This window comes from Podarcis filfolensis (genome assembly GCF_964270895.1).
Source record: "Podarcis filfolensis genome assembly, chromosome: 12".
NCBI lineage: Eukaryota > Metazoa > Chordata > Lepidosauria > Squamata > Lacertidae > Podarcis > Podarcis filfolensis.
In genome coordinates this window covers 25,235,448-25,307,263 of record NC_139614.1, presented here as the reverse complement: position 1 = coordinate 25,307,263, position 71,816 = coordinate 25,235,448, and the positions used below count along the sequence as shown (strand labels likewise).

The 71,816-nt window shown below is 42.5% G+C and overlaps 2 protein-coding genes across 6 annotated transcripts in view; one reads left to right on the top strand and one right to left on the bottom strand.

Moving 5' to 3' along the window:
* The window catches only part of LOC310745800 (uncharacterized protein), a 6,785-nt gene extending 2,752 nt beyond the window's left edge, over positions 1-4,033 (bottom strand). The window contains exons 1-6 of one of the 3 annotated variants that reach the window (XM_083578908.1): positions 3,951-4,033; positions 3,344-3,455; positions 3,046-3,135; positions 2,542-2,621; positions 1,336-1,441; positions 917-1,012 (exon numbers count right to left, since the gene is read on the bottom strand). In XM_083578908.1, coding sequence (XP_083435034.1) covers positions 917-1,012; positions 1,336-1,441; positions 2,542-2,621; positions 3,046-3,135; positions 3,344-3,455; positions 3,951-3,994 — 528 coding nt within the window. In that variant the 5' untranslated portion in view covers positions 3,995-4,033. The other 2 variants (XM_083578910.1, XM_083578909.1) reach the window with 2 other exon arrangements.
* A 14,963-nt stretch (positions 4,034-18,996) lies between these two features.
* ABCB5 (ATP binding cassette subfamily B member 5) lies at positions 18,997-69,441 on the top strand. 3 transcript variants are annotated; one of them, XM_083578479.1, is made up of 29 exons: positions 18,997-19,077; positions 33,346-33,439; positions 34,652-34,733; positions 34,819-34,864; positions 36,117-36,264; positions 38,961-39,021; positions 40,684-40,875; positions 41,171-41,342; positions 42,864-42,988; positions 43,488-43,665; positions 45,183-45,296; positions 47,251-47,361; positions 47,709-47,834; positions 49,535-49,738; positions 52,317-52,487; positions 53,988-54,149; positions 55,592-55,849; positions 58,505-58,651; positions 60,256-60,360; positions 61,540-61,617; positions 62,033-62,116; positions 63,025-63,228; positions 64,179-64,279; positions 65,687-65,827; positions 66,821-66,977; positions 67,220-67,417; positions 67,764-67,970; positions 68,522-68,668; positions 68,769-69,441. In XM_083578479.1, exons 2-29 carry the CDS (start codon positions 33,403-33,405, stop codon positions 68,964-68,966), a joined length of 3,954 nt encoding a protein of 1,317 aa, XP_083434605.1. In that variant the 5' UTR covers positions 18,997-19,077; positions 33,346-33,402; the 3' UTR covers positions 68,967-69,441. The 3 variants fall into 3 exon arrangements, with proteins under 3 accessions (XP_083434605.1, XP_083434603.1, XP_083434604.1); XM_083578477.1 differs by lacking the exon at positions 18,997-19,077 and adding an exon at positions 27,300-27,465; XM_083578478.1 differs by lacking the exon at positions 18,997-19,077 and adding an exon at positions 27,546-27,753.
* The last annotated feature ends 2,375 nt before the right edge of the window (positions 69,442-71,816 follow it).

The following is a 71,816-nucleotide window of genomic DNA, read 5'->3' as shown; positions in this document are numbered from 1 at the left end:
GAAATCTCCCAAGTCTATTATCGTGCTCTTTGAGAGCTGTGCCCCTGGGTTTGATTTTAAAGAACTCTACATGGACCTAGCAGTTCGAAAGCACGTCAAAGTGCAATTAGATAAATAGGTACCGCTCCGGCAGGAAGGTAAACGGCGTTTCTGTGCGCTGCTCTGGTTCGTGAGAAGCGGCTTAGTCATGCTGGCCACATCACCTGGAAAAACTGTCTGCGGACAAACGTCGGCTCCCTTGGCCAGTAAAGTGAGATGAGCGCCGCAACCCCAGAGTCCTTTGCGACTGGACTTAACTGCCAGGGGTCCTTTACCTTTACATGGACTTTGTTTTCCAGAAAATGCAGCAATTCTGCAGACATTCTGGGGAACAGTTAAACTGGCTCAAAACATACTGAGTATGCGGAATGCATTTTGAAAGAGGTCTAGTCAGTGCTTTTTTCTGGGGGTACACAGGGGTACACATACCCCTAAATATTTTGTGAATCTAAGTTTGATGCCATTGAGGGGCAGTATTTCAATATGAGTCGGAAAATGAGAGCACCCCTAACATTTTTTTTAGAAAAAAGCACTGGGTCTAGTCATCCAGCCAGAGAGACACAGCCCCCATAGGGAACAATTTCACTAATAAAATACCCCCCAGTGGTAAGATCTCCCTGCCAGTCCAGGGACAGTCCCGGGTTTACATAAGCTGTCGCGGTTTCTGATTTGATCCTGGAATGTCCCGCTTTCCCTTAGGATGTCCCTGTTTTCATTGGAGAAATGTTGAAGGGGAAGTCTCTTATTTTCATTGAAGAAGTGTTGGAGGGTGTCGAATAGGACATCCCTATTTTCATTTGAGAAATGGTGGAGGGTAGGCAGTCTGTCCACCAGCACACCACACTTGAAAGGAATAGACTCAACATTCAACACTCACCTCCAAGATCTTCAGAAGGTGGTGCATTGTGGGGGCCTCTGAAAGCAGCCCCCTGAGCATTGCACCCAGGGCTTCAGAGGCTCCTCTGCAAAGGGCCTGCAAGCAACAGAAAGCAAGCAACGTCATTGCTACACAGCAGATCTCCATCCCCAAACAGAGCAGGCAGAAAAGGAGCTATGCAGAGCCTTTTCGCTCAGACTGTCTAAGACAGTTCCTCCTTTGGGAAGGGGATCCACGCACAGAGGGTGCAAAGGTGGGCTTGTTGTCGTAATGCCTCCTCCTTCTTCATCTGAAATGCAGAAGTCTTTGCATTGCTCAAGATGAAATGTGCCTTAGTGGTTCAGCTCAGAGACAAGGGATTGGTGACCACAGACACAGCAGGTGTTTGTCAAGACGGTTGAAATTCAGTAAGAATTTACCTTGTCGCAAACAGCTTCACTTTCTGTGCTCTTTATAACGAGGCGTGACAGAGTGACTTGGAGCAGCTTCGCCTCTAGTTTCTCTGAGAGTGGAGGGCTGCTTCTGCTGTAAGGGGGGGAGGAAAAGCCAGGATTCTATTATGTGATGGAGAGAATATTCGTCAGGTTTAGCTGAAGTTGAGCTTGGCTCCATCATCCAGCCCAAAAGAAAGTATCCCTGAGAACCAGAGGGGGAAAGATATGCACATTTGGGTGACATTTCAGAGGAACTAGTACAATTTAATCCAAAAAGGAAAAAGAAAACCTCAAGGTGTCTGTTGGTTTCTGTACCTGTTTATAACTATCATAAACAAGGTTGCAGTTCCCACGGCAGCAGGAGTCTGCCCACAGCCTCCCAGCCCAGCCAGACTTCCTTGCATCTGTGGTATTTGAGAATGCTCAGGTGGACTGGGAAGCTTCTAGGAGTTTTGTCTAGTCAGCAGCGAAGGCAGGACTTTATTTGAAATGGATAATAAAGTAAAAGAAAAAAAACATCTCTGCTATTATTTAAGTTAAGTAAGGTCAGTCATCGGTCCTTGTAAGTTCAGGGGGGGGGAGATCCTTACCCACCCTTAAAAAAAAAGTAGCAGAAAATCTCACCCCACATGCATGCGGGATGATGAATCTGCAAAAATGTGACCGATTTTTTTTGCCACACCGTTTGCCAAAACAACTGATGCACCCATAATGTAGGAACCTATAGGAAAGTTGCTCTTGGAAAGAGGCTATCTGGATCCAAACTCTGCCAAGGGGATGGAAACTTGCAAGCGTAGTTGCTCTAAAGGCAGAGGCCTCCCCATTGATGATGAAAGAAAAAGAGAATATCATTTTCCTAGGCTGCAAGCAGATTTATAGCACAGTCTATTTGAAGCACATGTCTACTTAGAAACAGGGCAATTCCCCCAAGCCTGCCTGAGGCCAGCTTCTCTAAAAGACCTGTGGAGGGTTGTTAGGAGAGTCAAAAGCTCTTCCCAGAACCTCCTCAGAGCCAATAATCCTCAGCGCCTTGCTCACCCACTTCTTGATTTGCCAGGATTTGTGGCTAGTGGAGCACAATCTGCTTCTTTGTAGTGCATTTGCTCACTCCAGGCCTTTTCCTTTGCTTCTGACTGCTCTATGGCATGGGGAAAAAATCTCCTGTTCCACCAGACTCCTACCACAACTTACCTCAGATTTGCGATTGCATTCATGCAGCTGGTAAAAATGAAAAAGGCAAGGGGATGGTCTTTGTATCGCTCCATCAGGCCCTTGAAGAGATGGGGGGGGACACACAGAAGAAATAGAAATCAGCTGCACGTAGTTCCTCTCAGCTCCCTAAAGTAGTTTACTTATAACTTCGCCACCAACTGACTTTGAGCTGTTTTCTTGATATTGGACATGCAAGCAAGTTATCAAGCATAAAATGCAACTCCACAAAACCCATATCTGTACAGTATCAATGTGAAGGTTTCCATGTGCAGAAGAGGCCACATATCCCAGGCACCCACATGTTACACGTAGACTTCTCCACAGAGAGAGGTTCTAGACATGCAGGTCCTCCATTTCCATTGTTCTCTTCTCTGCCGTGCACTAGCCTTACCCACCACCAGAATATCTTGCAGAAAATCCACTGCTAAGATCTCTCCTATCCACCCTGTGGGTGATACCTTCTCAAAGTACTACCTCACTCACCACTATCTTCTTTGCAAGGTCCTCCTTTGCCATGATGGGCTTCCTTTCTGCTTCTATTGCTGCTAAGAAATTGATGGCCATGCCGATCCCCTGGAAGTTATAAAAGGCAAGAAGCCATTAAAGTGATGGAAAGAGATCTTTGACGGCTTGCCTGAAACAGCCCCGGTGCCTCCTCACGCTGGAGATGGAAGCCAACATAAATGGCACCCACCACGCCCATAAGCGCCTAGTAGGAAGCTCCAAATTCGTACAGGGAATGTGTTTCACTGTGTTGGCAGCCAGGTGGGGATGACTGTACCCTTTCGCCATGGTCTTCCCATACTTCCAGGGAAGGAATTGGTCCCCCTTCCACTGGAGTCTGCGGGGTGACTTTGCTGTTCTTTTTCAATAAGGATTGCAGTCGTTGAAGCCTAGAGCAAAATGAGGAAGTAGGTGAGAAATGAGACTCGCAGACTCCTCCCCTGTTACATGACTGCAGTGCCCCTGAGCCACGTCAAGGTTCAAGATGTGACATGAATTCCCACTTGTCACCGGTAACTATTTGCATCTTCTTGATCTTAAAATGGTTCAGATTGCTGGCAAGCTGGTATCTCAAACTGTCCTGGGAAGGGAGTGTTTTCCTCAAGCCCAGAGGCAGGGGCTAAAAGGGGGAAGCTGCTGTGTTTACCATGGTCCTGACTGAGAAAGCCAATCTTAGCTAGGGAAGAAATAGCCCCCTACCCCCTGTGAGGGACTGGCATGAACCATCATAAACGATGAGACAAGCACAATGCAGAAGCTGTGGGAGAAAAGTCCTACTTACATGTTTGTTGATATGGTTCTTCCTTTTTGAGCAATATCAATAAATATGAGCAGGTAGCTGGCTAGCTTCCAGGAACCAGGTCCAGCAATGCTCTGAGGCTTACCTGTCCGGTGAGTTAGCAGGGGGTGACGTCACAGTGGAGGTCATCTCACAATGGCCTTAGCAGCCTGATATTGGAAGCCTTGGGCTCACTCATTCCTAAATTACAAACAGAGCTAGTGAAAGTTTAATGAAGCAACCGTTGTGGGACATTTTGCAGTCAGACCTAACAATGCGTGTCTATGCTAGTTAGTAAATGAAGGGGTTAAGGACCACAGAGCTGTGAACTGCTAGAGAAGGCTTGGCTAGGTCATGCCGCCTCACCTTTGGGGAGGGAGGAAGTAAGCCTTGTTTCCTGTTCCTTTCTCTCCCTCTACACTTTGAACCATGTAACTGACCAGACGCATGATGCTGGCGGTTTGTGCCCAGACTCCATGTTTGAAGATACTTTTTGTAGTTTGTGCTTTAAAAACGTTTTACCTGTTTCTGATGTGGCGTTGAATGATGCATCAGTAAGACCTCTGGTTACTGTAAATAAAGCAGTTGAACTTACTTCAGTTTGTGGTATATTCACTGTGAGAGGCGTAGAGGTGGTGGAGCACATTGTGAATGCTTAATACTGGAATATTTACAGATGTAACAACCGGTATTTCCCCACTTTGCAAACATTGCATATATTTCAGCTTTAAACTCTGCTTGGGGGCTCTTTTGGCTACAGAGTGAGACAAGTCCAGCGCTTTTTGAATTCAGGCAGTCAGCCATTTTTAATTTCATAGTTTCCCATGGGGGACATCAGGATTAATTGGCATTCCCCAGTTAAAGTGGTACCTCGTGTTACATACGCTTCAGGTTACATATGCTTCAGGTTAGGTAAAGGTAAAGGGACCCCTGACCATTAGGTCCAGTCGTGGCCGACTCTGGGGTTGCGGCACTCATCTTGCTTTATTGGCCAAGGGAGCCGGCGTACAGCTTCCGGGTCATGTGGCCAGCATGACTAGGCCGCTTCTGGCGAACCAAAGCAGCGCACGGAAACGCCGTTTACCTTCCCTCCGGAGCGGTACCTATCTATCTACTCGGTGGCGTAGCGTGGGGGGTGCAGGGGGGGCCGTCCGCACCGGGCGCAACATCTGGGGGGGGCGCGCTCGCGCTCGCACTCGCAGCTCTCTGCCCCCTGCTAAAATCCACGGGTTAGGGGGCGCAAATTACTTCCCTTGCCCCGGGTGCTGACAACCCACGCTACGCCACTGTATCTACTTGCACTTTGACGTGCTTTCAAACTGCTAGGTTGGCAGGAGCAGGGACCGAGCAATGGAAGCTCACCCCATCACAGGGATTTGAACTGCCGACCTTCTGATCGGCAAGTCCTAGGCTCTGTTGTTTAACCCACTACAGACTCCGCCAACCCAGAAATATTACCTCGGGTTAAGAATTTTGCTTCAGGATGAGAACAGAAATCGTGCAGCGGCAGCGCAGCGGCAGCAGGAGGCCCATTAGCTAAAGTGGTGCTTAAGGTTAAGAACAGTTTCAGGTTAAGAACAGACCTCCAGAACGAATTAAGTACTTAACCCGAGGTACCACTGTATTTCCGAACAGCTGTGCCATCTAGTGGCCATAGAGATTACTTCCAGCAAGCTCAAAGCAATGCATATGAGATTCAGGTGACCTTCACAATGCCCCTTTGAGATAAGTTTAGATGTGGGGAAGGGCCACAGCTCAATGACAGAACTTCTGCTTGCAGGGGGAAACTCCAGGTTGAATCGCTGGCAACTCCAGGCAGGTCTGAGAATGTCTCTAGACTGAAACCTTGGAGAGCTGCAGCCAGTCCATATAAACAGTACTGAGGAAGATTGGTTTGACTTGGTATATGATTCCAATGTTCCTATGAGGGATGATAACGTGCCCAGGGCCAGCCAGCAGGTTTCATGAATGAACCCTTTTCCTGTTGGATATTTTAAAAAAATGCAGTGCAAAAGCATATTTTACCAGTGAATATTCTGACCACTAATGTGACTGTTGAAAACTCATATTAGGGCAATATCTTTCTTAAACCAATCAAAAATCACAAAATAGTATGCAAGCTTTTGAGTTCTCTGGAATTCTCTATCAGTTTCATCATTTTATGTGGGGGAAGGGATTGATGCCATTCATCTGGCTGGCAGGCCTTTTGAAGCTAATGGTCTCCCCTGGTTTGTTTATTTATTGAATTGAACTTCAGATAATGGCAAAGGCAACAATATATGGAAACTGTGAAGAATGAGTTCATGAGACAAGTGCCTCACTTACTGAACAACTCAGGAACACCCTTCCTGACACCACATGAGAGTTTCTTGCAACTTTTATGGGAAAAGATTGGAAAAGGGAGAGGTGGAAATTTGAATTATTTTTTTTAAGTATTGATAAACATGGTTGACAGGAAATGAGATTGGAAGGTGTTGACTTAGGTGTGAATTAAGCATTGTATAATAAATAATTATGGGTTGATATCCTAATACATAAACACAGTGAAGAAATTTGGAGGAAATAAGAAATAAGGATTGAATGTTTCTTGATACGCTATTGGAGGTAATATGATGTTGGACTAGACAACTGTTGTGGACTATTATATATAAAAACTATAGAAGAATCTCCTTTGAACTTCTTGTATTGAAAGAAATCAATGAACTGGAGAGTTCTGGATTGATGACTGGAAAAATATCACCTTACAGAGGGAGGAACTGCTGGATGTTAATCTAGATGGAACATTTGAGTATTCTGAAGAATTATTGTATATGTTGAAAGTCTTTTTTACCTATTTCTTTCTGTTTTATCTTTCTTTCTCTCTTTATACCTTTATTAGTATCTATATTATTCTCTGTATCATTGTATTTTGAAAAGTCTGAATAAAGCTATAAAAAAGAGAGAGAGAGTTTCTTTTACTTCCTGCGAAGCCTGTAATGTGATGAACATTGTGGGCAGACTGTTTAAACTATGCACTGAGACACAGATGATGTGCTTTCTGAAATAATTCTGGCTTGGACTGGTTCTGTATTGTGCAAAAGGTTATGCTCTGCCCTTGTTTAGTATTTTACAGTCACGGAGAGCTAAGATAAAAACGGAAGTGCAGAGCTGTTGAATATTGACAGTCAACAGGGTATGTTAGCTGGGCATTTTAATAAAATGTATTTTTTGAAACAGATTCACCTGTTGTAAAAATTAGGTATTGGTAGCTGGCATGGGTTTTTTCCCTATTTTGGCTCAGTGAGAAGAGAAAGGGAGGCACACTCCTATTCCACTCCTATTGGTACTAGTGGTATTTAATGTTTTCTTATGCAAAGCCGCCCTGTGCTCCAGATTGGAAGAAGCATGAGGTCTAAAAATATCCAATAAATAATTTTAATCCTTCTCAGGCATTATGGCATGATTACAATCATGGGTGTTCCATTCTGGGGGAGTGGCAGGATTGGGACCGCTGCCCTAACTCTGTTCAGCTCAGTCATGTGACCTGGCATCCCTGACATTGATGCCGAAATCCAGCATCACCTGAGCTCTGCGAGTGCAGCTTTCTCCCAATTGAAGTGCAGAGTGCTTGAGGACTGGGACATTCGCAGGGAAACCAAAATGCTTGTATACAAAGCTATGGAACTACCATAGCTGTATGCTTGTGAAATGTGGACCACTTATAAACGCCATCTCCAACTCCTCGAAAGATTCCATCAACGATGTCTCCGAAAATTTTTACGCATCACTTGGGAAGACGGGCGAACTAATGTCAGTGTACTGGAAGAAGCAAAGATCACCAGTGTCAAAGCAATGATTCTTCAACATCAACTTCGTTGGACTGGTCATGTTGTGCGGATGCCTGATTATCATCTTCCAAAGCAACTACTCTATTCTGAACTTAAAAATGGAAAGCATAATACTGGTGGTCAACAAAAGAGGTTTAAAGACTCTCTCAAGGCAAATCTTAAAAAATGCAGTATAAACACTGGCAACTGGGAAACACTGGCCTGCGAGCACGCCAGTTGGAGAACAGCCTTTACCAAAGGTGTCATGGACTTTGAAGGCGCTTGAACGCAGGACGAAAGGGAGAAATGTGCTAAGAGGAAGGCATGCTTGGCAAACCCTCACCGTGATCAACTCCCACCCAGAAACCTATGTCCCCACTGTGGAAGGACGTGTGGATCCAGAATTGGCCTCCACAATCACTTATGGACTCACTGTAAAAACTGTGTTTATGGAAGACAATCTTACTTGGCTATGAGTGATCGCCGAAGAAGAAGAAGGGTGGTGTGAGTCAGACTCTATTGTAAAAGCTTGTTTTCCCTCGGCCAGGCTTAGACCTGGCTCACGTGGCAGCAGCCACACCCCTGAACAGAGTTTGGAACAAGAATAATTTACACCAGTTTAATTTGAGCAGCTGTAAATTTCGCCGACATCCTACACTTAGGATTGCTCCAATAGGAACAAGCAGAGATGCTGGAGGTTACTTTGATGGTTCTAGAAAAGCAGCCAATAGCCTTAAGTGATTTTGAAAGGAGAGAACCATTTAGGAATCGGAGTTCAGCTTTTTCCCCATTCCCCCACTGGCTGGGAGTGAGTGTGAAAGAAGAATATTCAGTCTTATCTTGGAGCTGGACTTGGAGACTATTATCTATCGCAGTGTAAATGCTGTGAGGCCATTTGTCTTATACTCAGCCTGTATATGTGTGTAAATAAAACCATACATCACAAAAAAGACAACACAACAGTTTTAAGTGAGCTTCATCCTAAATAAACTTAACCTGAGAGATGTTCTGGCACCCCTGAAATCACTCACCAGAGCTTCAGGTGTGCACAGGGCCGGATGAGGTTTGATGAGGCCCTACTGAAGGTAATGGGGCCATTTATATATCCAGCTGTCCTTTGTCAACAACAACCAAAATTGTGTTGAATATATGCTATATGGTAATTTGTGGACCAAATATGTCCATACACAACACACAACACTGTTGCTGTACGCAGGTTTGATTTTATTTGTTTTTTATCTTATATTTTGGAAATGTACATCCAGTTGTTGGTTTTTTTATTATTTGGGGGGAGGCAAAGAGAGTGGGGCCCTAAGCTATAGCTTGTTTAGCTTAAATGTAAATCCAGCACTGGGTGTGCATAACCACGTTTATTAAACAGTCACAGAAATGTTACTGCTGCTACCATAAATCTAAGGGCTCAAGTTTCTGAAACATTACAAACCTAGTGCAGGTGGGGATGTTACCATTTTATTCAGTGATAGGGAACCTGCTGGACATCAGCTCCCATCAGCCTTGCCAGCATGGCCACTGTTCCAGGGTGATGGGGGATGTAGTCTAGCAACACCTTGAGGGCCACAGGCTCCTCATCCATGGTCATAATTGCTTATGGCAAGGCAGCATTATGCTGTTGTTGTTTATATTTTGAAAAATATTGTGATTCCTTATGATTATCATGTTCTGTATTTCCAGGTACTGTGACCTTTGTTCTTCATCGGTGAATAAACCTGTGTTTTTTTAGGTAAGGCTGTGACTGTCCTGAGATGAAGTCACTTCCACCTTGTGACAGTGTCCATTCAACGTGGGAGAGATTCAGAATGAGGAAATCATCCACAGCGTAGCTGAGGTGATTCAAGGGCCGAGCTTGATGAAACATCAGGAAGCTGTGCTCTTAAAGTTGAAGGAAGCAGAGGATGCAGTGCTGCCTAGTTAATCCTTTCCACCCTGGGCATCTTTCAGATTCACCACACAAACATTTGAAATTTGCAGGTGAGTGGGTGGGAAGGAATATAGTTACTATACATTAAGCAACTTTCCTGAGCTTCGATGTACGGCTTTGCATTTATAAAACAGTTCCATGAGATCTGCAAGTTTGCTCTTCTATTCCTCCACTCTTTTCTCTAAAAAATAAAAGAATTATTCCCGCAAGGAAATTTATTATAGTGATAGGAGGTGAATAACTTTGTTTGTGACAAGCCCTTGTAATTCTATCATACAAATGAATCAATATGCAAAACTGTGCTAAAACATAGCCCTGTTCACTGAATTCATCAATAGATATATCATTTGGATATAGAAATATAATCTAGTAACCAGCTAGTCTTCCATATGTCAATAGTGCTTTTTTCAGTTCTTTCCCATCAACATATATTTTATCTGTGTGCCTTTTATTGTATCATGTTGTCTGAAACTGAGCTAGATATAGCAGGAAATGTTATGCAACTCTATACAAGTTATTTCAGTTTTGTGACAGATCATTGTGGAGAATTACGTATGTAGGACTCTGCCGCTGACCTTCCAAACCGTGTGTGTGTGTGTGTGTGTGTGTGTTTCATGTCACCCCAATCTCTGAGCATTGTAAGATTCTAGGAGTACCATTTGGACAATGAGGCACAGCAGAGACTGTGGTATTGTAATGATATACCATTTATTTACACATATATGCAACCTGAGCCCTAGAGAGAAGGAGTTCAGCGAATTCACATCTCCTGCTTCTCCCCATAGGTGCAGCAGTCTTGGATCCAAAACAGCAAAAAGCCATGCTCTCTGCCCCTATAACGGCCTGTCAGCCCACATGGTTCTTTGACCCCCACTTTCTCTGCAGCTTGCCAACTCCAAACTAAACTCCCTCCTCGCTTAAGGTAAAGGTAAAGGGACCCCTGACCATTAGGTCCAGTCGTGACCGACTCTGGGGTTGCGGTGCTCATCTCGCTCTATAGGCCAAGGGAGCCGGCGTTTGTCCACAGACAGCTTCTGGGTCATGTGGCCAGCATGACTAAGCCACTTCTGGTGAACCAGAGCAGCGCACAGAAATGCTGTTTACCTTCCTGCCGGAGCGGTACCTATTTATCTACTTGCACTTTGACGTGCTTTTGAACTGCTAGGTTGGCAGGAGCCGGGACCGAGCAACGGGCGCTCACCCCTTCGCGGGGATTTGAACCACTGACCTTCATGATCAGCAAGTCCTAGGTTCTGTGCTTTAACCCACAGCGCCACTCGCGTCCCTTCCTCCTCGCTTACATCAGGCCAAATGGAAACCCTAAACCTTTCACAAACCCTTTTTGTCTGCACCCACTAACACATGGCTGCAGGAGGGGCTCCACTCCCCTTCCTGTCTGTCGTGGAGTGGTGTCATAGTGCTTTAAATGTATAGTGTGAATGTGGTTGGAGATGTCACAACCATAGGCTGTGGACTAAATCAAATGAACATATTGGTTACTACAACAAAGGGATTTCCATGCAGAGGTTTTGAATCATCTAAAGAACCAGTAATGTGTGTTTAAAATGAATAAATAAAGAGAGTTGGCAGATTCCTCATTTCTTCTTTCTTCTACTGTGATGCTTTAATAAACTGTAGATTTGCTAGTGGTAGAAACGCCCACTATTAAAGCCGTTCACTCTAACATGAAACATTGGGAAGTCTTGTTGGGCTCGTGGCATTTTCCCTCCTCTGTCCTTGCATAATATTATTTGGTTCAGACAAGGTCATGGCTAATTTGTAAGATGTTCAGTTATCCTAGGCTGTTTGCAACGACCTTGTTAAGTTTATTTTTCTTCTGTTGTTGGAGTATATGTTATAATATGTCGTAAACCTAAAATCTTTTTTAAACACCTGTGACCTTGGTAGCTGTAATATAGTTGCACGAGGCTGGGTTTGCTGGGTTAGCCTTCAAAATCAATGAAACGTGTTTCTAATGAACCGTACAGGTAAGGGAGCAAAAAATGTCATTGTGGTTTTTTCTACATTAGAACAAATGCATTACTTATTAGTGCTGCACCCAAATGACTAAGCTGATATAATTCCTGATGGGCCCTTTCAGTTATTGATCACATGATCCATGCTGATTGCTTTTATGAACACAGATAGCATCCATAATTCCCTGTCAGGTTACAGTGGCGCCCCGCAAGACGAATGCCTCGCAAGACGGAAAACTCGCTAGACGAAAGGGTTTTCCGTTTTATGAGCTGCTTCGCAAGATGAATTTCCCTATGGGCTTGCTTCGCAAGACGAAAACGTCTTGCAAGTTTGTTTCCTTTTTCTTAACACCGTTAATACAGTTGTGACTTGACTTCGAGGAGCAACTCATAGAACGCAGTGTACATAGTAGCCTTTTTTGAGGTTTTTAAAGACTTTGGTGATTTTTGAAGCTTTTCCAAAACTTCTTTTGCAGCCATTTGGTAAGTTAAGCTTTTAAAACTTTGGGGGGGGGGTTGGATTTTGGGTTGGGGTGTTTGGAATTCAAGGACTTGGTGTTGGGGAGGGGTTTGCAAGAATCTGGAAGCTTGTGTTTTTTTTCTGCATTTTTATGATTTTCTGTGACCATTGGGGCACTCTGCTGTTTTTTTAAAAAAAATCTGGATTTGAATTTCTGTGTGCTGGGTGACTGGGGGAACAGTTGGGGAGGGGTTTGCAAGAATCTGGAAGCTTGTGGTTTGTTTTCTGCATTTTTATGATTTTCTGTGACCATTGGGGCACTCTGCTGTTTTTTTTTAAAAAAATTGGGTTTGAATTTTGAAATGCTCTTTACAGTATGTGTGACTTTAAAGAGCACTTAATAAACTCTTGTTGTACCAAATTTGGCTTTGTTTGGACTTTTTTTTACCATAGGAACGCATTAATTGATTTTCAATGCATTCCTATGGGATTTCGTGCTTCGCAAGACGAAAAATTCGCTAGACGAAAAAATTTGCAGAACGAATTAATTTCGTCTTGCGAGGCACCACTGTATTAATGCAATAATTTGACTCATTAGACTTTCCTTCCCAGTATGCACCACCAGGGGAAATACTGAGGGAACATTTCCATCACCCATCGCAAACCCAGATGGCTGCTGGTGATTTCTAAGTTAAACATTACATATATGTAAGTGCAAGGTATCTTAACAATGTATCCATAGTTTATAAAATATTCTGGAAACTCAAATATGCATAATCTCTCCGCTTGTGGATTCTGCTCCCCCCAGTTAATTTATATGTACTGTCATTTCCCCATTAGATTTGCACAGAAATTGAGCTCACAAGACAGTGTCCTTGTCCTTAAAATGTAAACAGAAGGCTGCCTTTATATATGACACTTTTTTATACATGGAAAAATTATATTTTTCCCATCTTGGCATCCTTGCATGCATTCAGACGCTGCTTCGCACAGTTATAAAGTCACAGAAAGCACCTCTGCTGATTTTTAACATGACCAGTACAACTCTCTTTTTCCATATGGAGAGAGCGATTCGCGATTAGAGAGTTAAGAAATTTTCATGACTGAAAGAGCCCCAAGATGCAGCCTAGAATCAGGTGTGTCAGGTTTCTCTCCTACTTTACAAGTTTAGAATACAAGAGGTCACTGAAGAGAATGAACTTCCTTGCAGCAGTATAATCATCACACCCATTAAGATTTTTTACAGACATTTCTCACCCGCTGAGTGTTTCAAAGATAAAAAAATCTGATTTCAGGTAAATGTAGGGCTCCAAATCTCCCCTTGTGAATTGACAGTTTGAGTCAGGCTTTGCGCTGTTTAAAAACATCTTTAGTCTGCCATGGAACTGGTATGATGATGCCCCCAGATCCCAGTCACTCAACTTATTTTTGCTGTTTATTTTGACTGTCAGTGAATATGGTTGATGAGAGATTTCCAGGTACTGGAAGTATATCAGGGAGTAATAGTCTTCCTTTCTAATTATTATTATTATTATTACCACACACACACACACACACATACACATACATACACACACACACACATTTCAGGAAGGGAATGACTTCCAGTCTTATAGTTTTGTTAGTCTGCTTCAGTAAAAGCAACAGAATCTTGGAAGCTAATCAATTAATTCTGGCATTACAGTCCACAAAAGCATATGTCGTGATACGTCTGCTAGTCTTTAAGGTATCTCAATACTCTTTACTGTTCCCCCCCTCCCCCAGCAATAGACTTACAGTGTTGCCCCTCTCTACACTTTTACCTTTCTGAAGTGGATAGAAAATAAAAATAATTAGAGGGACATAATAGACTGAATAAGTTCATGCCACAATACACAAGTCTTTATGTGGCCACTTAATGCTGTCCTCCCTTCAGAAAGGGTAATCTGTGGCTGATACATACATATCATTCTGAAGAGACACAATCCTTCCATGACCATCGTATTGCCTCAGAATTGGACATGTGCCTCAAGATTCAAACACTCTATGTATAACTGAGGTGACAGAAGCCATGTTCAGGTGCTTCTGCCCACTCACATTGAAACAAAAGGTCCTGTATGGGGATATGCCCCTCATTCACGTTTCCCTGGGTTCACGCTCTGTGCGTAGCAATGTATGTGCCTAAAGCTCCATGCATTTCCCTCCCACCCCTCTTGGGTGGAGGAACTTTGGGTGCCTATATCCGTACACATATAGAGTCCTTTCACACACTGTCAAAAGTTGAAGATGGGGGAATGGCCACTGTGTGGGCTGGGAAAGGAAAGGGAGCCAACGTAAACCCCCCTCCACCATGCATACGGAACTGTCTAGCCTTCCTAGTGTCTTTGTGAGGGAAGTGTGCCATGATGTGAACAGCATATGATGGCATTTGTATGAGAGAATAAGAATGTTTTTCCCGTGCTAAGAATGTACCTCATGAGACAGAGACAACCACTTTTTTCCTTCAGGTGAGGGGGAACCAGATGCGGTCAAGCCAACTCCCACATAAAACTGAAGGCGATGTAGTCCCTGTATAAGGACTGCTACTATCTCACTTATGTGCATTTCAATTTGCCCTCAGTTATTCTCTTGTGGAAATTACAGAAGAACAAAACACTGCAGTTGGCCACACCAGTCGCCATTCTCAGACCACCACCCCTCAAAGAATCCTGGGCTTCTATCACCATAGCAATGAGCCACTTACAATCACTACGATATAAGCTATTTTGCCTTCATTGGATTTTGTACAATCCTAGTGGAGATTATGCGCTCCATGCACACTGGTGGTGTTTTATTATGATTACAGTATGCCCGGATCTTATGCGCGCTTAGCTCGCGTGATTTTGAGTATACGTGGGCAAGGTGGGGGTGCTCTCTCGAGATTTTGCAGGAAGTCAGCCCAAAGGCATCCCTAACACTCCCAGGGTTGGCGCACTGAGTAGGCCTTGCCCAAGAAACAAGGCCGAGAACTTAAATGCTCTTTTTGTGCTGAGTAGGCCCAAGCAGGACGCAGGTGGCACTGTGGGTTAAACCACAGAGCCTAGGACTTGCTGATCAGAAGGTCGGCAGTTTGAATCCCCACGATGGGGTGAGCTCCCATTGCCCAGTCCCTGCTCCTGTCAACCTAGCGGTTCAAAAGCACGTCAAAGTGTAAGTAGATAAATAGGTACCACTCCAATGGGAAGGTAAACGGCGTTTTCGTGCACTGCTCTAGTTCACCAGAAGCGGCTAAGTCATGTTGGCCACATGACCCGAAAGCTGTACGCCAGCTCCCTTGGCCAACAAAGCGAGATGAGCGCCACAACTCCAGAGTCGGCCACGACTGGACCTAATGGTCAGGGGTCCCTTTACCTTTACCTTAGGCCCAAGCAGACCTGGCATGAAAATAACTTTTAAGCTCTTAGTCTTGTTTCCAGGCAAGGTCTGTTCAACAAACCAGCTCTGGGACAGGTAGCATTGTTCTCTCTCTCTTCCCCCCCACCAACTACTTTATAGAAGGCAGGCTAGCTAGCCACAGGGTGGTTCTAAGGTTAACACGATTTTTGCCATATGCAATTTTTGCTATATGCATTACCCTTGGAGCCAAACCCCTGTGTAAGATGCAGCCCAGCTATGTTGTTGTCGTCATGATTATCTCTTGCAACTAGTATTGCATGATTGCATCTTAATCACCTAAGATTATATTTAAAGTCTTCACTATGATGATAACCTTGATGTCTCAGAAGCCCTGGGCAAACATGATTGATAGACTCTGGTGGAAATACAAGATGGGCAATGTTTTTCATGTGTTTGCTGAGCTAGCTCTCTCCATTCTCTGTAGGTACAAGGTCTTTCCACTCCTCTCCTTTTACGGTAAGAAGTAAACTACATTGACCTAGGAAAAGTTGCAAATCATGCCCTGCCCTGAAGTGTAAACTTCAATGACCTCCTAAGAGCAGCCAGATTATTTTATTTTGCTAGTTAAACCTTCCCTACAGTGTATGTATTGTATACATTTCCTTGAAGACAATTAAGATTTTTTTCTTTTTCTGAGCAAAGGGGAATGATCATGTCCTGCAAGGACAATTCTGTACAAGAACAAAATCTAGCATGATGCAATCATGCTGAAACTAATTAGGGCTGGATATAGTCAGTGGCCAGATGAGAGCCCAGCCATAGCAAAACCTGAATTTTGTGAAGTAAGAAGGGTGCAATATATATGCAACACACAGAATAAGTATAAACACGAAAGAAGATAGGGTATGTTACTCAGCTCAATTTCTGGGGCAAATCTGCCTGCACAGTTAAAGTCATAATGCCACAAACTGTGGAGTGGAATGGAAGCAAACTTTGATCAAGGAAACCGTGGGTGATTGTTTAAGCCAGGCGTGACCAACCTCGGCCCTCCAGCTGTTTTGGGACTACAACTCCCATCATCCCTAGCTAACAGGACCAGTGGTCAGGGATGATGGGAACTGTAGTCCCCAAACAGCTGGAGGGCCAAGTTTGGCCATGCCTGGCAAGCAGTCCTGAATATCTGCTTTAAGGGTTGGCATGCCTCAGTCTGCCTGGACCCCCTGCTGGAGCATGAGAACAGAAGGCTTGGCAAGGCTTTAGTCCAGCTGAAATTAGGTGCCAGGGTAAAGATAAGAGGCTGGTTAGCAGCTCTGAGTGACCGTCATGAGAGTCCTTATAAGCAGTGCTATTCTTCTAGAAAAAGAAGTGCCAGAACTCACCATGAACACTTCCCTTCTTCTCTTAGAATGGCAATGGTGCCCATCTGAGAGGGGCCAGAACTGAATTCTGGTGAGTTCCGGCTGGAAAAAAGCCCTGTTTGTATGGCTTGGGAATATGTCACTCCCAAAAAATCTTTAAATAAAAGTAAAATAAAATGTCTTTTACAGGAGTATTGTCCTATTTGACATTTACCAACAAGAGAAGTGAATTTCAATGAGAAAAGGTGGGGAGTGAACAGGGATCAAAAGGAGAATGCACTCAGTGCCTCAATCCTTGTTCTTTCTTCTTTCTTGATTTTTAAAAAGCTCTAAGGTTGCTGATTCACTTTTTTGCTTTCTCTTGGAGAAAAGACAGGCATTAAATCTGTCCCTGTTTGTGGTCATTTCTCTCTGAATCAGCAGCTGAAATGGAAAAATTTTGAGCAGATTGAGCTTTTATAGCTTTTGTTTAATTCTCCACACACACACATACACACACACACATATACCATAAGTATAATAGCAGCAAATAGAAATCAACAGCATATTATACATAGGTGAATATGGCAGAAGGGAGAAATATAAGAAACAGTATCTATTTCTCCCTTCCGCCATATTCTTGTATATATGCTCCAGTTTCCTTAAATGTTTCGTAAATGACTGGCGGAGCTATTCTAGGCGCAATTTTGGAATGATGGTAGAAGCTATATTTGGTGGAATTCCCCTCTAGAAATGAGTATATAAAATATGATGGTGATAAAGTATAGGAGCACTTTCAGGATGTGGACTTGATGACAAGTTTACGGGAGCAGCAATAAAACAATAAACCAGCAAGCAGCCACATGAGAAAAATGCAGAGCATATGTGCTACTTTAGAAGGTTGGCTGTGAAGCTATAGGCCACTAAGTAAGGTTCCGTCAGCTGCTGCTACCTTGAGGTTTTTTTTTTAATAAAAAGCAATAACCTGAGTTGTCAGTGCACAACCACATTGTTGATTGAATCAGACTAATGCAAGTGCATAACTGGGAAGCTGCCCTTGGCCCCAGTAATTGAGCTCCTGCTATGTTGGCATTAATACTTGTGGCTAGAAACTGGAGCGGCTGCTAACATACCTTGGCACTTCTCATGCTGTGAACTTAAATATTAGCAAATGTCTCGACTAATTGTTTCATTTTTCTAAAATGACAACACGGCTGTAATTGTTTGCAAAATGTTTGTGGAAATTTACAACTGAACTCCACTTTTCACTAACAAACATCACCCAGTTGCTGTCCACCAGATCCACAGACCTTCAGTTGGGCAGGTTGTTGCATGCCACCCCAATCCCTGAGTGGTGTGAGATTCTAGGGGTCAAAACACTTATGCAGGGTTCATGTTTCCTTCAGAAATGAGGCAAGGCGGAAACTGTGGTGTCTTTAGGATATGTGGTTTATTGACACATATATACAACCTGAGCCCACAATGGAGGGGCTTCCAGCATTACACTCCAGGAAAGTCCTGTTTCTCCCATGGCTGGGTACTGTATTCCCTGAGGAGGAGTTCCATTAATTAGTTCACTTTTCCACTTGTGAGTGCCTAATGCAAGATGGCATCAAGATAACCAAGACTGCAGAAATTGGCTGCATGGTCAACCCACATGTACACCCTCTGGGGCTGGAAAGGTTGCCCCCATGCCCTGATCAGCTAAGTAAAACTTACACTCCTGTATCCAGTCGTGTGTGTGTGTGCACGCGCGCGCATAAAATGGTCTTTGACATTGGTCTGATGGCCCCCAATTGGATGAGGATTGTGGATTTCAGCACCTATGTGTGTCTGTATGCCAATTACTGGTTTAGTGGAATCCATGACTCTGATGCTTATTATAAGGGTGAGGCAAGCTAGTTTTGTTATTTTCTGTTCTGTAGTCAAATTCCTAAACATATCTTTCCGCTGTTAGCCTTTTTCCTGGGTTTGTGTGCTTATGTTTATGTTTATAACCTCCTTGAGAAAGTATTGTGTTTATCCTGGCCTGGCATCTTAGAGTAATCTTGGTGCCTCTGAATCTGGTAGCTGGGTGCCACAGCCTGTGAAAGTTCTAGCTAGCTCCCTAAGTTCATTGACACTGAAATATCACGCCATGTTTGTTGATTTAAAAGATGCAGTGCATTTGTTCTCTGGGCCAAAGTATACTGTAATAACACAATGGTCTTATAATATGGTACACAGTATTTAGAGTTCAAAATGTGCCTCAGGATTTCCTGTGTGTGAAATGTCAGGCTGCTAACTCCACCTCTGCAAGGTTTCGCTTCTGTTTACTCTGAGGAGCAAACAGAACCCTCGCTAAGGAGTCATCCCAAAAAGGTAAAAATGGGGGGTGGGTACCAGAAAGTCAGAACTATCAATAGTAAATACTGACAGGTGGGATGAATTGGGGGGCGGGTTGGATAATTCTTTAAAAACTTTGTGCTATTATTGCAGCACTTACTCTTTCATGTTTCAAAAGTAGATTTATTCATCTTCCACTTTTAAAGGTACACATTCCATATTCTGTCAAAGACTCCATGCCCTCCCTGTTTCTAGCGCAGGGGTTGTGGCCAGAATCTAAACTTTATATTCTACACAGAATATATACTTCAGACAGTGTGGTTTCTAACTTTCCCCATGTTGAACAGTAGATTTCCTGGTGAGATATTATAAGTTTCTTTTGAAACTCTTCTCTGGTTCAGAGCTATGGGGTGGGAGGAGGAGTTGCTATTCAAGAAATATAAGCTGAAAGCACCCTTAGCTTACATCAGATCATGAACTTTTTGCTACCTCAGATGTAACACCCCCCACAAAAAAATAGTTGACCCTCTAAAACTTGCCTTTCTGCATACTTCTAAACCTTTTAAACTTTCTGACTTCCCATTTAAAGAAGACTTTTTCTGATGTTTTCATTCTCTTTCTTTGGAGTGGAGGATCAGGAGGGGAAGGTTGGAGGGCAGTAGACGTTTTTATTTGCTGGTTTGCTGCATTTATATCCAACTTTTCATCCAAGGAGCTCAAGGTTAGTGCTGCCATATTTTGAAGAACAAAAAAATAGGATGCTATGGTGGCCATTCAAAGAAAATAAATGCAGGTTTGGCAGAAATGACCGGCAGAATCCGCGACCAGGGAGAAGAGTCGGCAGAAGAAGACTGGAAGAAATTTAAGGACTATTTACAGAAATATTGCAAAATTAATGAACTTTGAAAGATGCTGGATTGAATTCATGTGGTCTCTAGCTGTTATGATAAAAAGAAATGGGATAAATATTGTTTAAGTTATAAAATTTAAAAAAAGTTGATTGGAAAATAAGGTGTTAGTTAAAAGGAATGTTAAGGATTAGGATTTGCTGGATAATCATTTTGAACTGGAAAACAAGAAGGGGAGGTATGAGGAAGTCAAAGAAACATGTTATTGAAAAATTGATATCGAAATTGATTTGTTTTTAATATTTTTCTTTTTCTTTTTCTTTATTGTTTGTATAAAATTGGAAAACTGAATAAATATTTATATATAAAAAAAGAAAATAAATGCAATTTGTCTCAAATTTTAACCCTGCAACAAGAGGACGTGTCTTGGAAAAAGGGGGCACATGGCCAGGGACGTCTTACCCATAGAGGCTAGTTGTGCAGGGTGCCAGGGCGCCAAGTTCTGAAGGGCACCAGGGAAGACGCAGAGGCTGGACACGGTGCCTCCTGGCATCAGCTCACCACCCTCGCCCACCTTTGCCATGCCGCGCCGAAGCAGCGCTGTGCCCAGAGCCTCCGTCTGCCGTGGCCACCGCGACACGAAGCAGCAAGCTGAGCCAGGAGGCGCCGCGTCCAGCCTCCGCCTCTTCCCCGCCAGAGGAGCTGCCCTCCAGCCGCTGCCCACCTCCTCCAGCCCCGCCAGCAGTGATGTCCTCCCTAAAAAAACTCTGGGGAATGGGGGGGTGCCGGAGGGAGCTTTGTACCAGGGCGCCGGATATGCTTAAGATGGCCCTGCACATGGCAACCCTAGTTCTGCTCCTTCCCATTTTATCCTCACAGCATCCCTGTGAGGTAGATTACGTTGTAGTGTCATTACCAAAAATACAGAGGGCATATACTTAAGGCTGCTATGGAGTAGGAATTAGGATTGTCCCTTCTCCTGCTCTCCCAACCTATCTGTGTTTATGAAATGGTGGTATGAAGCTCCTATGTTTGCAAGTTGTGGGTACAGAGGTTCTTTCCCTGCAATTAGGAGTCACTTGAAATTTCATTGCAAAACTCCTTCTTTAGAGGATTTTGAGCAGAGGTTGGACGGTCATCTGTCACAGATGATTTAATTTAGATTCCTGTACTGCAGAATTGATGCTTTTGAATTATGGTGCTGGAGGAGACTCTTGAGAGTCCCATGGACTGCAAGAAGATCCAACCTATCCATTCTTAAGGAAATCAGCCCTGAGTGCTCACTGGAAGGACAGATCGTGAAGCTGAGGCTCCAATACTTTGGCCACCTCACGGGAAGAGAAGTTTCCCTGGAAAAGACCCTGATGTTGGGAAAGATGGAGGGCACAAGGAGAAGGGGACGACAGAGGACGAGATGGTTGGACAGTGTTCTCAAAGCTACCAGCATGAGTTTGACCAAACTGCGGGAGGCAGTGGAAGACAGGAGTGCCTGGCGTGCTCTGGTCCATGGGGTCACAAAGAGTTGGACACGACTAAACAACTAAACAACAACAACAACTGCAGACTAGATGACCCTGGATGTACCTTCTAACTCCACAATGTTATGATTCTATATAACTAGGCTCTGCTCTGACCCTCACATATAGACATATATGGACCAATCAAATCTCATGAATAGGGCTCACTAAATATGGACTGGTTTTCCCTTCCTACAATTAACACTCTGGTTAATTGTTGGAAGGAAGAGAATATGTGTCATATATACATAGCCCTTTCAGTGAACACATATAGATGTAAGAATTCTAAGTGACTGCACATATAATCTGGATTAATTAATGCTGAGCTCAAAAGGATCATCTCGTGAATGTGGATGAAGGAATAGGAAAGTTGAAACCATTTTTTTTTTTTTTGCTTTTTAAATAATAATAAAAATCAAGCTTCATCCTGTGCTTTTCATAATGTTCTTTTCCTTGGCATGGGGAAAGTGTTGCCATTTAATTTCGGTACATCAAGATACTGTTCAAGGTGAGAAGCAGGAAAGGAAGATGGTTCTACCCATCTGTGAAAGCCCTGGATGTTTTGTCTTTGGTAAAATGGGAATGCCATGGTGACAGTGCAGTAAAACAGCATTATGTGGGGCTTTTGTGTGTTGGATGCTTTTATAACATCATCCAAAGAGAAGGCAGTTAGGGTTAACTGAACATTTATAGGAACTTGGCAAGACTGCTTTTGGAAGCCTACATTGTCCTGAAGGCTGCCTTAATCTTTTAAATTTATGATAGCCTGACTGTTTTAATTTTTATTTTCATCAGTTAAGCTCTGCTGATGTCCATCAATGTTGGGTTTTACACAGGTTCAAAGAATGTATGGCTATAGTTATACCTCTCACCTATTGTAGTAGAGAAGATGGAGAAACTCATGCGGAACCAAATGTGACTAATGCCAGGACAGAAGGCATTTGGTGTCGAAGACTTCCTATTTTAGTAAACAAACAAAACACTGTTACCATGCAGAAGTACATTGCTTGTGTTGTTTGCTCTAGGAAAAAGGAAAGCAGTTGAGTTATACTCCTAAATTTCTAGTCAATCATGATCTCAAAGATCTCGGTTTCTAGTCAATCAAGATCTAGTCAATCAAGATCTCAAAGTATGTACCATACTTTCTAGTCAATCAAGATCTCAAAGTAGCTGTATTACTACAAAGGAATTTCAGAAATAGACTGGAAAGAGAAGCTGCTGAATTGCAACTCATTACCAAACTTAAAACCATGGAGAGACCTGGTCTGAACAAAGACATTGGATTCTTATCTCATTATACATGACAAAGCCATTTTTCACCTTCTCACCCCTTGCTTTTTCCTGTAAGACCTATTGCAGTCGTTAAGAGTCGTCAACAGGCTTATCACAGCTATCTGCCAACCACCCATTCCCACCACCCTTCTGAGTAATACCCCTCCCCACCTTCTCACTATATAGAAGGATCTGGCAACTTCTGTTTCAGTGTATCTGAAGAAGTGTGCATGCACACGAAAGCTCATACCAAGAACTAACTTAGTTGGTCTTTAAGGTGCTACTGGAAGGAAAAAAAAATTTTTGTTTTGACTATGGCAGACCAACACGGCTACCTATCTGTAACTAGTCAATCATGAGTTAGAAATATCTATGAACAATTAATACAGTACAGTAGTACCTCGGGTTAAGAACTTAATTTGTTCTGGAGGTCCGTTCTTAACCTGAAACTGTTCTTAACCTGAGGTACCACTTTAGCTAATGGGGCCTCCTGCTGCTGCCACCGCGTGATTTCTGTTCTCATCCTGAAGCAAAGTTCTTAACCCGAGGTACTATTTCTGGGTTAGTGGAAGATGCCTTGACCATGCAGGACCAAATAAGCAACGCCGATCCCATTAGCCTTCCATGCTCTAGAAAAGCAGGTGGGGGTGTTGGCTGTCCCTGTCTGAAGGTGTGTGAGGTGCTTTCTGACAGCAGAACACTAGAGGACATTGGGCACCTTCACGCAGCCATGTCCAATGGCGCAGCTCCACCCACTCCAGGTCTGACAAGGGAGTCTGGCACAGCCAGCCAGATATTGTGGACTCAGGAATATATGTAATACAAATAACCCAACTACAGAGACAGGTTGGGTTCATTTTTTGTTTAGCTGCTTACACATCACTCTGCTTCCAACATCACTAAAATAATGGCTTCCATAAAAATTGTGTATCCTTATCTATATTCACAGATTCAATTTCAGAAATATTGCTGCAGTTTAAATTGAAATACCATGCATCTGCCATAATGGCCTGCACCCCTGCTTCTAGGCGCTGTTGATAGGTAGTTTCAAAGACCCCCTAAGCAGATCTTCAAACAGAGGGCTGTCCTCTGAAAGGAAGAATACATTGACACCTGAACCTCAGCCCTTAGCATTCTCTTGTTTCTGTGGTCAGAATTTTTAAATCAGTCCAATAATACGTATCATTTGACGTTCTTTATAGGCCAAGTAACAAGCTACTCTTTAAAAAATAGAAATAGCTGTGGCTCTTGCATCTACTCTTTGGTACATACATATTGTATTGCCTGTTTCCGTATTCAGATAACAGAGATCACAGAGACAATAAGTTTGTGACCTGCAAACCAGCATTCAGATCCAACTGAAGAAAGGCTGGCATTTCCTTACCTGTGTTTTTGTTAAACATTGTGCAATGAGACAGTGCCCTTGAGCCTTCTTACTGGTGACTGTAGCAAGAGTTGAGTCCCTCTTTCTTGTCACTTCTGTCAGCTGGCAATTGGGACAGAGTTGTTTCTGATAAGGAAAGGGAAAGCAAGCTGCCTACAGCTGCTGAGGCTCTGGCCAATGGCTAAGGTCATGCCTTGCTGTAGTGTTTTGCTTATTTATTTATTTATTTATTCAGTCATTCTTTCAAGATTTTTACACCCCACCTTTCCTGCAATCTGGAGCTCAAGGCAGCTAAGAACTAATAAAACTGCACAAAATAAATCATCATTTAATTGAAATTGCAGTCACAGCAGCAACCATTTTTGTTTTAATATATTTTTCTTAAAGATTTCTTTGTTTACAAAAATATGTGCATTGTCTCTCTTTTTCCAAGTAGCGTTTTCTACAGATCAGTTTCATTTGTTGTGAGACATTAGTGTTACATACAGTGTTAGGTTAGGAAGAAAAGAGGGGGGAAGAGGGGGAGGGGGAGGGGGAATGGTGAGTGGGGTGGGGTGGGGTCGGGTGGCGATGCCTCTGTTCTTCTACTTAGTGTATGTGTGGTGTTTTGTTTCAGCGTCACTTGTGTGGGTTCTCTTACTATTCACTTGTTGTATTTCCTTGGTGGTGAGAGAGGTTGGGGGGCGGCCTAGGGTGTGGGTGGTTGTTTTTGATTGGCTGTGGTGAACTTTGTTTTCGTGTGTGAGTGGGATGTGTGTGTGTTTTTGGATCAGGTTAGCTAGATTGATTCATATGCTGTTGAGGGATTATTGTTGTTTTGTTGGACTGTATATGTGATAAAGTGGAACCATACTGGAGTGAAGGAGTCTTCTATTTGTCCCCATGTCAGTTTCAGTTTATTGGTGAGTTTTTCTAATAAGGCTGTTTCCCATACTATTTGATATCATTGGTCCATGCGTCCTCCTGACAGGTCTCTCCAGTGTCTGGTTATGATGCTTCCGGCTGCAGAGAGTAGGTGTGTTATGAGCTCTTCATGATGTGAGCAGCCATTATTATCTTGGAAGATGTTTAGTAGGGCCAGTTCTGGGGTGACTTCTAATACTTGCTTAGTTCTTTTGCATATTTCTTGTATGATTGATGTCCAGAAGATTTGGATTTTGGGACATTCCCACCACATGTGGAGGTATGTACCTGTGGAGGTGCATCCTTTCCAGCATTTTGGTGAGGTTCCTGGGCATATAGCAGCAACAATTCAATGCCAAATAGTATCCGTAAAGTCACACCTGGAAATGGTTTACACCCTTACACAAATGCCTGGCCAGTATAAATCTATACAATGTATACGACCTGGGGGGCGGGATACCTCCTCCCCTCCATCTCCCACGGCGCAGGCAAATATTGTCCCCAGCAAACAGGTGAGATTTCAAAGTGTAGTATTTAATAAAGCCCACCTCAATTTAACTAGTGTAGTGCGATAAAAATACAACAAATACAGCAGAATAATTTGCTAATAGAGTAGGGAAATAAAAACACCAATATCGTATCTTACCCTCTTCTCCTCCCTCCCTCAGTGGCAGCAGTAATATCAAGTTAAAAACTGCAAGATATTGCAACCAAACCACACCGTTTCCGCAACTGCTTACAGTCTAGTGTTCTTGCTGGAAAGGAGAAGGTAAGCCCTCCCAGGGGCCCTGATAGCAGAAGTTGGATTGTGCTTCTCACTTCTGGATTTTTGTGTCCCCCCCCCCCCCGCGCCCCAAGTAATATCTACACAAGAAGCAGCAAAGTAACTGATTTTGATATAGGAGACATTCCCTTCACAGCATGCCAAGTGTCTTCTCAAGCTAGAGCTAGACCCGAGGTAATTTTGCTCTGCTTTTTAAAGAAGCTGCTGGCTGTACCAAAGCCATCAAAGTACACTACAATTATGTATTTTATTTTATTTTTGGACGAAAATTCTAAAATGATGCAAATCATACCGTGAGCTATGCAGAAAGAGGAAGTGAATGCTGTCATCCTCAAAGAAAAACGGTGATGGTCAGAGTTGGAAAAGCTAAGGTCAAGCTTCACTTACGTAGCAACAACCAAGGTTGCCTGGAATGGTGTTATGGGCGAGGGTGTGTTGTCATTTCAACATCAGAGTAGCAGCCCAAAGAGCGCAGGGCTCTAAACTGCCTTTACAACTGAAAATAAGAATTCCCGGAATGGACCTTGCAAGGATGTATGCATTATGTCTATATTTGTGGTACATGCATGTGCTACGGCAGTGTAGTCTGGCTTTCGATTTTGGTTGGTGCAGTATATAAATCGGATCATCAGCTGTACTTAAGAACGACATTCCTGAGCTGTTTTCTACATTTAAGCTGGTTCTTGAGATATTTACAACCATATATGACACCTGATAGGGGCATTTTAAAGTTGCCTGAGCTACAAGGAAGTCACTTGCCTGGGAGAAGCTCCCATGCTGCCATCATAACATGTAAATCAGGGGTTATCCGCCTTTTTGGACCCTTGTGCATGACTCAAATTTTGAGACAGTGCTGGAAAAACCCATCAGAAAATAGGTTGCCAAGGGTGCCAGTGAAAACCTCTGTGGGCGACCCCTGATGTAAATTATCCAATTACAATGATCAGTGGGGCCTGATATCCCAGGTCCCAAATACCTAATTGGCACTCAGACAATTGATCAGATCGATCCCCATTCATGTGGTTTGGCCATTGAAATACTACACAAGCTAGGATGCCGCTGCTTGCAGAAAAGCAAATTGTAGTCAACATGAGCCATGCTTAAAGGATCTTCAGGTACAGGTTCGGGACTTAACTACATAGAAAACTGTGTGGTTGTAGCTGTCCCACTCATCTGGAGGGCACCAGATTGGCGAAGCCTGTGATGGGTGGGATAAATCCGGACCAACGTTTGAGCTGAGCTGGACAAAAATAGAAAGTCTCTGTCTCTGCAGCGCCCAAGTTAATTATTGTTGACTTTCCAGGCATTCTCAAAATACCAGGAGGAGGGTCAGTTGCTCCTATATTTCCAAGTATTTTACATGGCATTTTCATTTTAAAAGTCGTCTCGGAGCTCGCCACTGAACTGAGCCCAACAGACCCAGACAGAGGCATATATCTGCTTCCGGACTGGTTTTCTTTTTTTCATCCTTTTTTCCTAGCTTTAGGGTTGCTAAGGGGAATTCTGCAGGTCACGCAACCTTCCACCTTCCTCGAGGCGAAAGAGCCATCTGGGCGTGCCTCCTTTATAGCTGCAAAGGGGCGTTCACGCGGCGCAGCTCGCAGGCGAGGCTTGTTGGACTAAAGCCGCGCTGCTTCCCCAGGCGAAGGCATTCCGGTCCGGAGCGCCTGGGCTTGCCGCGCGCCAGCGGCGTCTCAGGTCCCCATCGGGTCCCAGGTGAGTTGCTGCAGGATTGCAATGTTGCGGGGGGGGGGTAGAGGAGGGATAGCGGTCACACTTGGAAGGCTTCTCTCATTGCATCCGACGGCAGACTCCTTCCGCCGACCAGAAAGTTTTTGGACCGCAGTTTCTGCTTTTCAAACGCACCCACTGATCTTAGGAGTCTCCTCTGAAGTAAGTCCCACTCTGTGGCACTTAACCCCCAGGGAAGTGCCTATAGGACTGGTGGAGCCTAGAGATTTCTGGCTGCTTGGCAAGTGCAAGCCTGCGCGTGTCTACTCTGAAGTAAGTTGCTGTGAGATCAGTAGGGCTTACCGCGGGTAAGTGGTTTTACAGGGCTGCCGCCTTAAGAATGCTTCGTTTTTTAAGCCAGATTTTAGCAACGCGTTGTAAAGAGTAAAGTAATGAGGCTTTACTAGTAAGAGAGACATCCTCACACGTCCAAGCGGTTGTCTGTGCGCGCGCGCGCGATTTAAGTTAAGAATGTTGGTGAGGCCCCCTCTCTGCCTTTGGGGCAGAAGCCCCACCTCAGCTATGCACCTAGGATGGATTGACACATGTCTGCACAACCTGCTGCCTTTGGATTCTTTCAGCTGTGGTGGAAGAGAGAGGCAATGGCATTTGCCTCCAAACTATCTCTCCAGTTTCACCTCCCCTTTCCCGAGGTCCTTACTTTGGGTCAGGGTAATCAAAGGGTAATCCCAGTTATCTCCCAGGGATACCCCCAACCCAACGTCCATTAATATACAATAGCCCATTATCCTGAGGGGAAACAGAATTTGGTTATCCATGAAATTCTACTCAATATTGATCCAGAGCAGAACTCCCACTTATAGTTAGCAGAGTAAAAACTTTGCAGGTTCCCCCCGCCCAAATAGACCCAAGGCAATTGTATTTCATCCAGCAAAGCTTTACTGCTACTGAAGGCAAATGAACATAATGGTCACAAATCCAATATACATTCCGGATTGTCACTGTCCGTAAGAAATCCAGTTGCAGCAGACTTAACTTAAACTTACAATAACTTATAATAAGTCTAAACTGTAACACTAATCTTATTCTTGTAGCCTCTAACAATCCAAAGTCACTTCCTGCCCTCTTTTAATCCATTTGAGTTTTGGAGAATCTCCGTTGTATTCTAGAACAGTAGCTTTATTAGTAAATAAACAGAACAGTATGTCTGTGTGTTGTGTCACCTTAAAAGATGAAACAATTTCATCTGGTAGAAATAGATTCAAGGCTAGTGTGTGCTGTGATAAATTTTAGTCTTTAAGGTGCCACATAGCACCTTTTCTGCCGCTGATACGTGTTCATCAAGGGAATATCCTTTCTGTATAAATTATACTGTGAATAAATCCAGAGAATGAGTACTCTTGAAAATTTCTACTTGTTCAGATATATTACGCAGCAATAACAGGATTCTAAATGTCAAACTGAATCGGTGAATGGTAGAATGATTTTACACAATAGAGAACTGCAAACAGGAAAAAGACAGAATTCCTTTACAGTTAGTTAGTATATTTATATACTGCTTCAAACACGCAGCGGTGTCCCAAGCCTGTTTACAATAACAAAATACAAAAGACACTTTGAAACAAATCAAACAGTGCAAATACAAGATACTGTACTAAAAAAGATTCGGCCAAGAAAAAGCTATCTTAAAACATATTTTCATGTATATGAATCTGTTTATCTTGGATGCCTGCACTTACACAGATGCCTCCCAACTTCTTAACTTTTTCCAATAATGTGTTTAAAGCTTTTGCATTTGTTTGCAATTGCTTATTAAAGGGAGTATGCTAAGAACAATTGTTTCCTGCACAACACATTGACCCCCAACCCATCTCCCACTAGTCCCTATTGCCCATGGTCAAATTTCTGGCCCTTGAACAAATTGCTTATCCAAAGTGGTGGCCTTTCCAACTCTAGGCATTCTTGGATGACACTGATAAGTATCTTGCCTGGGTTTGGCAGTGAAGCTGCTTTGATGGCCCTGGTGGACTGCATTTACTTCAAGAAGGACAGGGGAAATGAAATCCCCGTCATTCTCCGGGAACTTTTGATACCGTGAACCCATGATACTGTGTACCAGATTTGAGGACAGGAATTTAATGCAAACTCACTTGTGATTCTCCTCCTATCTGTCAGATCGATTCCAGAAGGTGGTGCTAGATTGAGAACCTTTGCTTTAATCCATGTCATTTGTGCAATAGGGCATCACAGGACAGTGGGTGTAGCATGGGTTGCCAGCATCCGGGGCAAGGAAAGTATTGCTCCCCCTAACCTGTGGACTGTTAACACTGAGTCCCTCCCACCAGTCCAGTACTGAACCCCTTACCCTCCAGGCACATGTTTCATATCCCCAATAAGTGTGATTGGGGTCCCAGTCTTTGACATGGAAAGGTGTGCATGTGGCAACAATTAGGTGTTTGGGAAGCAGGCTTTCAGTTGAGTGTCAACCAGGGCACACACAGATCTGCCCTTGATTCTGTGTGAACAAGCCCCCTGTCCCCCGTCTTTCCTAGCCCTATTGAAACCACCATTTAGGCCACACTCAGGACAAACCCCCAGTTAGGAACCCTCTGCAAGAGAGCACATTGGACAAGATTTTTCCTGTAAGAAAATTAAATTGAAATTTACTGCCCTCCTGGAGGGGGGAAGGGAAAGTTCTGGGTCTCAGGTAGGTCGTAATCCTAGCCAAAATTACACTGCACATCTGATTTGGCAGCATCAGATTAAGCCTTCCCTCCAAAAGGGGTTGTTGTTGTCGCTGTTGTTACTATTATTATTATTGCAGGTGGTCTATTAGACTGTTAATCAATTTCTATAGTACTGTATTGTTTACATGATGATTAGTGATCTACAAATCACTTAGGTTGAAATAACAGAAGTGTCCTGATTTGCCTTTTACACCCAGATGTATAATTGCAGAAACTCGCTCTTTCTCAAAGAACTAAGTCCCAAATACTGTGCTTAGGATTGAGGTATGTTCTGACACTCTTACTTGGAAGCAAGTGCCACAGAAAGAGATCCAAGTGAAGCTGTTCAGGAAATGATGCTGTGTAAATCTCTTGGGGTGTTCCGCTCCTTTTTTCATGGGCTGATTCTTCTTTTGTTTTTGGAATCGTGAGGAAATTCCTCTTAGTTAGATTACCTCCTCCAGCCCCCTTCCTTCTTGGGGTAGGTCTGAAAATATTATCCCTCTTTGCTGTCAATTGGAGTATGTACAGATGTGAGATCTCAAGGCCCTCTACAAAGTGGCTGCTCCGTCCTTGCCTCCTCGCTCTCTCTTCCCCTCTGAGGCCCTGACTTGTCCTCTTCCTTCTCTCCATCCTCACTTTGTTCTCCTCCCCTTTCTTTCTCTTTAAATAGATTTCAAGGCACTGCCTGCCCAGGAGCAGCTGTTGAGCTCTCCAGAGGGAAAGCAAGCACTCACTTTCCCGTCAATAGCCTCTAGTTTGTTTTCAGGTCTGATTCTATGTGCTAGTTCAGAACTACAAAGGCAATCTTAAAGTCTTTAAAAACAAATAAACAACCAAATGAATTGGTGCTAATAAAGGTAACAGTGCAAACTTGTCTGTTCAGCACAAATATGTGGTGAGAATATTGTTTTGTTTTATAGGCTTTTTCCTTGTCTAACAGCTGTTGTCGAAATTGTGATTTAGTTATAGTATTATGAGTTGCGGGGGAAGTTGAGACCTTTTTAACCCCTGGAACCAGCAGGTGTTAAAATACCAGCCAGCCTAGCTTCCTGACAAGGTGATCGCCTGTGTGATGGTCCATTACGAGAACACAGGATTAAGGGGCTAGGTGTGAGACGGCAAATGATTGGGGGGCCCCTACTTAGACAAACAAAGGCAGAGTTTGAAGGAGAGTTTTGGGACTGTGATGTGAACCAGAGAAAAAGCAACAAGCTGGAGACAGAGTCGGAACACAGTGTTTGATTTTTGTTGGAATCCAAGGCTGTGGCTATGGGAGAAACAAGACCCTTTTGGGATGCTAATGCTGCGAACCCCTCTACCGCAGGCTCAGGTTGTAGATAAGAATAAATAAACCATATATCATAATGACACCACAGTCTCCACTGTGTCTCATTTCTAAAAGGAAACACGACCCCTGCGTAAGTGCCTGGAAGCCCTCCAATCCCACGCCACTCAGAGACTGGGGTTGTGTGCAATAATATGGTCTAACCAAAGAACCAGAATCAGAAGAATCTTTATTTGCATCAGCCACTAGCCATAGCAATAAAATAAAATACAATATACTGAAGATAGAGGTAAAAACTTAACTATACAACATACATTCTGGAGGTCTAACATCCATAACCAAACAATAGATCTTGTTCTAATTGCCCCTGCTGAAAAGTTTGCATTTTTTGCTGTCACCTGATTAACTTAATCTGCTAGAAGAAAGGACACAGTAGCAATGGTTGAGCCAGGGGAGTACAAAGGGGTGTGTGGTGGGGACAGTCCGCCCCGGGTGCCATCCCAGAGGGGGGTGACAAAAACCCTCCTGGGCGGGTCGCTGCAATTGGCCCCTTGCCAGGAGGATTACACCACCTCGCCACGATTGGCTGCCTGCTGGGAGGATTGTGCTGTCTCACCACGATTGGACCCCCCCCCCCAAGGATCATGCTGCCATGCCGATCGCCCTGTGGGCGGATCGCCACGCCGCTCCGGGTGCAGGAGCTGCTAGCTCCGCTACTGGGTTGAGCAACCCAGCATGAACAGTAGCAGAGGGGTAATAACTTCACTCCTCAAATCTTTATAAAGAGTGCAAGCTAGAAGCACATGAGCCATTGATTCAATACTGCCATCTCCACAGGGACGTAAGCAGCGAAAATTTTTGAAATCAACCCTTGAGTACAGCTGAATTCAGTATATTTAATCTTGCATAAGTGAAAGCGCGTCTGTATTTTGGAATTGTTAAATTTTGCAAGTAGGGTGCCAACATATCAAAATGGCTAGGTGGAAAATAATCATACAAAATTTCCCTATCGTGACCAAATTATTCTGTTTCTCAGTATCATATAGGTGCTGTCTAATTAAATTATTTGCTGAACTGAAGCCCAGTGTTAATAACAGTTGCGGTGTTAAACCAGAAAAATAAAGTTTTTGGTTGACAATTTTAGTCCAAGTGCTTTCATGACAATCCTGCGATATTAAGGGTAGTAGACTAGTGGGGTTTAAATTTAGCCGAAGCCAATAATTAAATGTCCTACACCAAATCTGTAATTCAACAGAGGGGAGGTTAGCCTCTAAGCACAATGAACACAGGATGGAACAGGAAAAAATTGCCTTAGGAATTTAGACTGAACAGCTTCTGTAGATCCAAGGTGAGCACCTGTCCAGATTTGAGCCCCATGTAATAACTGTACTAGGGGTTACAGATAGGTAGCCGTGTTGGTCTGCCATAGTCAAAACAAAAATATTTTTTTTCCTTCCAGTAGCACCTTAAAGACCAACTAAGTTAGTTCTTGGTATGAGCTTTCGTGTGCATGCACACTTCTTCAGATACACACTAGGGGTTTAGCTTTAAACACTTCAAGTGCTGATGGTATGTGATTGCCACCTTTTGTATGGAAAAAGCATGTCAGAATTTTGGCACTCTGAGACACCATTTCCTTTGCATATTTCTGATGTGCTCCCCAATTTGAATAAGCAGATATTTCCACAAATAAACCATGAAAATTACATCTCGGTGTTTAATAAGGATCAGAATCATTATATTATACAGTATTGATCCTGTCCAGAGGGTGTTAATGATACAAATATGTAAAAAGAATGAAATAAGGAAAAATGAAGGTGATCTAAATAAAATGTATGAACGTCAGTTTTAAAAATGAGTATATTATATCAGTGTGCTCTTTTTACACAGATTTGGGGTGAACACCATTTACTTCTCTACCATAGAACGGGACCATAGAACAAAACCATGAGAAGTTACACAGTGAATCATGTGCCCAAAACTGGTAAGTTGTAATATATTTTGTTACTCCTTAATATTTGGATCCCTTTGTTTAGGAATGGTTGTAAAAATAGGGCAAGGTGTTGTGAATTTGGATAGCCATGAAATTGCATTCAATAGCTATAACTACTTTGTTGTTTCCCCCTCCAAATATTTATTTCTGAGTCCCATTTTTTTTAAAAAAAAATTAAGTGGCTAATAGTAATTACAACAAATTTTGGTTTTTATTTACCCCTTGTGCCAGTTTTTCACAATATTGTGGAAGTACATGTGTTTTAACTTTGCCATAATACTTGTGTAGATTTCCAATCTGCATCTAATAACTTAAAATGGACATTTTTGAAGCTATTGTGCTACTTTCTCACCTACCCAGTGATCTGAGCGTCTCTTCATAATGTGACTCATATGTGACTTGTTGGGTGTGACAATTTCCAAAGACCTGTTCCTGCAATGACCTTTCTTCCAAGTAATAAAATACTTTTTGTTGAGAAAATAATGCATTTGGGGGTTGGGGGTGGAAGTCTACTGAAATCTTCTTGAGATATTATTGGTGAAGACCTGTGAACTCATTAGCAGATTAAAACATTATTTTTAAAATGTTTAGTGGGGAAAAAACCATATGTTTTAAATCACCTCATTGGCACATGATGTGTACTGCAATCGGAGCATTCCTTATTTCATTTGTTTTACACATATTAGTAAGGTGTCTCTATAAAAATCTAACATGTTTTCAGACTTGTTGGTAAATGGGAACATTTTCACAGTGCAACGATTAATCTTCATTAATGTACAACAGAAAGAATTGTCTGCGTTTTCAGGCACAATGCAGATTAATTATTGCATCAGTAATAGAAACAATTGCTTTGATTTTAAATTTAGTATCTATAGTATTTCTTTCACTCATTGAACATTTCAGGGACTTGCTTCTAAAATTTGCAATCCTATTGCAAGTCCAATCTCTACATTCACTGAAAAGCAGGTCTCACTGATTTTTACGGGTCCTGCTTCCAAGTAAGTATATTTAGAATTTCAGCCTGAGTCAGTAGTATGGAGTTAAATAGGTTTATATAGTTTGTAGGTGTGTTTAGGGTATGGGGCTGGCCCCTGCCAAACGTAAGCGTGTTCCTGGAGAATTCGGTGAATAAAGTTTCAAGCGAATTCTTTGGATTCCAACTCAACTATTTCTATGAAATCCAACTGACTTTCCCATCAACAGAACCTCCAGCCTATGACAACCCTTCTTTCCATTTGGATGAAGAACCTACACCAAATGGTCATTTAAAGAAGAAGAAGAAAAAGTAGGTTTTTCCTTATGCACTTTGATGCCTTTCATTTTCCACAAATGACCACAGCTGACTTGCTTTTCTGTTCAAAACTTTTCAGAAAGAAAAATGAGAAGAAAGGGAAGGCAGTTGGCTTTTTCGAGCTGGTTAGTCTGCTTCTTTGCCTTTGTCATTTTCTTTGGTTGGCTCAGATGTGTACCTTCCTCACATCTACAAATGTGGTGCCATCAGGAGCATCACTCAGAGACATGTACCCCTTCCCCATTTCCTCCATAGCACAAACAACATAACCCACAGGAACCTGGTGGCCTCCAGATGTTGTTGGACTCCCTTCATCCTTGGCCATTGGTCATTCTGGCTGGGACTGATGGGACTCCTAACAATACCTGGAGGGTCAGGTATGGAAAGCTCTGTTTTAGGGGAAGAGTGATGAGGAAATATATGAGCCCAGGCCCTCCTCTTGATCCTACAATACAAATACAAATACAATACAGCCATGTCTCTTTTTCTTCAAAATGAGATTTGGAATACCTAATGCCGGCATCCCCAAACTCGGCCCTCCAGCTGTTTTGGGACTACAATTCCCATCATCCCTGACCACTGATCCTGTTAGCTAGGGATGATGGGAGTTGTAGTCCCAAAACAGCTGGAGGGCCAAGTTTGGAGATGCCTAACCTAGTGTGAGGAACTAGTCAACTAAAAGTGAAAGGTGGGCTGTGGATCAACTCCCAGTTGCTCAGAGATGGAGAGATCAATGGGAACAAAGAGAGAGAGAAGTGTGTGAGAGAGAGAAGGTTAAAATGAAGACTGAAAACTCTCAGCTGGAGAGAGGCCTTTCTGACGTAAGGTCCAGACCCTCCCAAGTGTCCCTGTTTTCCACGGACAGTCCAGGATTTACAGAAGCCATCTTGGTTTCTGATTTGATCCTAGAATGTCCTGCTTTTCCTTAGGACATCCCTATTTTCATCAGAGAAATGATGGAGGGTATGGAGTTATGGTTCCCCCCCGAGTCAAGTAGCTAAATAATTATATAACCTTTAGAAGACATCTGAAGGCAGCCCTGTATAGGGAAGTTTTAAAATGTTTAATGTTTTATTATGTTTTTGTATATGTTGGAAGCTGCCCAGATGGGGGAATAATAATAATAATAATAATAATACTACACTAGAATGTCCCTATTTTCATCAGAGAAATGTTGGAGGGTACAAATGTCTGTTCTGCATAAGTGGACGAAGAGCACCAGTAGGGTAGGAAGAACAAAAAGAAAGCCCAGCAGCTGACTAAGTATGATGTGTGTATACATACATACATACGTGCATATACACAGAGACACACATATATACACACATTCTGCCATAATTTCACCTGATTCCTCCTGTTTTTTCTTTCTCAATTTAGTTTCATTTTGCAGATGGGCTAGATATTATTTTAATGATAGTGGGGTTAATCGCAGCTGCTGCAGCTGGAACTGGACAGCCACTTTTAATCATCGTCTTCGGTGAAATGACAAACAGCTTTGTGTTGACCGGTCACAATAATGTTACAGGTAAAAATCACTAAGTTTGCCCCATCTGTGCTTTTTTAGGATTATTGAGTGTCTTTTTTATTATTATTATTAATATATTTTTAATTTGCTTTTCTGTTTTATGATATCATCATCAATGCATTCTGTGTTACAGTCATACACAGGATAGTGAGAAAGAAAAATAACATAAATAAACACACACACAGTGCTTTTTCTGGGGGGACGACGACACAGGGGTACACATACCCCTAAATGTTTTGTGAATCTAAGTTTGGCCTCATTGTGAGGCAATATTTCAGTATGAGCAGGAAAATGAGAGTACCCCTAGACATTGTTATAGAAAAAAAGCAGTGTGTGAGAGAGAGAATATATGAATATTATGGGCTTCTTGAGTTTCTAGACACGGAGAGACTGAGAATATTGTTGGAGAACACAGAGCTTTAAAATGCTAGAGATCAGTATTCACCTCCCCCCCCCCCCATTTGCATTTATAATCTTGATGAACTATAATCAAGCAAAGGCTGCTCCAAGCACTCAGTATAAAATAAAACAAATGAACCTTTTCTGAAGTTGTTAAATCTTGACAGCATGAATGAGAAGCTTGTAGCCCTCCTGATATTCTTGAACTACAAACCCCATCACCTCTGATCATTGATCACACTGGCTGGGGCTGATGGGAATTGAAGTCCAAGAACTTCTGAAGGGCCAGAGATTCCCCATTGCTGCTTTACAGGAAGTTTAGCTTGGGAGAAGCAAATGGCTACTGTTTGGCAGCCATGGCAACCGGATCCGGCCTACAAATCGGGGTCTACTTGGGCATCAGTTTCAACAGTGTGGACAATGTGGCTTGAAAATGGATCTCATATGTTTGGGTAATTGCGTGTTTCACACTTAGATGTCTACATACTAAAAGAATGCATTAGCAGAGATGTAAGGATACATAGGATGGGGGGGTGAGGGATGAAAAAGCCACATGTGTCAAACAGGTTCCAAATAAAGGTAAAGGGACCCCTGACCATTAAGTCCAGTCGTGACCGACCCTGGGGTTGTGGCGCTAATCTCGCTTTATTGGCCGAGGGAGCCGGTGTACAGCTTCCGGGTCATGTGGCCAGCATGACTAAGCTGCTTCTGGCGAACCAGAGCAGCGCACGGAAACGCCATTTACCTTCCCGCCGGAGGGGTACCTATTGATCTACTTGCACTTTGACGTGCTTTCGAACTGCTAGGTTGGCAGGAGCAGAAATTGAACAATGGGAGCTCACCCCATCGCAGGGATTCGAACTGCCAACCTCAATTTTATTTTTCCTTTTTTTCATGAGCGACTTCCCCATGGAGGGGTTGTGGGTTTAGTATTATTTAGTGTCTGTGTGACAGTCATATGCTTCTGTTAAATGCAGTTACGTTAAGTTGGGAAACATTACATAGAACTAATGTGCCATGCTTGGTCCCTCATGGACTGAATGCATGTTTTATTGACACTGACATATTTTTTAAAATGCCTAGGAAAGTTGCCTTCATCATGAAGAGATCAGGTCTGAAGGTTAGAAACCGGATAGCTGCTTAACGCCTGCGACTCTTAATCTTTCTTTACTTGAGACTTTTCGTTGTTAAGTAATACCGTATTTTCCGCTCCATAAGACGCACTTTTTTCCTCCTAAAAAGTAAGGGGAAATGTCTGTGCGTCTTATGGAGCGAATGCGTGGTCCCTGGAGCCAAATTGCCCAGGGGCAAAAAGCAGATTGTGCTTTTTTTTCAGAAAGAGGGAAGGGGGTGTTGAAACAAAGCTGCTGAGCAGCTGATCGGCAAGCGATCGGAGGGAGATAAGGGACTCTAGCGATAAAGGAGGCTGCCTGGGAGTGGGGAGGTAAAAAAAGTGAACTTGCAAGGAGAGGAGACAGGAATACTAAAACAAGCAATGAGGAGAGAAATTAGAAGAAAAGGAGGAGCAGAAAACTGCTTCAGCTAAGGAAAAGACACTAAGGCAAACATGAGGGAAGGGGGTGTTGAAACAAAGCCGCTGAGCAGCACATTGGCAAGTGATCGGGAGGGAGATAAGGGACTCTAGAGATAAAGGAGGCTGCTTGGGAGGGGAGAGGTAAAAGCACATGGATCCTCAGAATTTTTGCATTGGGTCACCCCAAATTCACCATCAGATTACATAGCATGTCCATAGCTACAGCCAGCACCCAAAAAATCACACATCCACTGTTTTGTGGGGCAAAAATGGCGCAAAAATGTGGTTACAAAGCATGGATCCACATGGATCCTCAGGATTTTTGCATTGGGTCACCCCAAATCCACCATCAGATCACATAACATGTCCATGGCTATAGCCTGCACCAAAAAACACACGCATGCGCTGTTTTGTAGGGCTGCAATGGCACAAAAATGTGGTTACAAAGCATGGATCCACATGGATCCTCAGGATTTTTGCATTGGGCTACCCCAAACTCACCATCAAATCACATATCATGTCTGTGGCCACAGCATGAACCACAAAAATCATACATCCACTGTTTCATTCAGAATATATTTTTTTTCTTGTTTTCCTCCTCTAAAAACTAGGTGCGTCTTATGGTCGGGTGCGTCTTATGGGGCGAAAAATACGGGTAATTAACAGTGCCATGCAATGCCATGTAAAAATGCCAAGACAGTATTGCCAGAAAATCTCGCAGCACCTCTTCTGATAATTATAACTTCTGCCTTCTATTTTGCAGGAGCTGAACTAGCTAATATCTCAGGATGTCCACCTTCAGATATAGAAAACGAAATGGCCGTGTAAGGACCTATCCAATTATTATTATTTAACTGAGCTATGGCTGACTTTAAAAACATAAGAAGACTAAAGACCTGTTTAGCCCAATACCCTGTTTCCTTCGGTGGCTCACCAGATGCTGGTTGGGAAGTCACATCCGTCTTCCCACAGTTGTTCCCCAGTGACAGCTATTCAGATGATGTTGAATTAAATTTGTATACCACCCTATACACACAGGGTGGTTCACAACATAAACTTTATTTCAGTGGGTCTGTTCCAAGGAATATGACCAGCATTGGATACAACCCAATGCTTATTTCCCCAATTACCTTGAAAAATCATATTAAAACATTATAAAGAATTTTCTTCTGATAATGAGAGTGACATGAAGGATATATGGGTCTTTCTTCCCAAGAGTACTCTTCAAATGCTTGAACACAGGTACTATGAAACATATGCCTCTGATTTATGAGGTAATGTATAGTCATCATGGCTAGTAGCCAGTTACAGATTTACCCTCCATGGACTTTCATCTTGCTCTTAAGCACGTTGTGTTCCTTTATTTAACAGAATTCATATACGGCTTGTTTGTTTTATTTTATAAAAACCTTTTTTTAAAAAAAAACTAGCTAAAAACTAGGTAGTTCTACATAAAATAAGTTAAAATGGGTATTTAAAAGCAGTCAGAAGATTATTAAAATTATTAAACTGTTGCTAAAAAGAGATAATACAGTAGAACCTTGGTTCTTGAACTTAATCTGTTATGGCAGGGGTCAGCAAACTTTTTCAGCAGGGGGCCAGTCCACTGTCCCTCAGACCTTGTGAGGGGCTGGACTATATTTTGAAAGGGAAAAAAAGATGAACGAATTCCTATGCCCCACAAATAACCCAGAGATGCATTTTAAATAAAAGGACACATTCTACTCATGTAAAAACACGCTGATTCCTGGACTGTCCGTGGGCCGTATTTAGAAGGCGATTGGGCCGGTTCTAGCCCCTGCGCCTTAGTTTGCCTACCCATGTGTTACGGAAATCCAATCGACTCCTGAAACTGTTCAAAAACCAAGGTGCGGCTTCCGATTGGCTGACGGATCTTCCTGCACTCAATCAGAAGCCGCGTCGGACTTTTGGCTTCCCAAAAACGTTCGAGAACCGGAACGCTTACTTCCGAGTTTGCGGCATTCGGGAGCCGATTTGTTCGTCAACTAAGCTGTGCGAGAACCAAAGTTCCACTATACACATATAGCTTCCACATGTCTGGGTAGGCTTGCATAAGCAGAAATGTTTCAAGGAGGAACTGAAAAGAGTACAGTGAAGGCACCTGCTTAATGTCAGCAGGAAGGGAGTTACAAAATGTAGGTGCTGCCACACTAAAGGATCAGTTTCGTTTTGCACTTGCACTTCCTAACTGTGAGTGCAGCCTCAGTTCCCCAATATAACAGTTGTAGCACAGAAGACACTGTTCACCTTCCTAGGCTTTGCGAGCTGCCTCTTTGGCTGAATGGTGGCATAGAAATAACGTCCCCTAACCTAGTACCCTCCAGAGATTTTGGACTCTAAATCGCATCGTATCTATTAGCCGGGATGACCTGTGCTGTTGAAAGTTCTTGTCTCAAACACCTGGAGGACGTGATGTGAGAAACGTTGGATTGCAATACCCCATTGACCTGTCGTTTCTTCAACAGACATGCTTACTACTTTGTTGGTATTGGATTTGGAGTCTTGCTCTGCAGCATGATTCAGGTGTGGACCTTTGTGACCAGTTCCGCAAGACAAACGGCAAGGATACGCGAGAAGTTCTTTTTTGCTGTACTTCACCAAGAGATGGCCTGGTTTGATACCAACCAGATTGGAACACTGAACACGAGATTAACAGAGTAAGATGTTTCTGTTTTATGTTATAATCTGGGGAAAGGGGGGGTCAGTGCCATGTAATAAAAACTGATTACAGCTTTGGGCCAGGTGTAAATCCCTACATGGCTAGTTCCTAAATGCGTTTGCATATGCATTCCTTCTTCATAACCAAATGGATGGGAAGGTACATATGCTGCCATACTGAGAAAAGTTTGTATTTAATGGCAGTGATTTCAACACCATTCAAAAAGGTGTTGAAGACTTAACTATTGAATAAAAACATCAACTGATATTCACATTTTTCATCCTTAATTGCAGTGATATCAACACCATTCACGAAGGAATTGGAGACAAGCTCAGCATAATAATGCAGAATTTAAGCACGTTTTTGACGGGCATTATCATAGGATTTGTGCACGGTTGGAAGCTGACCCTGGTTATCTTGTCTGTTAGCCCGCTTCTCGTTGTATCTGGGGGTTTGTGGTCATATGTAAGTTGCCTGAGCTGCTACAAGCGAAAATTCTCCTTATGTGCGCAACAAAGGAGGGTGTAGAATCAAAGGAAAGAAGGATAAAATGAAAACCTGCATGGGGGGGATGGCATGGGAACTCTTGAAAGACTGTGCCCCATTAATCTGACATAACTTGGTGCCAAGAAACTGTTCCAGTCATGTTAAGAATTCTTATTAACCATTTGTAGGAGAGAGGTAGTGTGGTTAGAAAGTTGGACATAGACCAGAGAGATTGGGCTTAAGTTGCTGCGTGACCATAAATCTTATGGGGGAAGTTTGGGCAAACCATTTTCTCTCAGCCTGACCTATAGCAGGGTCCATGTATACCATTCAGGGGTCCTGAGAGGAAGGGGTGGGATAAGTACATAATAATAATAAATCTACCCAACCCACATCTGAGCCTCCTGTAATTAGTGCTAATTGATAAGGCACATATGCCTTATAATTGGAGATTCCAATGACTATAGTTAAATAGCTATGGAAAGGAACTGGACAGATACAGCCTCATTTCCCTGCATCCCCACACAAAGACGTAGCTGAATTCATTGTTTGAAAGAAAAGCAGCAACCTTTTTAACACAAACATTTTTTAAAATAAATTTTATTAATGTTTGAAAGAAAATGTACAGAGGTTACTATCCAATACTGTTTAATCAAAGATAAAATAATCTAAAAACATAAACCAGGAGGGGGGAAGGGAAAGAAAGAAAAAAGAAAAGGGAAGGGAAAAGAGAACTTCTTATTCTTCGTCTGTCAGCCTTATGTAGAAAATTATTCAAAACATCCACTCCAAGATAGCACCCATCAGTTCAGCTTTCTATAAAAGCAATATTTTCTTCAATCCTCAAACCCAGATATCATAAGTTCGTATTCTTTATCACTCAAAAAGTCTATAAGGAGTTTCCAGTCTTTCAGCACATACATTTTTAAAGTAGTATTTTAGTCATTTTGCTAAAACCCATATAATCAGCTTTATTATATAATCAAGAAAAGTCTCTCATGCAAGAGAACTGTCTGCACAAGTAACCCATTTTGTTGGTGCAAAACAGGTGAGGAACCTAAGGCCTAGGGCCTAATGCAGCCCTCTGGGGCTTTCTCTGGGCCTTGGGACTCTGCCCAGGCTCCTCGCCTCACCACTCTGCTCCTTGACCACCTCAAGTGTTTCTGCATGCCTGGAAAGTGCCCTTGAACTATACTTATGCATCTTGCTTGCTTTGGTGAAGAGAGTTTTGCAGGATCTGTTCCTCACTTTTGCCTCTGGCCTGCAGCCCATCACTGGCATGCAGCCCTGCCGATGGTTGCCTATAAGACAATGCAGTCCATGGGCTAAAACATGTTCCTTACTCTGGTGTAAACCAGGGGTCATTCAGAGCTAGAATTGAAATACTGCCTATGAATAAAAGACCCGTCCCCGTTTCCTGTCACATGGATAGTTCTATGAGTTTATTGGGTTGTTCTGTGAAACAACTTCATTTTTCGTTTCCTTTTTTACATATTCCAGCTCCTGTCGGTGTTGACCTCTAAAGAACTGTCAGCCTATGCTAAGGCAGGTGCTGTGGCAGAAGAAATATTGTCGGCCATCAGGACCGTTGTTGCTTTTAATGGGCAGGCGAAAGCTACAGCCAGGTAAGGCCCCTTCTAACAATAAGCGTAACTGGAAAGCTATTTAGAAGGTACATTTGTTCCTTCTCTGAAGAAGCTGAAACAGGCGTTATTTGAGAGCATTCGAGATCAGCAACTGAAAGCATCCCTCCAGATTAGTGTAGAACCCAACGTGTGTATTGTTGCGCATGTTCAGGTGGAGATCAAGCTATAATTCTGCCCATCCAACATGGCTGATAGAAACAGGTTTGTAAGCCAGTGTGAACTATGTTCTTCAAACATCTGCCTTCAACCAAGGGGCATCACAGGATGAAACATGCCTGCTTTTCTCACGACATTTCTTGTTAAAACAGTGGGTTACACCTTCAGATAGGAAAAATCCAGTGTGGTTCTAGCAGCGTCAGAAGATTTAAGCAGTATGGGGTTTGTTTGTAGAGATAAATGGCAATGAGTACTTGCCTGTATGGAAGCAGAACTGAGTGGGAAATACCTTAAATAATCACATTTGGCGGTTTGTTTTCAGGTATGATGCAAACCTAGAGGACGCTAGGGTTGTTGGAATGCAAAAGAGCATCACCACCAATGTCTCTATGGGTGTCTCCCAGTTTTTCATATATGGATGCTATGCACTTGCCTTTTGGTATGGAACCAAGCTCACAGTGGAGGAGGAAGAAAACTACAATATCGGGAAAGTATTAATTGTAAGTCAGTTGTCCTGCTGAATGCAGACTTTTAAAAAAATGATCTCTGAACCAGGGGCGAACGAAGGCGTCGTGACACCCTGGGTGGGGCATCGCTACGTAGGGGGCATGTGCGGCGTTGTTACGTAGGAAGCATGCGCCATACGTAGCAATGCTGCACATGCGCTGTACATATCGGTTTGCCGCCAGCGGCACCGCTCCAGCGCCATACGGACGGTGCCGGGATCCCTCCGTCGTGATGCCGCACATGCGCTGTACATGGCCGTTTGCCGCCAGCACCGGGATCCTCTGCTTGCGGCTGCAGCCATGAACGGAGGATCCTCCACATGCAGCTGCGGCATGGCTGCTTGCGCCGCCGCGATCACCCGCGGGGTGCCTTCTTGTCACCCCACCCAAGCCATGGAACCCAGGGTGCAGTGCCCCCCCCCCATTGTGACGCCACTGCTCTAAACTTATAAGTAGAGGCTGCATTGGAGATTTGAGCCCAACCCACAGAAGCCTTGCTACCTGGTTCTGCACATATTATCTTGATCTGCAGATCAGTATATGCAGTAATGGACTTTGTATCAAACCGGTGCTGTGTGGATACTGGAAGCAGTAATTTCCAACATTCACGGTTTGTTTAAGTGTATATGTATGTGCCATTGGGCAAGGACATTAGGGCAGAAGTCTAGTACTCTTCTCTTGGCTTAGTTCATCATCATCATTTATTTATTCAACTTATACACTGTCCTATAATTGGAGGTCTCAGGGTGGTTCACAACAATACCACAGCACAGAAAATCAAACCAAACGCAATAACCCAATAAACCCATTGCAACCTAAAGAGGGAATACCATTAAGCCCAGAATCTAACATTACCTAACTAAATCTCTCTGTGTATGAACCTTATCTACCATCACAATATGCATAATTTGACCTGTTTTCTTGTTGATGCACATAACATCCAGCAAGGCAATCTGTACACAAAATCCTACTCTGCACAGATTTCCTCCCTGAAGTGGCACCTCTTGATAAAATAATCGAGACAGAGGTGCCTCTATCAGAGCTAAGTCAATCAACCGCTCCACCTGTTTGCAGAAATAACCATACTATGCACTCTTAGAATCACAGAATTGTAGAGTTGGAAGGGAACGCGAGGGTCATCTTGTCCAACCCCCTTGCAATGCAGGAATCCTTTTGCCCAGTGTGGGTTTTGAACCCATGGCGCTGAGTTCAAGTCACGTGCACTACAGACTGAGCAATTTAACTGCTGTTTCCATTGGACACAATAACTAGACTACATAGGAGGTTTTTAATAGGTGAAAAAACTTGAGAGAGGGGAGAAATGTTTGTAAAAGTGATTCTGCTGTAAACAAAATTAAAAAGTCATGTTAACTTGGAGGTAAGTTGCATGTGTTCAGTGAGGTTTACTTCCAGGCATAGAATTGCAGTTGTAATTGTTGTGGTACTGCATTAACTGATGGCAAATCCCTAGTTTTCAAATGCTAATTATTTCAACCATTTCCTCACTGTAGGTGTTCTTTTCTGTGATTATTGGTGCATTTTCCATTGGACAAGCCTCCCCAAATTTGGAGAGTGTGGCCAATGCTCGAGGAGCAGCCTATGAAGTCTTTAGTATTATCAGGAAGGTATTTATTGGCTGGGATGTATAATATGACTGCTGTAATCATCTAATTAACTAATTACCTTAGTATCACACAGGCTCTTATAGAAGGTTATGAATTATCCTAAGCCATTTCTTGAATTAGCATTGCAAATATGGGAAAAATTGGATTTTAAAACAAACAAACAAACAAACCCATTACTATCCCTTTATAGTTATGGCTTTAAAACAGAAAAAATGCAACCAGTTTGGGCGACATGTGGGATAACAAGATTTAATGATGTGTTTACAGATGGATTGTGTGCAACTATAGCACTGAGAAATTCTCAGGGCTCGAGAAACGCAATGGTCAACAAGGCGGCTCAGGTAGGATGGCATTGCTGGCTCACCTTCCCGATGCCAAGCATCACTGCTGATTTCTGAGAGAGAGGAGTGAGACACAGGGAACTCAGCAGCAATATACGGTAACATTTCTGCTGCTGTGCTGAGCTCCTTGCCCCTTTCAGGAACTGGCAGCAACACTCAGCACCAGGAAGGAAAGTGAGCAACAGCATTCTACATTTGCCGCCTTCTTGCTGCTCACTGCAATTTGGATAGCCAAGCTACTGGTAGGGGCTTTCCTGGAAGCACCTCAAATTGCATAGCTGTCAACTTTTCCCTTTTCTTGCGAGGAATCCTGTTCAGAATAAGGGAATTTCCCTTAAAAAAGGGAAACGTTGACAGCTATGTCAAACTGGCATACACAATAAGGCGGTTCATTAAAAACTTTTTTTAAAAAAAAATGCCTGCTCCAAAGGTCTTATCTTACTACACTAGGGATTATATAGCTATAGCTGAAATTTCATGCATATCAGTTAATATCTTGACCCTCCTCCACGAAAATAGCTGTTTACTTGGCCATTTTCCTATGTCGTGAAGGCTGAAATTTCAATTCATTGCAGCAGGGTCAAGATATCAACTGATATGCATGAAATTTCAGATATAGCTATATAATCCCTAGTGTAGTAAGATAAGAGCTTTGGAGCAGGCATTTTTTAAAAAAAAAGTTTTTTTATGAACCGCCCTAATACACAATTCTCACAAAATACAGCTTTTATCTTCACAACAACTCTTTGGGGTAGGCCAGGCTGAGAGAAAATGACTGCCCCAAGGTCAGCCAGTGAGCTTCATGGCCAAGTGAGGATTTGAACATGGGCCTCCCCAGTCTTAATCCAGAACTCTAACCACTACACCATGCTAACAAGAAAGGAATCACCTCAGCCTTGTACTTTAGCCCACAAATAATCATTCCTCAGGTACAAGGTAAAGGTAAAGGGACCCCTGACCATTAGGTCCAGTCGTGGCCGACTCTGGAGTTGTGGCGCTCATCTCGCTTTGTTGGCTGAGGGAGCCAGCGTACAGCTTCCGGGTCATGTGGCCAACATGACTAAGCCGCTTCTGGTGAACCAGAGCAGCGCACGGAAACGCCGTTGACCTTCCCGCCGGAGCGGTACCTATTGATCTACTTGCACTTTGATGTGCTTTCGAACTGCTAGGTTGGCAGGAGCAGGCACCGAGCAATGGGAGCTCACCCCGTCGCAGGGATTCGAACCGCTGACCTTCTGATCGGCAAGTCCTAGGCTCTGTGGTTTAACCCACAGTGCCACCCGTGTCCCTTCATTCCTCAGGAGCACTCATATATTTATTTATGAGGTGTTAAAATAAAGTAGCTGCAGCAAACCGGCTTTTTCACCACTTTATTTTTCATAAGTATATTATGCAAGTTGTGATCTTTGAACTTCATTGTGAATCCTGCTCCCCGCCATCTGAAATGGCAATTCTGGTTTCCAGAAATACAGCCCTTTTGAAAGAAAAGAGAGTCATGCAGTACTTTAAAGAGTGAAATGGCCTGTTTGTTTATCATTAGACATAAAATGAAGAACATGCCTGTGTTATCCCACAGTTACAGAAATGTATCTTACTTCCAATTTCCTTTCCAGCCGCGCCCCATAGATAGCAGTTCCAGTGAGGGGTTCAGGCCAGACAAACTGCGAGGAGAGATTGAATTCAAAGACATCTGTTTCAGCTATCCCTCAAGGCCTGATACTCAAGTAAGCTTTTCTTTTTTCTTTTTTTCCTTTTTGGTAGTTTCGGGTATTTAAGGAATGTGCATTAAAATTTACTGCGTGTCCAAATAAGTGCTGATAGGTTTTGTTAAAATATATCACCAGGATTGCTGTTGTTTAACAAAATAAAAAGATGAGCAACTAAATCAAGTGTTTGCATTCAGAACACAACGTGTGTTTTTCAGATACAGCAACCATGTCTCTGTTAACATGTTTCATTTTTAGGATGTTGTTCATCGATCAAATCACCCTGAAGGTCTCTGTGATCTCTGGGTTGTTGTTGTTTTATTTCATTGTGTTTTAAATGTTTAAATGTTTGTGAATAATTCCAGATTCTCAAAGGTCTGAGCTTAAAAATTGAGCCTGGGAAAACTATTGCTCTTGTCGGTTCCAGTGGCTGTGGGAAAAGCACTACAATTCAGCTATTGCAGAGATTCTACGATCCCGCTGAAGGAGAGGTATGTTTTGACGGGACCATAGCTGTTCAATTTTCAATGTCACAAGTTGCAGCTTGCTATATGAAAAAGCACTGAAATATTTGGTTGGAAGTCATTGCTGTAAGAAATTCATCTGTGCTTTTGCCACTGTGTTAAGAAATCCCATTTTAAATACTTTCACTAAATTTAAGAGCAATTCTTAGTCTGTGCTTCCTGCTTCTGGTCATCTAGTTTACATATTATTTCAACAGAATAAAAATGGTCACAAATGATTCCCCCCCCCAAAAAAATACTATTAATATTTTCATTTATATATATTATACATATATACATACATGACTATATTTTTGATATTATACTCTACGCAGATAATATTTTTGTTAAAATTAATCTTAGAAATTCTCTGAATTATTTGATTATTTGGCCTTCCTTTACTTGACGTTCTTTTTTGCCCAAATCTGTTGTGCCCTTATATGAAGCTGGTTCCTTCCCTCAATCCTTGACATTTACTCTTTCTGCTGTCTGATCTCCATCTTTAGTTTTGGGCCATGAATTTGGATTATTTTCAACCTTTGAAAATGTCAACTCAAGATTCCCTTCCATCTCATGTAGCTCTTCAATAGTTTTAACTGTCAGTCATTGTCCTTATTGAAAGTCTAAACAGAATGCCCCATCTTTATTTAATTTTTTTATTCCTTAATTGATAACTTGGAAATTTAAACTCCCTTTGTTTAATAAGAACATCAGTATGGATATAGATAATATTTCAATATCATGGCCTTCGGTTGATAATTTTTCACCCACCTAGTTAAAATAGTTAATGGCCTCTTATTCTCATAAACTAATAAACTTGACCATAATGTAACTTGGAAATATTATCCATATTTGGCTAGCACCCAGCCTGAATGCTACCTTTATATTATTGAATCAGAGCTGATCTAATTATATATATATTGTGCTAAATGTTCATTTAAGAAAGCTACCACATTCCTTCTCTGCAAGCCTACCAGGACCCCTCTAAGTTTTGAATTTCTCCTGCATATTTCTTGCTGAAGTTATTCTAAATTGTCTCTGGCTTTATCTAATCCCACTTCCAACTCCCAATTTGTAGTTTTTGCTTTTCTTAGCAATGCCTTGTTCTCTTTTTGATTTTGTTGCCCGTTTTTTTACCTTCATGACCTACTGTAGTCTCAAGTCAATATACAGTATACAACTCTTATTGAAACTAATTGCCTAAATACAAAAAGTTCATATTAAGAAGGTTCATAAGATTTGGCCAGGGCAAGTATGTATGTACGTATGTGTCAACATTTTAGCTTGCTTTTCCCTTAATGAAATAGGCTGCATTCAAGCAATCATAATAAGATATGAACAAACATCATTTCCCCTCTTCACCCTCCCTTTGCAATTGAGTAAACAAACCGAGAAGTCATCTGTTATGCTCGAACTAGGAAACTGTGGTCAGTGGTTTCCAAACAAGTCTGGATCTGACGCCAACTTTAAATCATAGTTTCATATCCAGACTTCTTTAAAAGCAAATAACCACAGTTTTGTGGTTCAGATGTAATGGAAAACTATAGCTTATTGAAGTATATTTATCCCTGCATCATCTGTAAAGTTACAAGTTATCTAAGAAATTTTATCTGAATGTAGCTATTAACTACACCCATTTTAAAACCTGCTTTTGTGACCTCTTACAAATTGCTACATCTTTATCCCAGATAACCATAGATGGACACGATATCCGGACACTCAATCTCAAGTGGATGAGAGAAAACATTGGCATTGTAAGCCAGGAACCCGTATTGTTTGCTACTACGATAGCAGGCAACATCCGCTACGGCAGAGAGGATGTTACTGATGCTGACATTGAGCAAGCAGCAAAAGAAGCTAATGCTTACGACTTCATATCCAAACTTCCTGATGTGAGTACCTGAACTGTCATATTCTCTGTTACAATCTGGAGAACTTCGTTCCTACATGTGCAAGGATTTACACGTGTCAGCTTTTAAACTACAGTCGTACCTTGGATCTCAAACACCTTGACTCCCGAACAAATCGGCTCCCGAACAATCGAAACCTGGAAGTGGGTGTTCCGTCTGCCGTAGCTTCTGATTGGCTGCAGAACGCTCCTGTTCGGGACACATTCTGTTCGAGAACCAAGGTACAACTGTACAGTGGTACCTCTGGTTGCGAACGGGATCCGTTCCGGAGCCCTGTTCGCAACCTGAACAGAATGCAGCCCGTGTCTGCGCATGCATGGGTCACAATTCACCACTTCTGCGCATGCACATGACGTCATTTTGCGCGTCTGCACATGCGCAAGCTGTGAAACCCGGAAGTAACTGTTTCCAGTACTTCCAGGTCACCGCGGCACGCAGCCTGAAAAGACATAACCTGAACTGAACATAACAAGAGGTATGACTGTATTGCTAATTGTTTTTCACTCCAGTAGATGGACAAAGAATTTTTCTTTTTTTAAAACAACAACATAGCTGTACATCTGGCTGTGGGAGGAGGCACTGGAGTGAGTGGAAATGCCCCTCTGCTCAGCTCTGAAGCTAAACTGGCCTCCTGTCACTGGTCCAAAACAGGGCATTTGGGGGAGTCAGTCCAGGAACCACTCTTACTGCCATCGCATGATTGAGCCCAACCACTGGCAGTTTAATCTTTAGTCTTGGCAGGCTATCCTGCCCTGCAGTGTGCTTGGCTGGGGAATTTACAATGGCTGGCCACTGGGAGGTGACTCCTCACTACTCTGGGAATGGAGGGTAGCCCACGAGAGGCCACAAGCACTGCCCACCTAGAGCCGGGTAAGCAGCTATTTTCTCTCACACACACCCCCTCAGCCACAAACACCTTGAGCTGCAGATGGGGCAGTGCCCTGCTGCTCTGCAAAACCTCACCAGCAGAGCTTTTGCATGCAAACAACAACCAAAGCTTCCAAAGTAATCTTTCTTCAATTTTAGGTGTGCTCATACGAGTCTGATCTCAGCAAGCTGAGATAAGGAAGAGCACCCTCTCCCACACTTCCTGTTCCCTTTCCAGATTCTGAGTCACTTCTCTTAGATTCATTACTCATGAAACAATGCATACTTATAATTAAAGTGTTTCTTTAATAATGACCACCATTTTCTCTCTTTTTCTTTGCTGGAACGACCTTTGGCTTACACAGATTCTATAGGCAAACTGTTAAATTACTGATTGCATGCATATTTATTATTATCACAGATATGCTTCAGAAAGCTTCTTAAATCAAATTCTTTGTTCCTATGTTTTCTGGATACCCAGTCCTCTTCAAATGTGTGCCTTAGATGAGTCATTGTCTAAGTGTGGTTAATCATTGAGATGGCTCCAGTCAAACAAACCTTTGCTTCCTTTTGATAATAGAAAACTTATTCTTAGCAAATGGCATATTCAATCTTACAGGACACACTGATGAATCCAAGGTGAATAGCTAACCAAATTATTTAGACTGCTCACACAAATGAAGAAACCCATTTTATTACTGGAGTGCCAACATAGCATTCTTTCGCCCCTTCTTCTCTCCATTGGGAATGTTTCCAGGTATTGTTAGCTAAATCTGTCCCTGATATAAAGGTAAAGAGACCCCTGGCCATTAGGTCCAGTCATGACCCACTCTGCGGTTGCGGCACTCATCTTGCTTTAATGGCCGAGGGAGCCGGCGTACAGCTTCCGGGTCATGTGGCCAGCATGACTAAGCCACTTCTGGTGAACCAGAGCAGCGCACGGAAATGCCGTTTGCCTTCCCGCCAGAGCGATACCTATTTATCTACTTGCACTTCGTGTTTTTGAACTGCTAGGTTGACAGGAGCAGGGACCAAGCAATGGGAGCTCACCCCATCACGAGGATTCGAACCACCAACCTTCTGATCAGCAAGCCCTAGGCTCAGTGGTTTAACCCACAGCGCCACCCGTGTCCCAGATATTTACAGATAAATCTGTTATTAGCACCATCTGTGCTGCAAGTAATAAGTCCTTATGCTTATGAGCAGGGGTCAGCAAACTTTTTCAGTAGGGGGCCAGTCCACTATCCCTCAGACCTTGTGTGGGGCTGGACTATATTTTGAAGGGGGGGAGAATGAATTCCTATGCCCCACAAATAACCCAGAGATGCATTTCAAATAAAAGCACACATTCTACTCATGTAAATAAACCAGACAGGCCCCACAAATAACCCAGAGATGCATTTTAAATAAAAGGACACATTCTACTAATGTAAAAACACACTGATTCCTGGACTGTCCATGGGCCGGATTTAGAAGGCGATTGGGCTGGATCTGGCCCCCGGGCCTTTGTTTGCCTACCCATGCTCATGAGGTATGGTACCCTGAAAACAGAAACGAAAGCTCCTTTGCTGAATGTTACTGAATGTTTTGTGTTTGGCTGTAGAGTGTTACTTCTACGCAGCATCGCCTTTTCTTGTTTGTAACTAAGAGTAGAAACTCTAATGTGATTCAGTCTGATTTCTGTGCTTCCCAGAAATTTGACACCATGGTTGGCGAAAGGGGCGCTCAGCTGAGTGGAGGGCAGAAACAACGTATAGCAATTGCTCGTGCCCTAGCCAGGAACCCCAAGATCCTGTTGCTGGATGAAGCTACCTCTGCTCTGGATAATCAAAGCGAATCCATAGTGCAAGCAGCACTTGATAAGGTAAATAGTCTGTTATCATAGAATTGTAGCGTTGGAAGGGACCCTGAGGATCATCTAGTCCAACCCCCTGCAATGCAGGAATATGCAGCTGTCCCATACGGGGATCGAACCTGCAACCTTGGCGTTACCAGCACCACAATTTAACCAACTGAGCTACAGTTTAAAAACTGAAGTTCCTTGAGGCATACTGTCAGGGAACTGCCATCGGAGCCAGAGGCGGAGGGAAGGCTCCAGAGGGATGCCGGAGAGGGTCCCAGTAGGGAGAGAGGCAGCCCATCTGCTGGGGAAGGAAATCAGCATAGCACCAGTGGAGAAGGGGGGCAGATGGGGGAATCGGCGAGGGGGCTCCAGGACTCCTCGCCAGAGACCAGCGGGGAGAGCACGGGTCCTCCGCTGCCCACACCCTCCCTGCGCAGAAGACTTCCGCGCAGGGAGAGTAGGAGGAGACTAGGCGTCAAAGAACTTCTTTGCTGGAAGAAGTTCAAGAAACGCCCACTGACGGATTCTGCCAGCGATTGAGACAGCCACGGATGGGTGGCTGTCCGGACAGAAAGGGTTCACCCAGGTAACCCAGCCAGGAGTCGCGACAACTTACGCACAAGCAACCCCTAGAACCATTACACATATCCTAGGCCAATTAGAGTTTGGCCTTAAGGATATGCCACAACCCTTGAAAAATATTATTTAGACAGAGCTTCCAAACCTGAGGTTCTTTTGCCAACCAGCTTTTACTTATATGTTTAGTGTTTTTATTATACTGTGTTTTTAGGTTGTATACCACCTTGGATTCCCCACCCCCTTATGGGTGATTTTAAAATATTTAAATAAAAACAAACAAAAATGCAAGATGCCAAAGCAGTGAGACTTGGTGTACTGTAGTGTTAACCATGTTAATTTAGCCAACACTTAGATGATAATGTGAAATCTGTAAAGGAAATGCTAAATCGGTTGAGGAAACAGCAATAATGATATGTCTAATCATGTGCCGAAAATACATTGAATGGAAATCAAATGGGAGAGATGAATTATAATTATAACAATCTAGTTAAATATAAGAGGTGATTAATAGAATTGTTGGATTTATGTTATTGGTAGTAAATAAATAATCTCTGGGACTCCTCCTTTTAGACATTCTGTGTGCAGATGTCAGATGAACAAAGTTTCTTGTGTATACTGTATTTTTCGCTCTATAAGACGCACCAGACCACAAGACGCACCTAGTTTTTGGAGGAGGAAAACAAGAAAAAAAAATATTCTGGATCTCAGAAGCCAGAACAGCAAGAGGGATCGCTGCACAGTGAAAGCAGCAATCCCTCTTGCTGTTCTGGCTTCTGGGATAGCTGCGCAGCCTGCATTCGCTCCATAACACACACACACACATTTCCCCTTACTTTTTAGGAGGGAAAAAGTGAGTCTTATAGAGCAAAAAATACGGTATGTTTCTTGTGTTTGTGTATACAAAAATGTTTACCTTCTTCCACCCTTCCCCCCCCCCTCAAGGCCAGAACTGGGCGAACCACCATCGTGATTGCTCACAGACTCTCCACCATCAGGACAGCTGACATTATTGCTGGCTTTGAGAAAGGTGTCGTTGTTGAACAGGGGACCCATGACGAGCTCATGGCACATAAGGGAGTCTACTATGCACTTGTAATGCAGCAGGTAATGAGCCATCATGGCCCAGTTTGCACATCATGCTAAACCCATGGGTCAGCATAATGGGAACTCAGAGAAAGAGGTTGGACCAGGTGAAGCATGGAAGTACGCAGGTGGCAGGCAGGTGAGAGACTAGAGATCCTTTGCACAGAGTTAAGAGTGTTGGGAAAGTTGGCAGGTTGCCAAAGAAGCGAAACAATTGCAATGGGCCACTTTTGTAAGGTTTATATCATGCTATTGCACCTACCATTTGGGTTTGCCTTTTCACCCAATTATATTCCCTGTGTTGAGTGAAGGAGCTTGAAACAGCTAAGCATTCACGCTTGGTGGGCACAGCAGTGGTGGTTAAAAGCTAATTTGCACAAAAAAGGGGATACTCAAGAGAAACAACACATGTTTGTCTTTGCCAAATGTTGTTTGCTTCTCTAGTGTAACATAACAAAGAATTCATATATATCAGGGATGGCTAACCCATGACCTATGGGTCGTATCAGGTCATGCAAAAGGTTTTTTGAAGAGAGGGCCCAGACCCTCCCCATTGTCTTTTTTTAAAATGGGAGTTAGTTAGTTAGTTTTAGTTAGTTAGTTATTTCCTGCCCTTCACACTTACAACCATAAAAAATAAGGTGGGTCCTGAAAACCTATGCCTCAAATGCTGAAAGCCACTGTAATGCCACAATACTAAAATGTTTCTTGTGGCACCCCAAATGTCCATTTTTCATAATAATAATAATCCTACCCCCCTTCTTTACTGATGATTCCCATGAGTCCCCTGCTGTGATTCTGTGATGCTCAGAATACCCCACAAAAATTGTTGCTAAAAAAACCAACCCAATCATTTGGCCACGCCAACTTTGACATAGGGCCCCAGAAAGTTGACCATGCGTAAGTATAGCCCTCAGCCTTAAAAGGGTTATTTCTACCCATCTGCCCAGATGACACCCAAGCAAAGTTACAGACAGAACTGGTGCTTTCTTCTGTCTCTGTCTGTTTCTGAGAACTACTGTACTGGGTACTCTTATTTATTTTAATTCCACTTTCATTGATAGAAATAGGCAAGTACTTTTCAGTTAGAGGTGCTCTACATGTTCAGGAAAAGCACGTAGTACAGGTTCCATAGGTTTCAGAGCAGAAGTGTGAGAGCCTGTTTAAATACTCTTGTCAAAAACTCATTGCACGTTTAAAAAAGGGGAAAACCTTCATGTATCAAAAGAAAGACTATGCTAGAATCCTTTTATTGAATATCTCTTGGGCAACTAGTTTTGGAATGGAACCCAAAAATGACACTACCACCCAAAAAATCTGGAATTGCGCCACTTCAGAATACGCCACATGCTTTTCTGTGTACAGAGATTTAATCATTGTACATAGTAATTAAATACGTTTCTCATGATATTTTCCATGGGTAATGAATTTTCTTCGGAATGACTAATTCCTTTTTACCTTAGTGCTATGGTGGAGATGATCAAAGCGATGAAACAGTAGAAGAAACAGATTTTGAGACTGAGGAAGATGACGACAACTCTGAGGATGATTATCTAAATGACGTGGAATCCAGTGTCTTGGAAAATCCTGTTGGTGGCACAGAAATAGCTAAGGGAGGAAGCTTCCGTAAACGCAGCCTCAGTAGAGCTTCTACGAAAAGATATTCTGACAGGAAGAAGAGGAAGAGGAGGAGGAAGAAGAAAGGGAAGAAGAAGAAAGTGGTTGGTGCTAAGATTAATTCTTAACATGTCTTGTGAGAATAGCATAAAATTTAGAACAGAACATTCCATTTTTGTTAAGATGGTAGTGCATTGTGTTTCTTATACATCATGCTAGACCTGACTACTGTTCAGTTTCAGCTTTCATGAACTCCATAATCCATATTCTTTTTATTGGTGCATGTATGTTGGCTGAGGTTTAAATATAAAGTCTCTATCTGTCAGGCGGCTGCAAGCAACTTCTACAGCCGGTTGCCAGGAACGTACAAAGACAAGGAAAAGTTTCTTAGCATCCGCTTTTTATTCAGTATTTACAGAGAGAGGCTTTGGAACCCAGCCTCTCAGATAATGGCGTTGTCCCGAGTAAATCTCCACACACACCCTTCTCTCCCACTTCCTCATTCGTCATCAGCATCATGCTGCTTAGTGCCATCTGTCTTCAAGCTCTTTGCTCTCCTACTTTTAAGGCTCGCTGGGTTCTGGGAGATGGTGGGTCTGGAATGCTTTCTAGTGATAACATGTCAGCCAGCTGCTGCTCTGGCTCTGCCTTCTCCTCCTCTCCCATTATTTCCCAACTTTCCCCCTCCTCTTCCGCTGAGCTCTGACCTCCCTCGAACCCCTGTTGTAAATCTGAACTGGCTTCCTCTTCTCTGGAAGGGTCAGGCTGGGGAGTCAGTCTCCACCATTGCTCCTCTGCCCAGTCCCTGACACTATCACTCAGAGATAATCTTTCATTAACTCTCTACAGGGGTCAGTTTGAATGTGTGTAGGAACAAGGAGGACCATGCAGGGGATGTTCTTCCCCTAAATGATGGTGGGCCTGCTCCCTGGCTGATGCATAACCAGCATTGGTATGGTGGGGACTGTCTAACATGTAGGGTTTTCTGGCACATGAGTAGTCAACCTGGAAGTGCCTTCATTACATTCAGTCCAAATGTATCTTTCTTTTCCATGGCTGGACTCTGAACAAAGCAATTCTGCAAATTTGAAGCATAGGCCAGAGGTGGGTTCACGCAGTGCCAGCAGGAATTTCTCCACCCACTTCCTGAAGGACTCTTATAACAGTGGAAAGTTTCCATTATTATTAAATAGGCAGTGATAAATGCAGAAAAAAATATTTAGCGCTTTCAAAAATAAAGGCAGACCCACCCATCCCAACCAAAGCACAAGAGGGAGGTAAAGCAGATGAGGTGAACCACTGTTTAGATCCACTGGTGGGCAGACTTTACATTTTCCATTGTGGAAACAGACTTGCTTGTCAGGTGACGAATGCCCTGGGAGTACTCTCTTGTTTTCTTCCCCTGTCGCATTTGTCTTCATGCACAGGAAGAAAAAATGGGGGGGGGATTGCAGAAACGGGAGACAGTCCAGTGGTTTAGAAAAAGTTGTGCAGAACAAACAAAAGATAGAGTATTGTCCAGGCATAGGCAAACTTGGCCCTCCAGATGTGTTGGGACTACAACTCCCATCATCCCTAGCTAACAGGAACAGTGGTCAGGGATGATGGGAGTTTGTAGTCCCGAAAACATCTGGAGGGCCAAGTTTGCCTATGCCTGATATTGACAGATAAACAAAATATTGTTTCACAGTAGGCAAAGTGGAAGAAGGGATGGAATTAAGAGTGGGGAAATGGAACTGGGAGCCAGTGAAGACTTTAAAAACACAGCCTCAGTGTAGCATTCCTGGAAGCTTCCATTTTGCAAAGCTGAGAATAGATTTTCCCAGCTGGGTCTTTACCATGAGTGCCCAATTGTTAAGGTTCTACTCTTGTTTTAAATGTATTTGTGTTTTTAACTGTTTTAAATAATCTTTTGAGTAAATCTCCCTGAGACGATGGTTTAAAGGCAATTAATATATCTATTGTAATAGTAATAATAATATGCCGAAATATAGTCATGCTTCTGTCAGTATCTACCAATCTTGTGAAAAATAGCTTGTCTGAAAAAATTGCCTCATGACTTCATGCAATATTTTCTACAAACTTGTGTGCTTGAGTCTGTCTTCATATAACCTGACATAAAATTACAGCTATGTCCATATCTGTAGAAAAAGGCATATTGGTTGAAATTGCAGTTTCGTACATCTCTCTGGTGGTTTTGGTAATTGGGCTTGACTGATAGACAAAGCAATTTGGAAGAGGTTTGATACACTCGTGATATTGCTTCCTAACCACAAACTTCAAGGATGGCTATAGCTGTTTTAGGCTCATGTTGTCTATTTTTACTTTTTAATTTTTAAACATTGATATCCCTTTTTTCTGAAGAATTAAGCGGCTTACATCAAAACATGAAAATGATGAGAAATCTAAATTAAATTAAAAGACTCTTTTAAAAATCATTCATCAGAAAGGTTCATGCGTCAAAGTTGCCATTCATTATGACTGATCCAGTTTGACTTTTCAGTGCCCTTTTGGATAGATTTTGACATGACCTTTTGTTCCATTTCCTCCCTTTGTTTTCTCCACATTTTTGAGCAATTAAAACTTTGCTGACGATCAATGGGTGTGCATAGCTCAGTAAGTTTCCGTATTTAGTACATTCTGAGTTCATACTAATTTCCCAGCAATCTCCTGCTAGCATGGTTCATTGCCCAGGCAATTACATTACCCTCTTCGGTGTTCTCACCCGCTGGTGACAACTGGAATTTTGTCTCTTACAGGAAGAGAAGCTCCCTGAGGTGCCTTATTCTAGAATTCTAGCCCTGAATAAGCCCGAATTCTGCTCTATAGTGTTTGGAATCATTGCTGCTGCCATTGGAGGTGGCGTCACGCCTGCCTTTGCTGTTCTGTTTGGTAAAATAATTGGGGTAAGTTTAGAAAGTTATACTTCAGCCTCTGCAAAAACCTTTTGCTTCCACTTTCCATTATCTTTAATAATAATAATAATAATAATAATAATAATAATAATAATAATAAAATTTATTTTTACCGCGCCCTCCCCAGGGCGGCTAACAACCAATAATAAAAACAAGTTGATTAAAATACAATTTAAAAAACAAGTTTAAAATACAACATTAAAACATTAAGATGCAGCCTCTTCACAGGAGGAGAAAGGAAAAAAGAAAGAGGGGGGAGGGAATCAAACTGATTCTAAGCCAAAGGCCAGGCAGAACAACTCTGTCTTACAGGCCCTGTGGAAAGAAATCAGAAGATGTTACCCTCTTCTCAGTTCATTGAAAACAAAGAAATTCAGTGTGTCATTGGTTGGTTTTCCATAATGACATCTGGTCCAAGTGCCTTTATAATAAGGATACTTGCCAGTACCTTTTGCTCTCAACCAGTGCATACTTTTAAAAAACACATTCTAGATAATTTAAAAGCCTGAAAGATTTAATGCCAATATGCATTAAATATTGGGCAACTGTGGGGGCAGCCTGTGGGGCTATGGAGCTGCCCTCCTGCCACTGTCATCGCTACAGCGTACTCGTCTGGGAGCAGTAGAGAGGTTGGGGCTGCAAGAGTACTGGATAGGCTCTGCCAGTGCAGCCCAGTTTGATTCACATAAGCTACAGTGACTCTGGTGTCAGGTCAGGAAGGTAGCTTTCAGTCTTCCCCACTGCATGCCTTTTTATGGGCCAACTAGAAATTACCGTATTTTTCTGTGTATAAGATGAGATTTTTATCTTTAAAAATTATGTTAAAAATTGGGGGTCGTGTTATACACAGATAGTGCAGAGGGGGGACGGGCGATTGGTTGGAGCCATGAGCAGGAGATTGTCAGTGGCTATTGGGCGGTTGATTGGTGGCCGCGGCAAGGGCTGTTGTCGATTGGCTGCCCCTGCGTCAATTGGGCGGGCGAATGGCGGCTTTTGCTTTGCTTGCAATTTTCAGCGTTGGTCAGTTGGGTGAGCGATTTTCGGCAACCCCCCCCCAAAAAAAAAGCTCAACAACTCTTGACAATCTCCCCCCATTTTCTTAATTTGGAGTCCCCACAAACAGGGGGCGTGTTATACACGGAAAAATACAGTACATAAGTTGGCTTTCTGATTTGGACATATTTGGCCAGTTAAAAAAGATCTTGCCTGGCTTCCAGTTTGTTTCCAATCAGAATTCAAAATGCATATAACATTTTAAAGCCCTAGGCAGCTTTAAAGGGCAACTCCATCCACATTAATCTTTCCAGTCTTCTAACACTTGGAGAGTCTCTTCTCTCAGGGTCTCTGCCTTTTGAAGTGGAGGACAGGGCCTCTTCAGTGATGGCTCTCTTCTCCCAGGCCTTTGGCTAACTAAACAAACTATGGTCTTCTAAACTGGCAGGCTGGGGTTATTGTTTTTGTTTGTTACCATGTTATGTATTATTGTTTTTTTATTATATTGTAAATCACCCTGTGATCCTCGGGTGACGGGCAGTGTAGAAAATAAATAAATGATTTTCTAGTACTGGTGACTAACTCTGTGCTTTGTAACCCAGGCTTTCCAAGAAACAGACAAAGACAAGAAAAGCCAAAAAGTTGTGTTGTTTTCTCTTATGTTTCTTATGCTGGGAGTGATCAGCTTAATAACATATGTTGTCCAGGTAAGGACTATCCTAAGGCCTACTTAATAATAATAATAATAATAATAATAATAATAATATCAGAATGGAGCAGCGGATTGCTGAAATTTGTGAAACCATGATAACGTACCAATTCACTCAGAAAATTCAAGCAAAACAAGGAATCCCTGTCCCCACTCCCCAGCAAAAGATAAATAAATGGTGTTGAGGCACCATGGTTTTCATTTATTTAAGATATAGATGCCCACAAGCTTCTGGGCACATTTCAGTCAAATCATGATGCATGATTACTGTAAAATCTGATTGTAATGAGATCCATGGCAGCTCCAGAACTGGGGTTGGGGTGCAAGATGGTGAGAGTAGGATCCTACCACCTACTTCTATAAACTTCTGTGCCCCAGCAACCTAAAACTGATATTGCAAAGGCAACAGCTGGACTGAGTTGTAGCTTCATAAATGGAGGGAGGAGCTGCTGTCGCTCAGAAATGCAACCACTGCAGTGCATTCAGTATGATAAGTACACCAAATGTAAATAAAATGGGATGAGGTATTGGGTAAAAGAATATTTAGGCCTATGGTGCAGCAACCTATGTGCCTGGTAGCCAGTAGCACCAAGGAAGAAGTTGATTGTTGCAATTTCAGGAAGCTAGTTTCTTCTCCTATCTGACTACTTAATTTTGTGCATGTTTTGCCGCTCCTGCTCATGACCCCTTCTTGTTACTGCATTTCTCAGACCAACATCTAGTCCCCCTCTGCCCCCTGGAACTTGGGACTAGAAAGGTGGACTAGTAACCTTCATGATCAGTACTCACAATTTGTGGGTGTTATGTTTATAGGACACTTTATCAGTGTCTTAATTAGAGGAGCAAGCTTGAAAAGGCCAAAGAGTGACTAGTTTTGCAAACTGGCCTTATTTCTATTCTAGAAGCACTGGAATGGAAATACAGTGTGTGTTGTGATGAGAACAGCCTGGTTCTTGATCAACTAACAGAAAAAATGTTGGCCCTCAGCAAACTTTCCTCAACTTAGCTTAACAAATGGAAAAATACCAAAACATACTGTAGGATTTCTATTGAGCTTCTGTATTAGTAAATAGCTTCAACTCTTCCAGCGCTTTAGTCAATAGCTCATCAGTCTTAAAAACGTTATGGCATTGTACAGGTAAATAAAATCTAAATGCTTTACGTTTACATTTTTCAGGGATTCATGTTTGGGAGGTCTGGGGAAGCTCTGACTATGCGGTTGAGATCACTTTCATTCAAAGCATTGCTTCAACAGGTAACACCAACAGCTACAGGAAAAGGGGGGCAATTTTGTGGGTGGGTCTGGGATGTGGTCCATTGTCTTCAGGGGCAGTCTCTAATCCCCATGCTGAAGGCCAAGTAGGGAAGCCTCAAGTCATTATACAAAAGATGGCGGGAACATAGGAAGTTGACCTGCTGAGTCACACCATCTAGCGCAGTGTTGTCTCCACTGATTGGCCACGGCTCTTGCTTGGAGATGCTAAAGATTCAGCTTGAGGCAAAACTTGTGCTCTGTCACAGAGCTACAATCCCTCCCAACTTCTTAAAGGTTTCTTTTTTAAAAAAAACAACTATCACGTACTTCAAAAGCTTCATAGGCTGCTTTGAGCCATGACAATATCCATTTGCAAAGGCAAAAATTATTTGAACCATCTTTTTTTTGTTTTCAGGAAATTGGATGGTTTGATGACCATAACAATGGCATCGGAGTTTTGCTAACCCGGCTTGCGACAGATGCTTCTCAAGTCAAAGGAGTATGTTTTCCATTTATTTAGGGGTCTTTAAAAAAAAATAGAATTGAAATTTAAATTGCAGTGATTTCAAAAAGAAGCTTCTGTGGAAAGAGCATAATAAATCTACTTTTGAATCTGCATGGCATTTAATGTACCACACAGACAGTGGGTTGTATCAAGTACTGGTCATACTCAGAGTAGACCATCGGAAATTAATGGGATATGACTAACTTGGGTTCATAAATTTCAGAGAGTCTGCTCTGAATGAAACTGAGCAGTGCACAACTCATTGTCTTTAATTTGTGGCTGCTATCGATGATTCAGCTTGCTATAAGCTTGACTTCTGTAAATGTAGCTTGTTGAATATAAGGCACACCTCAGGGTCTTTGGTTGGTTAAGAGTGAGAGAGAGGTCAGTCTAGAGAGGATCTCCTGCAGTCGCTTAAATGTTGCTTGACAGAGATGTCTCTGGATGATTTATTTCAGCACTATGGCATTGGGTTTCAGGTGTAATTGTGCCAGCTAGCCTACTAGATTTGTAGCATCTCATGCTGACATCATGTTGGCATAGAGACTCTTACTTTCATTCCGAGGTGCCTTTGCAAAATTCCTGATGAATCATTCTAACCAACAAAGAGGAATTTTGTGAGGACTACTGAATGGCTTTCAAAACTTTTAGGAATATGACTTGGCAAGAGCAGGGCTGCTATATTGGCTGAAGCTAAAGAGAGATTAAGTATGTGCATTGTGCCTTCTTAGTTAAACTACCAAGTATAATTGTGCCTCACTTGCTATTTTAGGAAGACAATGGCTAGCCATATGCAGAGTTAGACCCACTAATGAACATGATTAACTTGCATGTGTGTTTGCAATTAATTCTTTAATGAGATTAACTTCCAACGTGTTGTCTTTTGTTTTTGTTATTTCTAGGCTACTGGAAGTCGGCTGGCCTTATTAACCTCAACGATCTTTACACTCTTGACAGCTATTATTATTGCTTTTGTGCATGGTTGGCAATTAACATTGCTCATCCTGGCCTGTATTCCTTTTGTTATGATAGCCCATGTTATAAGACTGAAATCAGTGACCGGCCATGCGTCGAAGGATCAAAAAGCCCTTGAGGAAGCTGGAAGAGTGAGTTCTATATAGTTAAAACATGTGGTTCTGATTAGATCTGTGGCAGTGATAGAAGGGGAAATTTCCAACACGGCTCTTAACTTTTATTCATGTCCACTGATGCCTATCCCAGAAGCCCTTGGTTGGTTTGTCGATTGGCTTTTCAAAATATTTCTATATCATCAAGTTTTCAACACAGTAAAAGGATGAACACTGATTTAAAACACACTCCACTAAAGCCAACCATTAAAGCAGTTGATGTGAATGCCCTAGGAATCTATACAGGGTTCGTTCAATTACAGTCGTACCTTGGTTTTCAAACAGCTTAGTTCTCAAACGTTTTGGCTCCTGAATGCCGCAAACCCGTAAGTGACTGTTCCGGTTTGCAAACTATTTTTGGAAGCCGAACGTCTGATGAGGCTTCCGCGGCTTCCGATTGGCTGCAGGAGCTTTCTGCAGCCAATCAGAAACCGCGCTTCAGTTTCTGAACGTTTTGGAAGTCGAACTGACTTCTGGAACAGATTCCGTTCAACTTCCTAGGTACGACTGTACATGGAACTGGAAGATGTCACCAGCTGTATTTGGGTGCCCTCAGGTGACAGACTGGCTCAGGCAGAATCGTGGCCACTTACCTGATATGACTGCTGGGATATCAATACTCACAGTGGGGACAGTGATTCCTCCACAAGTTGCTCAGCATAGTGCACTTTGGATGGTCCGGCAAGTACTTGACCAAAGGAGTAACCACTGCAAATAACCACTTCTAATATGTTACTTCAGGTTACTGTCCCCAAACCCTCCGGGTGCAAGTGCCTGACTTCTGACATTGTTTCAATGCCTGGACCCTTAGTTGCACCTAGTTCAATATTGTGTATGGCTATGAGGTTAAACATCTAATGGAGAACACCTAACCTTTAGTGAAATTGGGATTTTCTAAAGCCTTGTACTTTCCTTGTTTCCCAAATCAGATTTCAACAGAAGCTGTAGAAAATATAAGAACTGTGGTTTCATTAACAAGAGAAGACAGATTTTTTGAGAGATATATTTCAAGCGTAGAAGGTCCATACAGGTAAATTTGTATGCAAGTCTGTCGTCGTCTTCTTTGAGTTCTTGAGCTTTATTTCTTAATTACATTATTTCACAAACTAAAAATATTATTGTGCATAATTATGTTAAATTTCTGGAAGTGTGATTGAATCCACCTTGTACCATTTCCCCATACACAATTTAGATAGATAGATATCACCCCTTTAAGGTCCAAATATCTGGGGCTTGCAATGGCTTTAAACAGCTAGTACCAAAATGTGCAGTTGAGTGATGTGTAAAGCCCAATGGCTCCTGCAGAACTTTGAATATGTTGAGTTTTAGCATACAACTGCTAGACAGTCTTTTCAAAAGACTTTTCAAAACTTTGGTGCATGCAGAAACCACCATTCAAACAGTCTTATTTGTGTTCCCAGCCGTTCTGAGTTCCCATAGCAATGTGATGATGTGTCTCCCATGATCCTCTTTTAGTATTGTAATGGAAAGGGAGGAATTTCTACTTCATTTTCAGCTAATTTTCGAACAGTCTTACTGATGACACTAGAGACACTGAGGAGCGTTAGCTTGATCCAAGCTGGTTTAGTATTAGTGGAGTACAAGTCTTGGTTTTGATACCATGTCTCTCAGTGTGCAGCATAGGTTCATCTTGTTCTGCTGCCATACTCAGCTCACCTACACAGATTGGATGGCATGCGCATCTTAATTATGAGAAAGTAAAAGTCAATAAAGAATTCACAAGTCATATATTAAGAGGTGCATTATATAAAGTTTGGAACAAATATAGATTGCATCTGGAACCACAGACACCTTGGTGGATATCACCGCTGGAGGCATATGCTATCAAAAAATTGAGGACAAATTGGCTAACATATAGACAATTATTGGAAGAGGAACAAGGGAAACTCAGATTAAAATCATATGAAGAGATGCGGCAATATGAAGTTGACAGATGGCAGTATATACAACTTAGAAGTATATTCAACTCGGATCAAAAGAAAGTATTTGCAAAAGAGGATTCAAAATTTAACATCACACTGATACAGAATAATAAGAAATTGTTATCACCTACACAGATTGGGCACAGTATGTAAGTGGTGAAGACCCTTGCTTGACCAATCTTGCCCGATAACAATGACAAGCTATTGGGCTTATGGTATTTGGATTTGTGCTACTTGCTTGTTATGCCCAACATATATAGATGAGTCATGTCCAAAGATGGGCTGGGTGTTGAGAAAATGGATAGTGTGATTCCACTGCCCCCATTTGTTGAGGATTCATTTCTTCAGTGTGGTTTTTTGGTTTTAAAAGCTTACTAGCATCTTAGTCAATGACTCTGACTTGCTTTTTAAAAATACATTGGGAGTAGAAGCTCTACTGTTCCTTTTACTTCATGACGAATTGTGACTCTTTAATTGGCTTTCTCGTTTAACAGGGACTCTTTGAAGAAGGCTCCCCTTCATGGAGTTACATATGGAATAGCCCAGTGTTTCAACTTTTTTATAAATGCTGCTGTCTTCAGATTCGGGGCGTGGCTTATTGCCCATTGTTTAATGGACTTCGAGCAACTTTTTATGTGAGTGTGTCTTCTGTATTTTGTAAGAGCTAGGCAATGAACTCAAAACATAAACTGATTTTAAATACTAATGTGAAAATCTATATACATAAATATGTGTAGCTATCAAAACGTTTCCTGACCCCTTTTGATCTGCAAGAGACTGTGACAGAGGAGGAGCAAGCGACAAAAGTTCCGTCCTGCCCTCACTTGCAGTTTGGACAAAGGGGGGAGTTCCACATTAAAGTTTCCCAAATGTTGAATGTTATGTGTGAATAACTACAAGTGTGCAAATCAATCATTGGTGCAATCAGGTACATAAATTGTATACTCGTTGAATAAAACACCTCTGATTTAACTTGAGCATTCTTATAATAGTCTTTTGCTTAGTTATACTTGTATAGATTCACATTGCAATTATGTGTGTCTACTCAAAAGTAGTCCAAAGTGTGTATATGTTTGCAGTCTCAAGTATATTTTCTTAACTTAAGTAGGCTTGAATAGTCCTACAAATAATTTATCATTAATTGAATTGCAGACAGTGGGTGCTCTTTTAGGCTTGCTCTTATGTATTATAGTATGTACACAATATGTACAGATACACTATTTGAGTGACAGGATAAGTGTGTTAGAGATGCACTGTACATAGTAATATCGCAGGCCTGTTAAAAGGAGCTCACTGTATAAATCTCAGTTCTGCAAGATAAACAGTAGTTGCAGTTGAATCCAGAGCCAAGTGAGGATTCCCAGGTAAGATCCTCCCTCTATTGTGTGGGCAGGTAATCCCTCCCCTATCTGGCCTGGTCTCCTTGGCAACGCTTCCCCCAGGTGGGATTGGACAACTGACTGAGGTAGGCGGAGACCTCCAGGTATCCCACCTGAGGGAAGGCAAAGCCAAGCCTATGCTGTTGGAGCCGCTCCAGATCTAGGGGCTGCACGCGTCCACGCAAAGGGCGCGCCCCGTTTTAAGCGGGGAGTGGTCATTCTATGCTTCTTTGTTTTTGTGTTTTACAGAGTCTTCTCTTCTGTGATTTTTGCTGCTATGAATGTTGCTCAGTCCAGTTCTCTTGCACCAGATTTTGGCAAATCAAAGGTTTCTGCACAAAGAATTTTTCAGCTTTTGGATCGGAAGCCAGTGATTGATAGCTATAGTGAAGAAGGTGAAAAATTGGTAAGATTATACAGATAGTGCTTTCAGAAATAGAATTGTTGTGCTTCTTTTACTAACAGGCCTCGGTGTAGTCCACTGGAATTTTAAAAAAAAGAAATACAATGCTGTTTTATTTACTGGTGTCAGCTCAGTTTCTGGTTGCTTAAAATTGGCTTCAGAAAGAAACTCCTTTATTTGAGATATGGCTTTATACATAACCCATAACATATATCTGTGTTCATTTCCCACCCCCCGCAATGTAGGTGAAATTTGACGGCAACATTGAATTCAGAGACATCCATTTTGAATATCCAACTAGAGCAGAAGTTCAAGTTTTGCAAGGACTCAGTTTAAAGGTTAACAAGGGGCAAACTCTGGCATTGGTGGGAAGCAGTGGCTGTGGCAAAAGCACCTCCATCCAGCTTCTGGAGAGATTCTATGACCCAGGATCAGGACAAGTGGTGAGTAGGGATGGACAGATCCGGCTATTTCCATTCTGTGTCAGTTTTGTATGTGTTCAAAATCATAAGTCCATTCGATCCTGTCGTTTGCCATTTCTTTTAAACACACAAAAATTGCTTTTAAATTGCATATATTTTATCCGATATGCAGGTTTTTGTATTTACTTTCTCCTAAAAATACATGTTTATATATGCTACATGTCTATATATTTTTCCCAACAATAAATATAGACCATAAACTTGGTGCGTCCATTAAATTTTATGCAGGTTCAGCTACCTATTGTTGTGTCTTTCAACTCTGCAGAAGCTCATTTCAAACTTTCTGTACTTCCATTTCTACCTACAGCTTGCAGATGGCGTGGACACCAAATCTCTACATATACAGTGGCTAAGATCCAGACTTGGTCTTGTGCAACAGGAGCCTATTCTCTTTGATTGCAGTATTACAGAGAACATCCAGTATGGTGACAACAGCCGAGTTGTCAGTCAGGAAGAAGTTGAAGAAGCAGCTAAAGCAGCTAATATCCACAACTTCATAGAAAATCTCCCAGAGGTAAATGAAGATGTCCTTACGTTTTCCAGCATTCTCTTTCTCCAGAGGAATACCTATCCTATTTTGCACAAATCCCAGTTGCATAGAAACCTACAGCTAAATCCTTTGCAGGAGGGAAGGGGCATCTTTCCTGTCTAGGGTCCTCCTGAGGGGGCCATGTGCTAATGGTGGGCAGGGCTGGAGCCAAAATTGGATGGTGTATCCTTTTCTCTCTGTGTCACATCTCCTCACACTCTGATCATTCTCTCTCCCTGCCACATATATGAAATTAGGCCAAGGGCTACAGGTAGCCACTCCAACCTTATCATGTTGACATATAAAGTATGGTCAGAGATTAATTTTTAAGTGCATAGTTAAGGCTGCATTCCCATGCACACTTATCCTTGAGTAAGTCCTGTGGCAAGCAGCGGTTCTTGCTTCTGTTGAAACATCTGCACAGGATCCAGATGCACAGCCTATTAGTTTCGATAGGATGCAGAAAGGTGTAACTTGCTCTTCACAACACTCACAATGTCTGTGATCTTTTCTTTTTAAAAAACAACAACCTACAGAAATATAATACTCGAGTAGGTGACAAAGGAGCACAGCTTTCAGGAGGACAGAAACAACGAATAGCCATTGCCCGTGCCCTTGTCCGAAAACCAGCAGTACTTCTTCTGGATGAAGCCACGTCAGCTCTTGACACAGAAAGTGAAAAGGTTAGTCAGCTTGCAGCCTTGCTTCCTGCACTGCAGCAGGGTAGGGATGAATCGAGGCTATCATTCTAAATATTATTTTTTTCTTTGCCCATGCCTGCAGATTGTCCAGAAGGCCTTGGATGAAGCTAGAAAGGGTCGGACCTGCATCGTTATTGCTCATCGGTTGTCCACGATCCAGAATTCTGACATCATAGCAGTCATCCAGAATGGCAAAGTAGTGGAACAGGGAACTCACAGCCAGCTGCTGGCCATGGGTGGATTCTATCATGCACTTGTCAATGCACAAGTACCTCATTAGCCCAGGCTGCAAAGTCTGTGGATACCAAAAAACCAAAAAAACCCAACCCTCAAATTATGCCTAAGGCAGCGTTGTACTTGAGTCTGTCAGAGAACAGTCCCCTGTACCGTATGACGAAACCACATTTGGAAATGAAGGGGTTGTGTAATATAAGGAAGAGGGGAGAATCTCCTGTTCCGAGAAGAGGAAAGTCAAGTCGTCCTTTGGCATGTTTATGCCCTTCAGCACCCCTGAAATAGTTCTTTGGGTCCCAATCAAGATGAAGGCTAACTGTGCCTTGTTTCTTATCGCCATCACCAGGTAATGCTCAGGAGGCTGTGAATGTGGGATGCAGGCCTGCTGGGCATCTTCATGAGAAACGAGAGAGATTTATTTATATTTTACTTTGTTACAGAATGTTTTTGTATCATGGTGTTGATTTTACTTTTGTAATAGTAATAAAAAACAACAACTGGGAAACCCCAGTAAGAACCAATTTTTTAAATTATCTTTTCAACTAGCCCAAACACAAATAGGGCATGCCCTCTTCTTTCTTAGACATGGGATTTTAAACAGGCCAGGAAATACAAAAGCTTTTTAAGTACAGTGGTACCTCGGGTTAAGTAGTTAATTCGTTCCGGAGGTCCGTTCTTAACCTGAAACTGTTCTTAACCTGAAGCACCACTTTAGCTAATGGGGCCTCCTGCTGCTGCCATGCCGCCGGAGCACGATTTCTGTTCTCATCCTGAAGCAAAGTTCTTAACCTGAAGCACTATTTCTGGGTTAGCGGAGTCTGTAACCTAAAGCGTATGTAACCTGAAGCGTATGTAACCCGAGGTACCACTGTAAATGGCACTAAGGGAAGTGAAATGTTCTCTCTTCATCTGTGATTGGCTGTCAACAGCGGTTGCCACACTGGTTTCAACAAATGAAGATGCAAGGTAGGTAGATGAGGGAATGGTCTTTCTGCTTGTGTATAGTTGCAAGTTGCTCCCCAATTTGTCCTGATGGGAGGAATTGTAACTGAATTTTTGCTTCTTAAACTTGACAAAGGCATAGAGAAATGTATGTGGGTTGCCACTATTTAGTTTTGCCTTCAGTTTTTTCTGGAATCTAATATTACAAGAGTTAACATGGGAAACTTCCTTACACCAAATCAGACCATTGATCCACTTATCTCAGCATTGTACATACTGACTGGCAATCGCTCTTTTCCAGCCCTGCCTGGAAAACTTGGGGACTGAGCCTGGAACCTTTTGCCAGCAGAGAATGTCTTCTGCCACTGAGCTTTGGGTCTTGCTGATGAAGACTTCTGTCTGCTTCATAGTGTTTTCCTCTGATATCTAAGATGAATATCCAAATGATGTTGTTGTTTAGTCGTTTAGTCGTGTCTGACTCTTCGTGACCCCATGGACCAGAGCACGCCAGGCACTCCTGTCTTCCACTGCCTCCCGCAATTTGGTCAAACTCATGCTGGTAGCTTCGAGAACACTGTCCAACCATCTCATCCTCTGTCATCCCCTTCTCCTTGTGCCCTCAGTCTTTCGCAACATCAGGGTCTTTTCCAGGGAGTCTTCTCTTCTCATGAGGTGGCCAAAGTATTGGAGCCTCGGCTTCATGATCTGTCCTTCCAGTGAGCACTCAGGGCTGATTTCCTTAAGAATGGAGAGGTTTAATCTTCTTGCAGTCCATGGGACTCTCAAGAGTCTCCTCCAGCACCATAATTCAAAAGCATCAATTCTTCGGCGATCAGCCTTCTTTATGGTCCAGCTTTCACTTCCATACATCACTACTGGGAAAACCATAGCTTTTACTATACGGACCTTTGTTGGCAAGATGATGTCTCTAATTTTTAAGAATATCCAAATATTCCTGTCCAAATTTGGTTTCTACTTTACCCAAGGAGCAACTTTGGTTCTGATATCCAGTACAGTGGTATCTTGGTTGTTTAACAGCTTCGGTCCCGAACAAATGGGCTCCCAAACACCACAAACCCAGAAGTGAGTGTTCCGATTTGCAAACATTTTTCGGAAGCCGAATGTCTTACGCAGCTTCCGATTGAGTGCAGGGAGCTCCTGCAGCCAATTGGAAGCCACGCCTTAGTTTTCAAACGGTTCCGGAAGTCGAACAGACTCCCGGAACGGATTACATTTGACAATCAAGGTACCACTGTATTAACTTCTTACAATGTAAGAGAGTTTGCGCTTGAAGCTTTGGTTTAGCTACACAAATCATGTAGACTCACTTTACAATTTGCATGTTTTATACTTAGTTCTATAGGTATTTTGTCATTCAGTGTCCTATGATTGAACAACAAATGTTCAGTTCATATTATAGCAAGTAAGTTGCAAACCTTGAAACATTTTATCAGCTACATCTGCACTTAGTTAAATAGGCATATTACTGAAAAGTATTAGTCTCCCCTAACAGAGAATTCCAAGGGAGGGCCAAACTCTGTGAAAACTCAGTGTGCTGTCAGTATGGGTACTTTGAACTTATTTTATGAGAGCAAGACGAAGCAAATAAAGAATTTTGGAAGGGACTATGTTGTGGCCAATGTCTGAAACTCCAGAGGTGTCCTACACAGTTGGAATGTGGCTGCTTCCTCTGTTGCCATAGACAAAGGTGTACAGTTTTTAATAGTCATGTAGTTGAAACAGTCAAAATTTCATTTTACATAGCCATTTATATATTTTAAGAGGATACCTTCAAAATGAGAAATCGGTTTAAGTGCCCATTTTCAAGCTGTTCTTTCAAAATTCCATAGGTTTTTTTTAATCTGGTCAGAGATAATATACAGTATACATTGCTTATTCGGGGGGGGCAGGGATTCAGGGACCAGCAATGTTGACTTAAAACTCTAACATTTAG

Excerpts from the sequence above, each read along its gene's own strand:
- ABCB5 (XM_083578479.1), top strand. The coding sequence starts at position 33,403 with ATGAGAAGTTACACAGTGAATCATGTGCCCAAAACTG. Across the intron at positions 45,297-47,250 it reads TCTTTAGTATTATCAGGAAG|CCGCGCCCCATAGATAGCAG; the intron begins GTATTTATTGGC and ends TTTCCTTTCCAG. Across the intron at positions 58,652-60,255 it reads TGTTTGGTAAAATAATTGGG|GCTTTCCAAGAAACAGACAA; the intron begins GTAAGTTTAGAA and ends TTTGTAACCCAG.